This window comes from Ictalurus punctatus, chromosome 13 (genome assembly GCF_001660625.3).
Source record: "Ictalurus punctatus breed USDA103 chromosome 13, Coco_2.0, whole genome shotgun sequence".
NCBI lineage: Eukaryota > Metazoa > Chordata > Actinopteri > Siluriformes > Ictaluridae > Ictalurus > Ictalurus punctatus.
The window spans coordinates 13,423,978-13,495,563 of record NC_030428.2 but is presented as its reverse complement, the minus strand read 5'-3'; the positions used below and the strand labels follow the sequence as shown (position 1 = coordinate 13,495,563).

General features: G+C 37.3%; 6 protein-coding genes across 12 annotated transcripts in view; 1 reads left to right on the top strand and 5 right to left on the bottom strand.

Annotated features, from left to right (window-relative positions):
- Positions 1-2,501: 2,501 nt before the first annotated feature.
- Positions 2,502-5,290, bottom strand: arl4d (ADP-ribosylation factor-like 4D). The gene is made up of 2 exons (XM_017484060.3): positions 5,124-5,290; positions 2,502-4,257 (listed from the first exon to the last, which is right to left on the bottom strand). Exon 2 carries the CDS (start codon positions 4,118-4,120, stop codon positions 3,518-3,520), a length of 603 nt encoding a protein of 200 aa, XP_017339549.1. The 5' UTR covers positions 4,121-4,257; positions 5,124-5,290; the 3' UTR covers positions 2,502-3,517.
- A 5,378-nt stretch (positions 5,291-10,668) lies between these two features.
- tmem106a (transmembrane protein 106A) lies at positions 10,669-17,211 on the bottom strand. Of its 2 annotated transcripts, none has more exons than XM_017484058.3 (8): positions 17,028-17,211; positions 16,162-16,342; positions 13,315-13,378; positions 12,737-12,890; positions 12,265-12,405; positions 12,111-12,154; positions 11,641-11,694; positions 10,669-11,361 (listed from the first exon to the last, which is right to left on the bottom strand). In XM_017484058.3, exons 2-8 carry the CDS (start codon positions 16,277-16,279, stop codon positions 11,253-11,255), a joined length of 684 nt encoding a protein of 227 aa, XP_017339547.1. In that variant the 5' UTR covers positions 16,280-16,342; positions 17,028-17,211; the 3' UTR covers positions 10,669-11,252. The 2 variants fall into 2 exon arrangements, with proteins under 2 accessions (XP_017339547.1, XP_017339548.1); XM_017484059.3 differs by having other exon boundaries at positions 16,162-16,337.
- Positions 17,212-19,703: 2,492 nt separating this feature from the next.
- On the bottom strand, positions 19,704-29,501 carry nbr1a (NBR1 autophagy cargo receptor a). Of its 3 annotated transcripts, none has more exons than XM_017483668.3 (21): positions 29,115-29,501; positions 28,480-28,542; positions 28,311-28,329; positions 28,187-28,209; positions 27,856-28,038; positions 27,499-27,576; positions 27,142-27,350; positions 26,900-27,019; positions 26,453-26,698; positions 26,034-26,193; positions 25,630-25,878; positions 24,749-24,874; positions 24,597-24,672; positions 24,353-24,463; positions 23,736-23,909; positions 23,486-23,620; positions 22,720-23,161; positions 22,533-22,615; positions 21,782-21,842; positions 20,848-20,950; positions 19,704-20,571 (listed from the first exon to the last, which is right to left on the bottom strand). In XM_017483668.3, exons 1-21 carry the CDS (start codon positions 29,214-29,216, stop codon positions 20,392-20,394), a joined length of 2,943 nt encoding a protein of 980 aa, XP_017339157.1. In that variant the 5' UTR covers positions 29,217-29,501; the 3' UTR covers positions 19,704-20,391. The 3 variants fall into 3 exon arrangements, with proteins under 3 accessions (XP_017339157.1, XP_017339156.1, XP_017339158.1); XM_017483667.3 differs by having other exon boundaries at positions 21,782-21,848; positions 29,115-29,499; XM_017483669.3 differs by lacking the exon at positions 28,311-28,329 and having other exon boundaries at positions 21,782-21,848; positions 29,115-29,168.
- A 99-nt stretch (positions 29,502-29,600) lies between these two features.
- On the top strand, positions 29,601-34,941 carry psme3 (proteasome activator subunit 3). Its single transcript, XM_017483670.3, has 11 exons — positions 29,601-29,757; positions 30,337-30,369; positions 30,447-30,509; positions 30,622-30,726; positions 30,860-30,908; positions 30,992-31,110; positions 31,212-31,280; positions 31,541-31,608; positions 33,462-33,516; positions 33,887-33,973; positions 34,078-34,941. Exons 1-11 carry the CDS (start codon positions 29,716-29,718, stop codon positions 34,156-34,158), a joined length of 771 nt encoding a protein of 256 aa, XP_017339159.1. The 5' UTR covers positions 29,601-29,715; the 3' UTR covers positions 34,159-34,941.
- A 943-nt stretch (positions 34,942-35,884) lies between these two features.
- On the bottom strand, positions 35,885-61,919 carry skap1 (src kinase associated phosphoprotein 1). Its single transcript, XM_017483671.3, has 12 exons — positions 61,718-61,919; positions 60,716-60,821; positions 59,844-59,869; positions 59,511-59,624; positions 47,951-48,031; positions 47,763-47,846; positions 47,548-47,672; positions 47,366-47,429; positions 46,331-46,573; positions 44,670-44,723; positions 44,454-44,563; positions 35,885-36,271 (listed from the first exon to the last, which is right to left on the bottom strand). The coding sequence occupies exons 1-12, from the start codon at positions 61,755-61,757 to the stop codon at positions 36,179-36,181; spliced, it is 1,140 nt and encodes a 379-aa protein (XP_017339160.1). The 5' UTR covers positions 61,758-61,919; the 3' UTR covers positions 35,885-36,178.
- An 8,013-nt stretch (positions 61,920-69,932) lies between these two features.
- Positions 69,933-71,586, bottom strand: part of hoxb1b (homeobox B1b) — a 19,096-nt gene continuing 17,442 nt past the window's right edge. For 2 of the 4 annotated variants that reach the window (XM_017483198.3, XM_053685052.1), the window contains 2 exons: positions 70,962-71,306; positions 69,933-70,827 (listed from right to left, as the gene is read on the bottom strand). In XM_017483198.3, coding sequence (XP_017338687.2) covers positions 70,493-70,827; positions 70,962-71,306 — 680 coding nt within the window. In that variant the 3' untranslated portion in view covers positions 69,933-70,492. Of the gene's footprint in view, positions 70,828-70,961; positions 71,307-71,554 lie in introns of those variants that run through there. The other 2 variants (XM_017483201.3, XM_017483203.3) reach the window with 1 other exon arrangement.

Genomic DNA, 71,586 nt, shown 5'->3' with positions numbered 1-71,586 from the left:
GCATGGCATTGCAGCTAATAACAATAACTTTACCTTGCAAGACCTCAATAGACATGATGCAGCTTTCAGTACTGCTATGCAATGTACTGTGTCCCCCTCTACACAGATAGCCACAAAGACAATTAACAGCTCTTGGAGAGCTTAGAGGTCACCCTTGGTAACAGGCTGAGGCTATTTGCATAGCCTTTCTGCAGATGGGAAGCTCTGTTATTACCTATGTACTCAGTTTGTGAGGTTGTAGTCTGAGTGAAGCCAGGATTTTAGCTTTGAATGCTTTTCTTCTTTAATATAAAACATCCATAATGAAGTACTATACATATGAACATAGTAATCAATTTTGAACAGGTAAAGTTTTTGCATAGGAGGAAATTACGATTTTATTTCCATCTGAATTTAGTACACAGGATTAGGAGCATTGAGGAAGGCCTTAAGGACATTGTTATAATAATAAGTTTTTAACTATATAGCAGTAGTGAAATAAAATAATATAAGGACTGGAACTGTAGGGGAACACTCCATCTTCCACAAGACTCAGTTTTAAGGATGAACCTGACGATGTGATTCTCTATCTTAATCCTTCTTAATCTCTTAGGCTCTCCCTCTCTTGTTTTATTTTATCCATCAAGATTATGCCACCTAATTCCACCAACATATAATACTTGAGAAGATGTAAAACATTCACTCATGTATCTTCGGGGACCACTTTATCCTGGTCAGGGTTGGGGTGGTGCTGGAGCCTATCCCAGGAACACAAGGCCTGAGGCAGAAATAGACCCTGGATGGGACAGTTGGAATTTAGAGCAAGCAGTCCACCTATCAGCATGTTTTTGGGAAGTAGGAGGAAAGTCTAGAACCCATAGGAAACCCAGACTGATACAGAGAGAACATGTGATACTCCATATGGATAGTAGCACGAATTCAGGATTGAACCAGTGAGCCTAGAGCTGTGAAGGTCAACACTACCCACTGCCCCAGAGATGGGCATCCACCATGCACATATAATTATCATCTATGCCATTATCCTCCCCTCTCTCTCTCTTTCTGCTTCCACAGTGAGGTCAAAGTTTGACAGCATTTCAATTCCCCCTCTGCATAGCAATTAGTCAAAGTTATCAGCTCTGCTGTTAAAATTCCATGGTGAAAGCATCTGGAAAATGTTTACACAAGGTTCCTGATAGTCAGCTTTCCAGGTATTCCATGTTGAATAGTAGAGAAAATGTTGGTCATGCTGAGAAAATAGTCCTCAGGGATCTTTAGTTTTACACAAAGTATGACACAATTTTACCAGCAATAACATATCAATGTTCCATCATACATAACTTTATGCTTGACTGACCCGAGGAGTCATTAACTGTTTTGAAGTGCCTCTTTGTTATATAACTTTTATGGCTATGCCTAAACTGAAATTGTTACAGTGTATGATAATCTTTCAGACCTTTCAGAACTATGTTTATGCCTATTCTGTTTTTATTTCAAATTTCTGACCAATAATTCCATTTCCAGAATTAACAGGAAGGATCATTTTGCATAGTTTTCAACATTACAGTAGCGTAATTCTTAATTGGGCAGCATGGCAGGGTGCCGTGCCTCTTATCATACATTCTTCAGATAACATTGTTGGGTGAGAGAACTCGTTTGGTGAAATGCCATTGTTCCTACGTTTGAACCATTTGTTGGTTTCAGCTGCCTTCTCCTCCGAAATTGCACCAACAGCCAGAAGTCACAGTGATGTAAGAGCATTATTAATGATAGGTTGAGGAAATATTGCAGCGATCAATAAAATCATTAGCAGTAGATGGCAGTGTTTCTTACATTGAGGCTGATTAGTATTGAGTTTTGATGGATGTGGTGCTGTGATGGCAAAAACTGTTCTCAGCTGTATTTAAAAAGTTCTTTAAAACAGAGTATATAAGAAATACTCTATAAATTATAAACCCTGTACACAAGGCATGTATTTGAAATGGATTATCAATGAGAGGGACCATAATGTATATATGTATGACCCAGAAGTATTTGATTACAAAGAGCAATTTAAAAATTAATTTGTAATTATTTTTAGATATGAAATAAAGTAATCCAGATGGTAAATTACATATAATCTGCTAAATGGTCCAAGATGTCCCTTAACATCGCCCCATCAAATGCACCAAAGCCCTGCTTCAATAAATCAATCTTGCTTTATTTCCCCACTGCGGTTTGGTTTAGTCCAAAACCAGATTACTAATTAATCCAATCAGGCCTGACGCAGCTGCTTCACTTGGAAGTAAAATAAATGGATTTGTCTGTCCATGCTCTGGCGGGGGGTTGGGCCTCACACCATTTGCTCAAACTGTGATGGTCGGTGGAAGACAGTAATATCTCACCTATTTAAAAAATATCCATCTGCTGTTCTTTCATGCTTTCACTTTATTTAGGTCTGTGTATGAATAAATATAACACAAATATTTTAAACATTTTTTTTTGTTAAGACATAGTGCTAACTTCATTAAAAAAATCTGTAACTGAGTTAATGTACTTGTTTTATTGTCATCTAATACATTTAGTATAAAAAATATTGCTTTTAGCCTTACAATGTCTTCAGTCAGATATAAGGTGACACTAAACATCCTTTGAGCATTTACGTAACACACTTACAGGCCAGCAGTGACATCATCACAAGCACTGTGTCTATAAATAAATTTGGGACAACTGCTATTTTTGTAATGTTACTCCACTTAGAAATACAATTGCATTTAGGCTTAATCTATTAGATCTTATAAATAGGGTGAAGTTCCTAGCCGAAGGTACTGTCCAACAACTGATACCTCTGCACACCAAAGGACTACTGATTATAAATAAATTTGTATGTAAAGAGAAGTCAGATCTCACTGGCTTATCTTCAAGCCAGAAGCCCAGTCCATATTTTTAGTGCCACAAAGTGAAACTGGTTTTCCTAGTGTTTCATACAGTAATTTCTGCATGACTTAATAAATAATTGTAGTGTTGCAAAGAGAAATATTTCTTTTAAGCATATCTTGTGTCAAAGTAATCTATAATTTATTCATTCCTCACCATTACAAAAAAAACTATTTACAGAATGCAAAAACAATCAGGTTCTGAAGTGCGAACAGATTCTTTGTCAAACATTAATTCTACAACTAGCTTAATACAAATATTAATATGGCCATTTTTATATCAGCACTGAAATAAAAAATAATTTAGTAAATTGGCTCTAAAAGCAAATCAATGTTTTGCCATGCCATGGTCTTGATTTCAGTCACTGTCCTTACTGCAGGAAACACATATGAACCAAAGGCATGGGCTTAAATTCTTTTGATATTAGCCTTTTCAATTGATAGCAGTCTATAGATATAAAAAGCAGCTCAATACTGTGTGATAGATAAAGGTCAAAGCCAGTTTGACTCCAAAGCCATCTGGAAGGGTTTCTTTGTTCCTAGCAAAATCCTGCAATAACGCAGAAACCGCTGTGGAGGTTCACAAGCAAGATAACTGTGCTTAAAGGGGGTCCTTAAGCCGCTTATCTCTTTTTCTTGCTGTGCCTCACGACCTTTTTTCTTTTAAGGATCATCTCATACAGTTTCTCTAGGCCCAGCTGAAGGCCTTGGCCATCCACAGCACTACAGCCTTGCACATGGTGAAAGGTGTTAGTGCTCAGTTCATGCACAGCCAAAACCTTCTCCACCTCACTAACAGGTAGGGCAACCGGAAGATCCTGCTTGTTGGCTAGTACAAGCACAGGCACACCTTGGTTCTCTGACGTGCGTGTGATCTTATGAAGCTCCACCTTGGCCTCCTCCATACGTTCTGCTTCGGCGGAGTCCACAACGAAAACCATGCCATCAGTGCGGCGTGTGTACGACTTCCACAGTGGCCGCAGTTTGTCCTGACCACCCACGTCCCATACTTGGAACGTAATGGCTCGTCCATTGCCCACCGGCATTTTGATCTTCTCCATGTTAAAGCCCTTGGTTGGAATAGTTTTGACAAACTCCCTCAATTTAAGTCGGTAAAGGAGGGAGGTTTTGCCTGCAGAGTCCAGCCCAATGACCACCACATGGAGGGAGTGAAAGTTAGGCAGAAACGGAGTGTTGGGAGCAATCTCTGTCAGCTGGTTTCCCATTGCAATCGGATTTTCTCACTGTCTTGTGAGACGTAGCAGACTTGACTATTAAGCTTTAAGTGTTTGGCATTTGCACCTACTTCAAAGGTCCTGAAGGCAGACAGAAGGGCAATGAATCCAGAAGCACAGTGTTGGACCTAATCAAAGCAAACACAACAGCTGGTTACAGTCAAGGATGCCTAATACAGGGGGGTTACAAATTTAATCAACATTATCTAGAATAAGAATGCCATCAGGATAAAAATCTACACTTTATACATTGAAAATGTGATCCCAGAATCTGCTAGCATTTCAGCAGTTTAGAATAAAATACTGGCTGCAGTTTGTAGCATTGCCTATAGAGTGACACAAAGCTACTTTGGGTGCAGTGTGTAATCTAACTATATTTGCATAGACCTGGAATTTAAAAGTATATGTAATTAAAAAGTCGTCGACTGTGCCTAATCCTCTTAAGACTGCTCACTGAAAATAGATTTCTCATAGATATACACAACTTACAGCTGTCTATGAAATAATATAGTGTGGGTTTAGTCCACACAACCCACTGAATAGGCTGTTTTTAAATGTAAACTGATAACAGATCTTGCAATCACTGCGAAATCCTGGAACTGTCTGTTTTACCAATACTTTTACTCATGGAACAAAAGGTGAACTATCTAGTTGCCTTAAGGGTCCACTGGTTGTCCCTTGTGGGGGAACAATGAAAAGTTCTGCGTAGAACCCTACAAAACCATAGAAACATACGTAGGATCATACATACATTTGAAACATAAACACTTGGAGAATTCTTCAAGAAGCTTTTTTCTTAGTGTACAGCAGCCTGGATTTCAAATCTAAAAGAAGATTTTTTTTTATCTTTGTACACGTAAAGAAAAGAACCCGCTAACAACCAGGAATCCGTTTACACAAAATGACTTGTGTGAACACTGCAGTGCTAAACTCACAGCCTGTACTCTGTTTGTCGGCTGCGTTTCACAAATCAAAGCTGTTCAAAACTCCTTACCTAATTCATATGGTATCTCGTGAAGGATGAATGAATCGGCATGTTAATCTAGAGAAGTGCTGACATCCAGTCGACTCTTCGTTTCAAAACAGCGGTCATTTCTTCTGTACAGCTGAATGCGCCTGTGCTGCTCGTCCGGCCAGTAGGAGAAAACAGACGGAGGTAGGAGTGCACGAGCTCTGGAGCGACAACCTGTGCGTGACGTCACCAACAGACTTCACTGTGCTCGCATGTGCGCCGTCTAGTGGTTCACTAATTACACTGTTTCTAAATTACTAAAACACCCCACGGGCGCCCCCTGATGCTGCCTGTGTGTAGCCTACTTATCGAATGGTGATCCGAGGTCCTACAATCTTTGCTTTCAAATATAGCCTACCGCAACTGTCAGCTAATGTTAGTTTATTTAGTTTATTGGTTTCTTCCTCACGCTATTGAAAATGCAAGCAGACGAGGCTAACAACGCGCTATATTCACTCTCTTACATTTACTTTAGTTTTTGTTTTTAAATGCATTGTTTTACTAGTAAGGGTATTTTAAATATGTTTTTTTACTCGAGTAAATTTGTAAAGACAAAAATACACTTTTGCTTAGCTATATTTGGTTATAGCTACCCCAAGGTTCCCAAGAGGTTTACATTATTTCGACAAACGTGAATGTTAAATTGTCCTACAGAAAACATTCCTTCGTTTAGGGATTCAAAAACAAAGACACCTAGAACTTTCTGGAAAACCAATCATTGTTAACTTGGTCTGTTCTTCTTCTTCCCGTTTGTTTGTTTGTTATTTTGTTTGTTTGTTTGTTTGTTTACGTATTATAACTAGTTGTTCACTAAGTTTCGTTTTTATATTTGATTGTCTTTGTGGAGCACATCTTCATGTTTATACTCTTGTTGTTAGCTATCTGGATACCTATTTTTACTTTTATTTTAGTGTTAGTTTGTTTTTAACATAACAGTACTTTTACTTGAGTAACTTTTTTTTACTTAAAAGTATGCTACATCTGCTTCAGTAGGCTAATTAATATTTTTTTATTCTACACACATCTGAATGTAATGCAACAGTTGCAGATATCAGTGTCTATATTGACTAAATAGTAATTACAAACTAAAAGGCACTGAATGGAAGCAGCTGATTTAATTACTTTTTTTTTTTTATCTTAACCCCTTTTTCAGTTTTAGAATGTAGTTTTTGTAGACATTACATAAAAGTAGCATTAAACATTTACCGGTTCTTAGTTTTTGCAGCTTAAGTACAGCACTTCTTTAATGCCAGTAGTTTGTTAGGTATATTATGTTGTGATACATATTGTGTATTGTATAAAGGTCTTCAGATTGATACGGTATTTTAGTCATATTACCCAGCCTTATAAAATTTGTACTTATTACTAAGTAATAAAAAAAGAATCAAAATTATTTCTGTTACTTGACTTGAAATTTACATTTATATGATAATTTGTGTTGTACATTAAGGCAGCATTTAGACCTCAGGTAATGAAACAAGAAATTGATCTGCTGCTGTATATGGGTTGAAATACATGAACAAGATATATGAATATCTTAGAAATATGGAAACTTCATAAGGTTTATTGCACAAAACATGTTGATTCCATAACTCTTTTAGTTTGATCTTTGAAGTAAGGGTTATACATGCCATGAATGTAAAACTTGATATCATAGTTGAACTCCTGTGGTGCCATCATGAGTTTGTTTGATGTTCTTGCATCAGCTAGATAGTGAAGTTCTTAAAAAATAAATAAATAAACAAACAAATAAATAACTAAATGAAAAAATAAATAAAAGTGCCCAGTGTAGATCTCTTGGACTGTGTACTAACATTGTTACAATGTGTCTTCATGATATATTTATTAGAGTTTTTGACATTGCAGTTGCTGTTTCACTCTCTGTTTTGTAGGAAAGTTGCTAGGGAACGTACAAGACATCAGACGTCACTGCAGCTTTGAGCTCAGTGTAGTCTGAATTGTAGTCTGTGTAGTCTTTGCAAGTGGCTGGTATTGGTAAGTTTCATGCTTCTAACAATGCTTATTAAACACAGCACTCTGTATTGCATGCTCATTTATTTCTTAAGTTAGGCCTACTTATTCTTACAAAGGTACAATGTTCTATCTATTGGTTGTAAAATTGGTATAAAAGCCGTCATGCGACTGAAGTTGGCTAGATATAAATATTGTTGACCCTGATATAGGATTCCTTTAGATGAATTAAAGCATTTCCCATATGGGCGGTGTGTATAGCAGTTAACAAATCCTGTCTGGGGTTTTTTTGTTTGTTTGTTTTTTGTGAGGTTTTTTTGTTGTTGTTTTGTTTTGGGTTGGTTTGGGTTGGGTTTTTTGGTCCTATCAGTGGACACTTCTCAGTGTTTGAGCTTAAATTACATTAATCAGGAAAGGGAAGCTCTCATGTTACGTTCTGCTGACTGGTCACATAAATCTCCTTCTCAGGTCTTTCATCAGGTGGTATAAGATGTCAGCGATGCACTGGGAGGCTCGCCGCCGGCAGAATGTGCTGGACCGTAGAATGGCCACCAAAGCTAAGCAGTATCTCACAGTAAGCTGTGTTTAAAGGAATGATGTTGGGTATATTAAATTTACATACAGTACTGTGCAAAAGTTTTAGGCAGATGCAAAGAAATGCTGTAGAGCAAAGATGCCTTCAAAAAATGAAATTAAATGTTTGTACATTTAAAAAAAAAAATAATATAAATAGCAGTAAACAGTAGTAAATGAAACATAGTGAATATTTGGTGTGACAAAAAAGTAAAAATAAAAATAATAGTCTCCGGTGCAATTGGTGTAGTTTTATAAGGAATGAGCTGTAAGTTTTATTGAGCATCTTGCAGAAACAGTCACAGTTCTTATGGAGACTTTGACTGTCGCACTTGTCTCTAATTTCTGCAGCAAAACCCCAGCAGCTTTCATTGTGGTTTTTGTCTGAAAAGTGGTCTCTTGTGTAATATGCTGCGTTCTTTAATGACATTCAAACATTTTTCTGTAACATTTAATTATGTACTGACTCGATAATGTAGAAGTCATAAAATAAAAAATCTATAACAAAGTTTGTACTAAAAAAAATATAGGGTGCCTAAAACTTTTGCACAGAACTGTAAATGTTTGAAATACCTCAAATATTGGTCTGCAGTCGGTTTGATGCAATCAGACATCCATTAACTCTTAGACATCACATCATATCTGTAGCCCAAACATAAAGAAGCAAAATGTGGCCATGAAATATAGCTTCACTAATTTATTACATTAAGTGGAATAGTTTCCAGATAATTTCTTTAATTTATATGTGATTACTTGCTGTGTACATGCTGCATATGGTTCCTTACATCATGTAGGCTGAATATTAGTGTAGGGTTGTGCATGTTGATTAAAATCAAGTTATATCGCAACAATCGACATTTAACAATAGACAATGTCACAAAGCAGTTTTAAAGGCTTTATATAGCTTTGCTGCCTTATATTGGCTCCCTTGTGTAACAACTGATGTCACATGTTTGCATTTAACACTAGTCATGATTTTGGTTGTTTGCTGGTGCTGTAGGAAGATAGACAGAAGCAAGGCACTACAGAAGCGGGCCCAAGGGAGACAAAGCTAACACCCTCAGTGTCAACAGTGAATGCTGAACCTCCAGGTATGCCAGGCACGCGAATACAACACACAGTGTTGGTTGAAACAGTTGTACTTTTATAGTTAATCAGCATTGTTAGTACATACAATAAATCTTGCTACTCTTAATAAAAAATTAGCACAAATATATATATATCATAAAACACAGGTTTCATAATTATTGGCACCCTTACAATGAATACTTTGTGATACCTGCCCAGGGGAGAATAATAACACATAACAATAATTTTCTCATTCTGTCTAACAAGATTGGAGAGGGATGTTGGTCCACTTTGACATACAGACTATTTTTAAGCTATTTATTAAGCTCCTTTATATTCTTAGGTTTGTGCATGTGGACTTTCCTCTCCAGTTCAAACCATGGGCTTTTAGAAAGATTCAAATGTTCGAGACTAAGATGTGTTTGATGAGATGTATGTTTGGCTGTTGTTGAAAACTTTGTCTGGGGTTAAGTCTTAACCTCCTGTAAGAGCCAGCCAGGTTTTCAGTCCGAAATATCCTGGTACTTAACAAAATTTGTGATGGCATCAATCTTCAATAGATCCCCTGAACCACCAACCACAAATCAGTCTCAAAGAAGCTATTATCCCCCTCCATACATTACAATGGGGTATCAAGTGCTTTCCTAGTATTCAGTCCCCTTTTTTCACCATATATACTGATGGTGTGTATGACCAAAATCTCATTTGACCACAACATATGATTCCAATTGTAATTTTTATGATGCTTGGGGAAGTTCAGGCAGTGAATTCTGTCAAATACTTCTTTCATGCAATGCTTCCAACCTGCTTGAAAAAAATCCGACTGTTTCAGATATGTGAAACTTGTCTGAAAGTTTTGATCTTACTTGTGGTTAATGGTATTTGTAACTGTTTATGGTTTGTTTCCATTTACCTGACTTGTGCAAGTCAACAACCATCTGTGTTTTGTGTTTAAACATTTTGTTGGGTTTCCCATGCTAATAGATGACAGGAATTTTACATGTGTGGAATCCAGAGAAACAGGAAATAGTCAACAACAACTCTGGGAACTGAGAGCATGAAAATTGTTTACATTTAAAATTTCTTAGGTGTATGAATTCTATTATTAAAAGTACTTCTAATGAGAGTGATTTTTGTTAGAATGGATAAAAATAGTTTCTCATATTGTACTGAGAGGAAATGTTAATTATTGTGTGTTGTTAATGTTTATTGTTAAATTTTATTTTCTCAATAATTCTCAACGGCACCGTATCACACTTTCTTTAAAGTTAGCCTGATTATTGTCTTTGAGTATTTTCAAACCCAGCTTCACTATTACAACTGACAGACTCATAGGCAAATAAACCCACGTGTTTGTGTTTTGCCTTTTTGAACCCCTAGTGGTTGATAAAAGGATCATCTGCCACTGTCAACCTGGAAAAGAGCAATATAGCACCAAGACTGAAAACAGATACACGGTGAGATTTATCATCACTTGTTTTATGCCATGTTCAGAAAGGAAGTGATGACAGAATTAGAATTAGTTCATTATTATTTATTGGTCTATTAAGTGCTATAGAAAACAATCATAATTTAGGGAGTTGATTAACTGCAATTGAACACCATGTAATTAAACGAAGTAATGCATTTAATTAATCATATCATTGGTAAGTTTCTCAACTATCAAAAGCAAGGTAATGTCCTTATAAATGCTGGATGTTTTGTTTGTTCAGTCCACACAGTATTCCCAACAGTGGTGATGTGGATGACTAATCTCACTGCTGTTCCAGGGCCCGTGTTAATGTGCAGTAACATGATGTAATAGAGAAATGAATAATAAAAAACATGCGCACCCACATAAACCATTTTGAGCCTACTTTAGATTTTTGACTAATAATGATTTGACTAATAATAATGAATGATAATAATGACACTATTACAGATTAATCCATTTTATTCATTTCAGTGCATGTGACATCATTTTGTCTGGCCTCTCTTAGAATGTTTAAATAAAAGAACTATGTAAAAAAAAAAAAAAAAAACTACTTCATTTATTGTGAAGTGCAAGTCAAAGTAAACAACATAACATTTTAAATTTCACATTAATTTCAATGTGCAAATCTTGTGATCAACTGGCATCCCATCTCCGCTTCATTCCCATTTTGCACCCAGTGTTCCCAGGATCCACCACAACCCTGACCAGGATAAAGTGTTTATTGAAGATGAATGAATGAAATGTGTAAATCTTAACTACAAGAAAGTTTGTGGATATTTGCAGTAGGGCATAGGCACTTTCACACTGCAGATGGTCCATTGAGTAAATCTAAACTAAATCAAGCCATCAGCAGCAAAAATAATACTACTTTTACAATAAAATGTATTTACAAGTACATGTGTAAGCTACTCTGTGAACATAATTAACAATTAATAGCTATATAACAACTGATCAGCTTTGGGATTTGCTACCAATCTTCCCATTGGTTTCTAATATTACTTGTCTTCATATGCAGTATGTCTAAGTTATGGAAAATTATGAGGAATGGTAGTGTTTCTTCCGCAATCGACATATTCAAATGTATCCACCGACAGCTGCTCCTCATGTGACAGGTAATTGGCTTTTATAGTCATTCTGTGGAGAATAGATGATTACAGTTTGTGCATTTATGTAACAGTTTGTGCAGGATGTAACAGTTCACATGCTACCACATTTATTGTTTTATACCACTTTACTACTTTACATCTATATATGTGAGCACAGAACATGCAGTAGTTCATAAACTACACAGCTATATAAGTTCTTAAACAAAAAAATTATGTGTAAATTATCAACCAGCAGAAAGGTCCAAATTCAAAAGGTATGTGTGAGACTGTGCATAAATTCAATGTGCATGAAAAAAGGGATACTTACTGCAATTGTACATATAAGGTGTGGGGCCGGAAGGCACTTGTCTGGCAATAATAACTGTAGAAAAGTTTATTTATTAATAACAAATGAATCGCATATTACTTCACAGGCATAAATAATGAAACAAAAAACAACAAAGAAACAAAGAAATCAATGCTGGCTTTAGAAGATACTTTAGAACTGAGATTTGAGGTTTAAGTCTCAGTTGTGTGCTTTAGCCTTCCAACTTTTTGGTAATAGATGTCGTTTTGAATCAGGATTTGTCTGTGTGGTGTGTGTGTGTGTGTGTGTGTGTGTGTGTGTGTGTGTGTGTGTGTGTGTGTGTGTGTGTGTGTGTGCACGTGTGTGGGTGTGTACAAATAGCCAGCAGGTTGTAATTTTTTGCTATAGTGTCAATATTGGACAAATAATTAAAATAATATATTGTTGATATGTCATAAATACATTAATACATATTTATAAATAATACTTACACCAGGCCTAGGTCTTCAATGATGACATTGGTCACAACAGTAAACTGCAGAATGAAAGAAGTATGCAGAAAAAAATCTGTACTTGGTTTAAGCTCATATTTTCTGAATTTTTAAACTATTTTTAACTTTAAGCATTTTAAACTGGAAAACCCACTGTTTTCTGTGAGCGTGGGGGAACTGTGGTCACATTTGACATCTTGGTCCTCCCAACAACAATTTCATTAATGAGGGCTTGTAGATCCAGATCATGAGCCTCAGTGCTGACAAAGTTTTGATTGCTGATGTTTAGTTTGTTCTACAAAATGTACACAGATTGTTAGTGGCATAAAATGGTTATGCTACAAAATTATCAGTAAAAAGAGTAAAATTATTGTATTACTATCTCAATACTGCATAGGGTAGTGAAGAAGTAACATTTTTAAGGAAAACTAATAGACAACAATTTGTATAGGTATTGGATTATAATCAGACAAGTCACTTTAAGCATTTAAAGAATAAGAATTAGAAGAATTTAAGTTCATTATAAGAATAAATAGAATAATTATTTCTGTTAAAGGTTATGCTGTGTAATGGCAGTAATGTTATGCAACAGCTGCCAATTTACTTTGTAAATAAACTCCACATACTGTGATAATCATCTGAACAGTTTGTGGTGTGAAATAGATGAAGGAGGACTGGAGAGTAACAGGAGACATGACCAAGCTCCGAGGGAAGAGGAAGAACAGGAACAGGGAACAGATCAGAAGACATAATGCAATGGAGATGCACACATACAGCTTCCTGCAAGAACATCATGCATTATTATTATTCACTTTTAGCCAAACAGAAAGAACACATTTCTGATAACACAACTGTTCTTCTAAACTAACATTTGAATTTAAGGTATCGTTTTATTACATACTACAAAAAAGCTAATATTATTAATGAAACTGCATACATGGTATAATGAAATAATACCATACCATTTCCAAACAACTTGTGAACATAAAATTAAACTTTCTGTAGACTAGTAGATGTGCTTTCAATTATCATCTACAAAGCCATAAGTCCTAAACTGCACATGAAAACAGAATGTCATCTGTAGTTCTCATTTCCTGTTGTACACTGATGTTTGACAACAAATAAACATTACAGTTAATATCATAGTACAATTCAGTAAAAAAAGATTTAAGGCAGGTATAACAGATCACCATGTAACACTCACGTACGACTAGGCTTCAACCTTTGGTCACTGCATGGAATTACTGCCATCAGTTGGGCCTCATCGCCTGAACATAGAGGTGGTCAACAATCAAAAAAGCATGCTCAAAAAACAAAATGGAAATTAAGTTAGAAAAACATAACTGACCTCTAGATCTAGTAACAAGGTACTATGAGTTCCTCTAAAGTATGTCTAAATAAATACTAGTCAACTCTAGAATTTTTGGCACTCATCATAAAAATAGAAAAAAGTAGATAAAATTGAAAAAAATGAACTTGTGCAAAATGTGATAAGTGGACCTACCACCTAGTGAACTGCCTCTCACACTCTCCACCTCAGATGTTTGCTCTACTCTGAGCAAGGTGAATGCACGGAAGGCAGCTGGCCCTGATGGAATACCTGGGCATGTGCTTAGAGCTTGTGCGGAGCAGCTGGACGAGGTATTTACAGACATTTTCAATCTGTCCCTGGCCCAGGCAGCTGTCCCCACTAGCTTCAAGACTGCCACCATTGTGCCAGTACCAAAGCACTCAACCGCATAGGCCATAAATGTCTTCCGTCCTGTCGTACTCACCCCCATCATTGCCAAGTGCTTTGAGAGACTCTCTCAGAGGTTCTATCACACCTTAAATCCTGTCTTCCTGCTACATTGGACCGACAACACTTTGCCTATCGCCGCAACAGGTCAATAGAGGATGCCATCTCTACGGCATTCCACTCTACTCTAACCCACCTGGACAGTCAAAATTCACGTCAGAATACTCTTCATTGACTTCAGCTCAGCATTTAATACTGCCTATTAAATTAATAATTTAAGCCCTCCAAGCTGATCTCCAAGCTCTGCCAGCTTGGTATCAGCACATACCTCTGCAATTGGATTCTGGACTTTTTGACTAACAGACCCCAGTCTGTAAAATTAGATAACCTCTCCTCCATCATCACTCTGAGGGATGCCAGAGGGCTGCGTGCTGTGCCCTCTTCTGTACTTCCTATTCACCTATGACTGTGTTCCTGTTTATGGTTCCAATAACATAATCAAGTTTGCAGACGACATCACGGTGGTAGGCCTAATCAAAGATGATGATGAGTCAGTATATAGGGATGAGGTACAGCACTTGGCTGTGTGGTGTGCCACCAATAACCTGGAATTGAACACCCAGAACACCAAGGAGATCATCGTGGACTTCAGGCAGACTGGGTACCACGCACACGCCCCCATTCACATCAACAGAGCAGTAGTGGAGCCTGTGTCTGGTTTCAGGTTCCTTGGCATCCACATCTCTGATGATCACGACCGGTCCCTAAACATCTCCAACCTTGTCAAAAAGGCACAGCGGTGCCTTTACTTCCTATGGAGCCTTAAGAAATTTCACCTGTGTCCCAGGATCCTTATGGACTTCTACTGCTGTACCATTTAGAGCATACTCACAAACTGCATCTCAGTATGTATGGCAACTGCTCTGCAGCAGACCATAAAGCACTCCAGAGGGTGGTGAAAACTGCCCAACAGATCACCGGCACCCAGCTACCTACCATTGAGGAGATCTACCACAAGCGCTGCCTTGGAAGGGCAAGGAACATCATCAAGGATGCCTCCTACCCTAACCACAGACTTTTCACCCTCCTCCCATGTGGCAGGCATTACAGGAGCCTATGTTCCCGCAACCGTAGCCTCAGGAAGAGCTTCTTCCCTATGGCTGTGACCCTGCTGAACTCCACACCTCCATTCTCCACACTTTACACTCATACAGCTCTGTACAATTCTTTACAATTTTCCTCTATACATTTTTTAATATATTCACATTCTGTATTATATTGCATCTTGTTCTCTGCTGTACATATTGTAAGTTATAGCTTCATTTACGCTATAGTACTTACTTTGCACTTTTCTGTATATAACACTATATTGTTGTACTTCCTATATTGTTGTTAGACACTAACTGCATTTCATTAGCTCTGTACTTGTATTCTGCATAATGACAATAAAGTTGAATCAAATCTAATCTAATATAATATAATTTATATGTTAAACATGTGGATGCCATTTTTTTTATCATATATTTTTTTCAGATAAGAAGCTTTCTTATTAAGTAATTTGTTTATGGAAACGCTAGATACAATTGCCTCTACAATTGGTGAAGCCTTTCCTTAAGTGAATAAGAACACTGTCTCTCCCTGTAATGTCTTGCAAGGTTAGAAATGCTTGTAGAGGACAATCAAATTTTTCCATGCAGAACATTTCCAGCTACTTTATATTCTTAGGTTTATGCATGTGGACTTACATCTTCGAAAAGACTTTCTTTAGATTTCAGGTTTTCCCTAGGGTACAAATGTGGACAGGTGTACTGCAAAATATCTTTATATGTTCCTGCAACTATTTTTATGCTAATCTGAATGTATGTTTGGGATCAATGTCTTGCTGAAAAATACATCTAGAGCCAAGGCTTAACCCTGAGGCAGGGACCATGAGATTTTAGGATAAATTATCTTAGTTCTTTGCAGAATTCTTCATTCCATCAATAAGAGTCCCTGGATCAATAAGCACCACCATATTTTTGGATGGGTTTGAGCTTTTCTTTACATGAAGGTTCCATAATATATGTTGATGGTGGATACTGACAAAAAAGTCTCATTTTGGTCTCATTTGATCACAACACTTATTTCCCTGAGAATGACAACTTCATTGTTTTTCAAATATTATTTAAGAGTTCCTTCCTGTTCCTACTGTAACCGTTGCAAGAAGATATTGCCATTTAATTACCAACATGAGGAGAAACATTTTCCTTTGTAATTGGTTTGGCATAAACACAACTAAACACAAACTTTGTGACTTTTATAAACGAAGCCTACTTCTAGATATTCGTCCTGATCCTTGGCAGGTAGGACACGCTTCCCAATGGGGTTCTCCTGTGATACTGCCATAGTCCAGCCACCTGAAGGGTTTTGGTTTGTCTTTGTTGTGGGTCATGATGTTGCCGTAATTACTGAAGAGGAGCTGGAGTAATATGACCGTAATTCAGAGAGCCCTGGTCTATTTTTAAAGAGAGAGAGAGAGAGAGAGAGAGAGAGAGAGAGAGAGAGAGAGAGAGAGAGAGAGATAGTTACAAGGATTCATCAGAAAGCTAACAAGTTTATGCTTCCTCATTTTCATTTCCACTAAAAAATCTATATATTATTTATATCTCTTTCTATTTTCTATAGGTTTAACTGTGAAACCATACTAGACTAGACCCTGAACTGTACTATATTTAAGGGGATCTATATGAATCAAGAAATTTGGAAAACTTTGACCACAGATTACATAATGATTTTTTTCTCCCTAAAAAGAAATAAAGTTTTCTTTTTAGAAAAAAGAAACACATTTCTGAACCTACCAGGCCATAGTCAATTTGGTTAAAGCTAAACACCTAGAATATGTATAAAAAATTTTATAGTAACAGAAACTAAACAGTGACAGTATTTTTTCTCGGAGGAATACACCACCAAGGTTTCAGTTCCCAAATAACAATTCCACTTGCCGAAATCACTTTTTGTTTTGTTGTTGTGTCTTGGGGAAACAAAAATTTAGAGACTTAGGGTACTGAACCTGTACATGTAGAATAAATACTATAAATTTGTTGACTTTCAACGTTGTTTTTAACATGTCATCTTCCGAAAGGTAGCCTACATTAGAAATAATTATCATGTGCCAAACGCTTGCAAACATTTACACTCACCGCGACGTGTCTCGGTCTCAAACAGGCAGTCCTCTGGCTTATAACTGGTCATATATGTTGGTTAAGCCCATGTTTTATTTCCGTTTATAAGAAAAGACATTATTTCGCTTTCCTTGCAGACGGACGGACTCAACCTACACAGTCTCTTCCTATTTCTGCTCAAGTCGTTGCTGGTCGCCGCGCTGTGGCTGCTTTCAGTATGACTACATATTTACTCAAAGATTTCCGGATTGAATCGCCAAAACTACGTACAAAACCACCTTTTAAAAAACTTGACTTTTCCTCTCTCCACTTATTGTACTGTAATAATTACACCGAACCGTGTTGTCTCGGATTACCAAACCATGTTTGTGACAATTTTATAAACTGAAAAAGTAAGCTTTTTATTGCTTACCACATCCGCTTATATAATCTCAAAGTCATGTCTGCATTTAACGTTGCAAAAACCTAGCTTTGACTTTCACTTATCAGGCATATGCTGCTCAGTCAAACGTAGCATATACACTGCATGGATCAACTAGGGTTTGGATCACTCCAAAATCAACTAGGTTAAGATGTGCTTACTGTGAGAGTCATATTATAAGATTGTCATCCTCATCAAACCATTCAGGGAGCCCTCGTGCCTAGTGCATGAGGCATTGTCATACTGAAACAGACCACTCTCGTCAAGACAGAAATATTTCAGTGATAATTTCCTCTAAGGTGACAAGCAGACCGTGTCAGCAAACAAGCTACTAGAACCCCTGACTGTAGGGATCAAGCAATCAAGCCTGTATTGTTCACTTGGTGTATGCCACACATGCAATTGTCCACTTATCAAGAATATGTTGAAGGATGACTCATCTGATCATATCTTTTTTTTTCACATCTCTGTAGAACAGTGCTTGTGGTTTTCACACAACTGAACTCTCAAATGTGCATTTGTCTTTCTTTGCTAAAAGGGGTTTATATAGCATATTGCAACCCTACCGATAACCGATAGTTCTGCCTTTTATGCCTTCTTATAAATTAATAATAATTCATTTAAAAGAATTCTGAAAGAAATGCAAATAAAAACTTTATTCTCTCCATTTCAACAAGTTGTTTCACAGTAACCGGTCTCATAAACAGAAAACACATTACTCACATTAACATTAACAGATGAACTAAATTCTGAAGATTAAAGTAAGATTTCTTAACTTATTGAATGTTATTAATTCATATCAACATTGACTGAATTCTAAAAATAAATAAATAAATAAACCTCCTGTTAGGCTCACATTCACTCTCCACAAACAAAAGCATTTCTACTTCATTGATATCAAACTGGTAATATATAATATCAACTTTTTTTATATATATTAACATTAACTGGATATGAAATATACTACTCTACAACTATATTTTTCTGTGCAATATATACCTTTTGTCAACTCATCTTCATTTAAATCTTTCAATGGTGTAATGGCCCTTTAATTCAGCGCAAAGGCAAGCAGGAAGCATGGGGGAAAATTTTTTTTTTTTAATTTATACAATTAGACTTGACACCGAAACTCCCGCTTCACTGCTGCTTACAAGCTGTAGTCATCATTCCACACAAGAGACATCATCTTTACACACAGCACGAAATCGATGTTTTCCTGGCATCTTTTGATTGACAGGATATAATCGGCCCTGATTATTGGATGTTTTTAAATTAACGGCCGATGGCCCATAGTGTGAATGATTGTCTTTATACATCAGTGCATCTCTATGAAAGTTTCATCACATCCCGAATTTACATTCAGTCACCTGAAGAACAGTTCCTGTTGTGCTTTTCCTTACATATCACACTAAAGCAGGAGGATCAGTCATACTTTTGACCACAATACACAAAATATCTAAATGCCTATTTTAATTTACTATCCTTAATTAACTCTGTTTCAAACTCTTTTCTGCTTGCCTTCTTGATCTGAAATAGAAGTCAACTGGGCTTGCTCAGAATCTTTATACATGCCCCATTGCATGGTAGGTATATTAAGTGCTTAATGGTATCATGTCTGGAATGTAAGCGTACAAAGTGTTATGTTTCTCCATGCATTCATCCAGGGGTTTCCTTTAATTTGTCACCCGTCTGTATATAGTATATGTGTGTATGCTTCCTCCTTTATCCCATTTGGTAAGTTGATGCAGTATAACTACATCAAAATTCATAGAAGGACAGAGGCATAAAACAGAAAAAGCATGTTTTATGATAAACACTCTTTTCTGCAACTGTATTTGATCAACAAAGCATTGAACAAACACACTTCAATCAGCAGTAGAAAACTACAAAAAGTTTTCACTTCAGTTTTCTTCTCCCTTATATTTTTTGGGGTAAAGTGGCTGAAAAAAAATGACGAGTTCCTATCTCTCAAAAAATGGAAGCTGACTGAATGGGAAAAAGACATTAGGCAAAACTTCCATTTCACTACAGCATATTCTCCTCACAGAAGATTGTGTCTTTAACATGAACATCAACTACTAATCATTTTTCCTGTGTTACAGAGAATAACATGTTTATATATGTTTAAAAACAATACTAAATGTTTATTTTGTGGTGAGACCAAGAAAGCAGCATAATTTTCATTAGATTGCATTAGATGACAGTTTGAATTATTGTCATTTATAAACAAAACCACTGTGCACAAACATGAAAGTAAGTAATTCCAACCGTAATTAATATGGAATGTTTTATTTCCTGGACACCAAGAATCACATTAACTTAAGCCATTAGCTCCATGATCACATTGTTATTACACAGAGGACAACAAACACCTGTTGTCTAGCAAAATTTCAACCAATCACTGGCTATGTTAAGCATGATTCAACAAGTCATTGCACATTTTATGTGTGTTGGAAAACCATCACCTTAGTGTCATATGGTTAAACATTACAGCAATTAGTGTTACTCAAAATGAGATCATAGAGGTCACAGTAACAAAGCGCATAAGATACTGCACGTGCTGTTATATCCTACATCTGATTGGCAAATGTGAAGACTTTGTAAAAGCATTACCAACCACATGACAATCTCAAGGCAATCGCTCTCACTAGTCTCTGCATATTATTATAGTCACTAATCACATGAATGTTTCCAATGTGTTAGAACACTACTCTGTTTGAAGAAATATAGATAAATCAGACAAATAGAGCAATTTCTTAGATTTTCCATTCATTATGCGCTAAAAACATAATTGAAAACTATACAACTGAATAATCGTTCTGTGCGGCAACACTGTTGTATTAAAGCAGTCTTACACTAAATCACATACCCCTGACTTAAAAAAAGAATCACATCTCAACTTGAGCATATTTTACAGCCACCTCCTAGATCACTCCTATCGAGGTTCCAATTCCACCATCTTCAATGCCTTGTTGTGTACCATTCATTGTCGGTCATTTGCACCAGCTCATTGACCACGTCCAGTAGATTGTACTGATGCTTCCTCAGCAGCTTCTGGTTTAGCAGCTTGTTACTGAATCCCATTTCTTGTAGCACAGCTATCAACGAGGCTTCTTTAGATGCTGGGTCTGCACTGGGCCGCTGAAGGGGAAAAACACGCCAAAGGTCATTCTCGAGAATGGTACAGACTGTACACAGACCCTGTATGGGCAAAACAAATCCTCAACTGCAGGATGCTAAGAGAGACAAAATTCTTGGGAACTACTGAATTCTACTTTGAGATCTAAAGGCATTAATTATTTTGTCATTTGTGACATTTCATTGCTTATTTGTGGACATTTTCAGTCGGGTGTAAGAGTTAAAAAATAAAGTGAAAACAGTGGCAGGTAGGTGTCAAATTGCTGTGAGTGCAAGTACCTGTGTGGAGCTGCTCTGGCCTGTGAACAGAGCTTTGTAAGCAGATGCTGCCACTGAGAGAGCCCCCTTCACCAGCCCTTCAGTGAGGCCACCATGACGCAGCCTGCAAGCAAAAACAACATTCATTCGCAAGGAGAAGTGGGCATCAAAACACACCCTTTCAAATAATTTTTAAAAAAAATAGAGAACACTAGCTTGTGGGCACAAAGGAAAGGAAATTGTGTTTACACAGCCTGCAGGAAGAGCATGGGTCTAGAGCAACTTCCTTTTTACTGCCTTTTTTTAAACCTTAGTGGCACGCATGTATGTTGTCAATCATTGAAACTAATCCAAGCTCAGGACTGGATTTAAAACTATTTCAGCTATTTAGATGCACTAGATGTTTACTTACAAATGTATACACACCTGTATTTAAAAGCACTGCATGCAAAATTAATTCCTCACTAAAGAATATTATTTATAGTTTGAAAAATTCAGCTTGAGAAGTAACTAGTGTATCCAGTCGAGGACTCTTGAGGTGAGTCGTGTTGCAGACAACAAAATAGGATCAAGGTTCATATTTTTTATTGAACAAAGTGCATGTACCCATTCTGGCACTTTCTATATGTGGCTCTACATGCAAAAGGCCACAGATATTCAAAGTTGAATTAAAGCTTTTCAGTTTTGTGTATTCCTTATATTTTGCTGAAGAAAAAAAAAAAACTAACAAATACACCTGAAAGCATTTCAAATTAAGATGACCCTAAAAGTGGACTCTTTGAACGCAAGCAGGTATTTTTCCAGAAAATTACATGAAAAACATTTTAATTATGAATATTTAGCTCTCAAAAATGACCTCTCAGCATGGTGATGGAGAACTTTAAGCCTTGTGGTTAGCAAATTCTTAACCTCCAACAGAAATGCACAGTGTAGCTTTAGTTGGTGAAGAATTTACCTGGGATCCTGAGAGCTGCACGTCTCAAAGGCACTGGCAGGGGCCTCCAGATGTGTTGATCCTAATCCTGAGACAAAATAAAATGTCAATGTTTTTTGCAAACAGGGGTTACAAAAATGTAAAAAAAAATTCCACATAATCTCCATTTCGTTCAAAGCAAGTGTTCCAGTGCATTATGAGTGTCTGGATTCCTTTAGAAAAATTTTGCTTAAATTTCAAATTATTTTACACTTTGATTTAATATATGTTAGAAAATGCTTTCATTTGAAACAGATATATCAATGGTTCTGTGGCAGTGGAGGCATGGTTAAGCGTCAGCTGCAGACGGACGGGAGCAGGTTAAACCGGAAGGTAACACATGATGATTCTCACCTATTTCTTCTTATCGCTAGTATACTCATTTCTGTCTCTTTGTGCTTTCAGTGACTCACGTAACCGGTGGGGGGGGCTCATAAATACACAGCATGCTCTCTCATGCGCTTGCTCGCTCGCTCCCTCTCTCTCTCTCTGGTTATGGGTGTTACTGAAAGCACTAAGACACACAAATAAGCAGACTGGTGGTAACAAGACACAGGTGAGAATCATTGCGCCAGTTCAACGTGCCTCATCTCTGTCTGCAGCTAAGACTCGATCACGCCCCTGCTGCCACAGGTTCCATTTTCAGAAAAGACGCAGTTGACAGCAGGGGTCACTGTCAAGCCCTTGAATTATTTACAGGTGTCATTACTTGTGCTTCTGTCAGACAACTGACCATTTGTTTTGTTCTCTGGTGGACATGATCTGTTCTGCTCGGATTCCAGTGTTCCAATCTCAGTCACAAAAGGTTGTATTGACCTAATAATAATAATAATAATAATAATACAAATACAGAAATCAGTGTTCACATACTTACATTTGATTTAAGTTAATGGAAAGTTTATGGTGCACAGTGTTCTGACCTGTGTGTGCGGAGAGCTGGGGGTGGTGACAGGGAGACAGGTGTAGGTGCCACTTCAGGAATGAGCGGAGGAGTGTTCAATATCTGAGAGGTGCATAGCAACCTGTTTACACTGTTTTGCATAAAGGTTGTTGGTTCCACTGTCTCCCTCTCTGCAGTGGTCTGGTCCTGTGCTCTCTCAGGCTCTGCGCAAAAGGCATTTCCCGCCTGGGACACAGCTGAGCTGTACAGAGAATCTCCCAGGGGTTTGGAGGTATCAAAGCAGTCAGGCAAGACAACAAGGTATTCTTCTGAAGAGGCTGAGGACGCCTGGCTGCTCACCTCATCCCATTCTCCTGCCTCTTCCTCTTTATCCTGATCCTCCTCCTTCACTTCCTCCTCCTCCAGAGCAGCAGGGTCAGTGTACAGGTTCTCATTTGAGCCAATGAACATTTCTGAAAAAACTGCATATTTATAAAGAGTACATCAATTAAATACATAATGCAACATAAGCACTAAAAAGAAGAATGAAGCAATTCATAAGAATGAGTGGCTCTGTATTTTGACACATATACATTTATTTACATTTATTCACTTAGCAGACGCTTTTATCCAAAGCCACTTACAAATGATGTCTAATAGAATGTTATATGACTAAGGTCTTAATATTATTCTCTGCCTTCACATAAGTTTAATGTTAAACATTAACACAATTAGTCATTCGTTTTATTTATTTCAGAAAAAAAATTAAATGTGATCTCCCACTGTGAAATGAAATAGCTGTTTACCTGGGATATCAGGCTGTTCGAGTATAATGGGTGGTTGGGCTGGGGGTGGAGCTTCTGGCCTCTTAATGATTGGCAGGAGGGGCCTGTCAATCTTCTCAATCAAGGACCTCTCTTTAAACGGGGTGGGGTCATGATCTGCAAAAAAGTCAGATAGACAGATGTTTTTTTCTATTTTAGCTATGGAGCAGATTAGGGAGGAAGAGAAACATCTTTTTTTGTAATGGAATATAACATGCACAGGTGCCCTCACGCTCAGGCCTGCTGTGGTTGACTCGAACCCGTCGTGGTTTGTGCTCAGGCTCTTCCTCCAGCGTGAGGGACCTAATTACAGTCTCACAGACAAACTGAGTCCCGCTGATGTCATCATCACCTTCATCATGGACATGAAGATCCACATTCTCAGAGTGTCTCTGAGGCTGCACAACTAACAAGCACACAAGAATATGTCCTGTTTAATGTTTAACATTAAACTTATGTGAAGGCAGAGAATAATATTAAGACCTTAGTCATATAACATTCTATTAGACATTTTTCCTCCAAAAGTAAGTTATTATGAGTTACTGTTTACTAGTAATGCTCATTATTTACATGGTAGCGAACATATGTCACACCAAAATACTGCTTGTAAGTATAAAGAATATCTAAATATATTATTTGCATCACTTTATTCAACTTATTGAGGGTTGAAACCTGGCTCTTAATTTTAATATCTCAGAATCATGAAATAGAACATTATAATTCCAAGGTTAGGTTGAACCTTGCATATGTTGAATGATGACCTCTTGTGGACTAAAACAAAGCTACCAGAGAAAAATTTTACCTTCCCTTTACTTTCCAGAGTCACTTTTAATACTGTGCCGTTCTTACCTTGGAGTTTTTTCATGCCCGTGTGCTCTGCATTCTCCTTTACTAAGCCCAATCCATGCTTGCCAAATGTAGGTCCGTAATGTGGCACTGGGGACATGCATGGAGTCATATCTATATAAGCAAAAAGGAAATAAAAATGTAATAATAATAATAATAATAATAATAATAATAATAATAATAATCAAACAGCTGCCTGTCATAGCCACCATTTTACCCCACAGTGAAATGATAATGTAAAACATACCAGCTGGAGTGTTAGCTGGGACCTTCTCCAACTCTTGGACAATATTTATATCCAGCAACTCAAAGGAGAGCAAATCCTTTAATAAAAGAAAAACTGTTCATTACAGCCATATGTTACAATGACAGCAAATGGCTTTATTCGTGATCACATACCTGTGCAGTGAGCAGGTCCACAGAGGGAATGTAGTACTCTCTCTTGCTGCTGGAGGACGCCCGGGTGTCATCTCTTGAGCCAGTCCAGCACATCACATCCATTCCTAGAACACTGTGTTTATTCATCTGTATAGCAAAATAAAATACATAACAATAACGATTTTACATATTTACATACATTGACAACATTTTTGGATAAAACTATTTTAGTTACCAACAAGTCAAGGACACAATTATTCCTTGTGGATTTCTAAAAACAAGAACAATTCTATAATCTAAAAACAAACATCTGCTGCTAGTAGTTTGACAAGACGTTAAGTGCACTTGCCTTCTGTTACCTCCTGTTGATTAAATATAGTGTCATACAATAATAAAGATATTGTCTATTCAATTAGTAAATTACTTCAACTTAGAAAATTCAGGAAGATAACTCATTACAGAGTCAACATACAGTGGGATCCAAACGTATGCGACCACACTGAAAATACCCCCCCACCCATTTAAAATTGGAAATAGAGAGAGGGTTTTAGAATTGAGAAATATTTAAAGAAAACCAAAGAAAGTAAAATGTTCAATATCTGAATATTGAATATTTAAGATTCTGCACTATTTCTAGGTCCCTATTTAAATGTAAGCAAATTTGTGATCTTGACCATGTTAACTGCTTTGTACAAAAAGTTAGATTTTCCTCATGCCCAATCTCTTCTATTGAAGCTTGCATTCAGATGACACTCTGATGGAATTGATCTAAAAGGGAACATAATGTTTTATATTAAATTAGAAAAGAATGCAAAATAGAAGCATTTTCACTAGTAGTCTCAGACTTTTGGATCCCACTGTAGTTTTTCATTAAGTTAATCAGAAAGAGATGCAGGACTCACAAATGCTTTGCTGGAGTGAGAGTTGAGTTTCTGGCCTGAGCTGGGGACTACTACGATGCTGCACCACACTCGGGGGCCAAACTGCACACCGCAGTGTGCCAGGCGCCAGTGGGAGGTGTAGGTGCCCTCTAGCATGGGCGCCACAAATGCCACACTCACCATACCAACCTGGCCTGGCTTGAGGAAGGGCACCGCCACCTCCTTCTGCTCCTGTGACTCCAAGGCCAGGTTTCCCCACATGAACTTCAGCTATTGAGACAAATACACATGGCCCACATGCAAGCAAGGCAACACAAACAAAACTCATACATGAACGAGTGGTGATTTGCACCACTCTTTGGCTACAATATGAAAAATGCATGGTTATTATTTTACTGAATGTACATACTCCATTGTTATAATACCTTTGTGTCAGAAGTCCAGCCGATGTTGCCAGTATTCCGCATCTTCCAGTACTTGATGAACTTGGTGCCAGGCTCCAGACATGTTCCGTCTGGTAGATTCTCATCCAGAAACAAGGCTGTCATTGTGGGCACCAAGGTGGAGCAGGAGACCTTGGGACCCCTGGTTTGAGTGTACAGAGCATTGTGAGTACAGCTTTGACTCAGTTTCTGTCTTTTTCTTGAAGCTCAAAGCAAAAAAGTTTTTTTTCCCTAAAAAAACGATGCAATACAATAAAGGCAGCGGGTGCATTTGAGGTAGTTCCATCCACTTGCCAGCGATAAACGCAACTATAACAGACAATGAGATAATCTTGATAAAGACTGTTCTAGGCTGGGGAGGTAGATCACCCAGCCCTGAGCCCTCTCACTATGGCCCTTACTCTGGACTGGAGGCCTGAGGCTCTGGGCCTGGGGCTGCAGCTGCACCAGGAGCAGGAGCAGGGGCAGGAGCAGGGCCAAGACCTGAGCTGCTAGTGCCATTGGTGGCTCCACTCCACAGCAGTCCTCTCTTCTCCAACCGCAGCTTCTTCTTAATCTCCTTAACTTCGGCCTTCAGCTGCCTCCGCTCAGCTTTGAGACGCTGGCGCTCAGCCTTGCGGACAGTCCTGTCTCCACGCCGCAAGAACCTAAGAGAACAAAGCACAAACATCATCAGCCAAAATCAATCATAATTCATATCAATACTCACATGAGGACTGTAAGGATATACCTTCACAATATATTCTTTTTTTTTTTTTTTTTTTTTTTATTACTAAACCCTGACAGGACTAAAGGAAATCACTATCTTGTTAAGTAATGACCTATTTGAGCAGTTCAAATAAACTTGCCTGGGCTCTGGAGTTACTCCCCGTTCTGGGACAGACAAGGGGGTCCTCGTTCTCTTCAAGTTGTGGCTGGGGTCATGTTTGTGACTGCACGGCTCGCACAAGATGCAAGAGGGACACACACTGAACAAATGAACAAAAACTGGTCTTTTATTCTACTCAAAGTAAGTGACATTTTAAATGACAAGAAACGCAGGCCTGACTTTGACAAAAAATTTGAGAGAAGGCTTGATACACTCTCGCACCTGCAGTGGTATCCTCCTCCAGTGGCTGGTCCCTTGCAGCTGCTACAGTTAGGTATCGAGGTCCTCTGTGTTGTGGAACTGACTACAGCCATCTGAGTCCCAGAGGTTCTGGGCTCTTCTGGGGGATCAGAGGCTCTGTGTGTACAGCACTGGCCAGAAAATTCACTACACATCTTGTCTACAACCTCCCTCACTACCTGATCTTTGAACTGGAAAAATAGGGAAAATAAAATGTAACTTAATTAATTAACATTATTAACTTTACAGTTTAATGTAAGGGAAGAAATCATTCCATAGATTTTGGATAATGACATCATATCCACATGAAAAGAGATAAATTAAATAAAGTGTACATACTCTGTCCATGTAAGATTTGAACCATGCTGGCACAGGCTCTTCGTCAACTTTATTCACTTTATTTTCTTTCACAACCACCTACAAATAAAAATAACCACTATCAGTGAATTTAAAAACAATTGGAATTGTCATATTAAGCTTTACAATAGGGCAGCCATGATTAATCAACAAACCAACAATAACAAAATCACAATACATTATAGAATAATTACAGATTATGTATTAGGATTATGTGAGGATTAGAAAGAAAAAACAGGACAAGATGGGTTAATAAAAGTTAAAAATAGAGAAACTGTTCACATGAATTTTCCTCATTTATATATGAGCTTGTTTTCAGCAGAAATCATAAATTCTTACCGAGTCCCGTTCAGGGGTCACCTGTGTCTCCTTGTCTGCCATTTTCACTCTGGCACGATATGGTGGTGCTGGTCTGGGATCAATTCTGTGTTCTTTAACTTCAGCTTTAACAGGTCCACCCTCAGCCTGGCCTTTCATCTTATACACATTCATGTGTAGCTGGTTGGCTTGCTTGAAAGCACTCTAAATGGAATATAGGTATGTTTAATTTAATAAGATTTATTTGACACAGAAAATTTATCAAACTGAAGCTTCAATGGTCTACAATAATCTAAACTGATCCCTTTTATATTTAAGAAAGGAAATGCAACAAGATGAAACATGTTTTTACCTTCAAAGCTTCTGCATACTCATCTGATGAAAAACATGGCAAAGTGTTAGCGTAAATCTTTCTTAGCATATTGAATATTTACAGTGATCCCGGAAAAACATACAGACCAGATATAATCACATACCTTGGCTGTTTATGGATATCTGTCAAATTAAGTGTACAAGAATATTAAGACACAATATATTCCAATGTCACAGTAACTGCAGCTTTTAAAATGAATTATTTTACTATCAACTTGATCATAATTCGTGCGCATCGTAAAATGTGACTGAAACACCTAGACTAATGCTTACCTCTTCATTGTCCTCGTCAAAATATTTTGCTTGAAAATGACATAAGCCGAAAGTAGTTTTAATCTAAGGGTAATAAGAAAGAATTGTGAGGGTGAGCCAAAGTAAGTAAACAACCAGCACCACTTAAGCGACCTTGAACTTTGGAAAGACGCTATAAACAGAAAAGAAGAAGACAAATACCTGTATATTATCACAGTAGTAGTATTATATAAACGCGTAACATTTAGACTAAAAGCTAGAAAACAATCCCAGTTACTGTGATTAACGCTTATGTAGTCATCAGACAAGTGTGACTCAGACCAGATGACAATAATAACACAGGCGCCTTCACGTGGAAAAAAAAATTTTAATTGTTACTTTACATTATAAATTGAACACCTGACAATTTATCTATGTTTTCACGCAAAGTTAGCAGGCGAACACTGGTCTGTTTATGTAGGCCTCGGTCTTGGCCTTCTGAGACAGTGACTGTATCCAAACCTGCATACTACAATAATAAATAGTCCGTCAAAATAGTACGCCATCTATGATGGCACACTATTCTAATATACTATGTAGGACGGTAGTAGGCGCTTTCGGATACGGTCCCAGATACGCAGTCGAGCACAAACAGTGCGTTTTTGAAAGCAGCTTACCCAGGCCTCTACTGTCTCCCACTGCGCTTTGTCTGTATCCACAACGGGAAACTTCTTCACGCTTCCACGGAAATTCACTTTGACGGTAACTGGGTGATTCATGATGGTTAGTCAGAATTACACAAGATATCCAGTTTGTGATTACAACTATTTAATTTAACATGGTAAAGCCAACATTACATTCGGCCCTTTCCGTCTAGTCGCTCTCTTGTTGTTTACATCGTTTAACATGTACACTCCCCCGTGCACACGTAACAGGAAATATGTCATTCCTGCCTTACGTTTTTCTTTTGGTTTATTATATGCGAAAGTGAACGATAAGGGGGAGGAAACTACATTTTAAAATAACGTTATAACGTCGTATACATATCATTAGTAGATGTATCTGGCATGTCATTACGTGAAATTCTACTTATTGCAAAAGAAAGACATTGATTTGCGCATGCGTAGAATGTGTATCGTCATCGCGTCTCTTAGTTTGTACGTCATCTTCCAGCGCGTGCGTTACCTTGTGGCTGACAGTCAGCAGTAAGCCACACGGTTAGTTAATGCTGTTAAGACAATCTGTAGCTATTCTCAGTTATTGATTGCAAAAGAAAAAATGTCTTCACTTTTAAAGGTGGACAATGAAATCAAGTCAAAGGTAAGCTGGTCAGGTTCAATTGTTAATATATCTTAGGTGGAATCATTAAGCTAGATATTATCGATTGTTAGCAGGCTAACATATTGTAGCTGGGAAAACCAGTAAGCGTGTCATGCATTCAGAGAGCTAAGGCTAATTAGCTAAATTTCCCGCCCGCCATCTCCGAAAATTCTTCAATTACAATGTATTTTTCTCGATTGCCGTTTGGTCGTATTTGGACCCGTGGGTCTTGTCGCACACGTGAGTTAATGTGTGAATCATTCTGTTGTGAATGAAACTGTAGAATGCACTGCCCATCTGTTGTTCATTAGCCGGCTAGCCGCGTTGCTTTACGAAGTCGTACCGTTACTCTCGTGTCTGCGACAAAACCGATTTATCTAACAAATCATACAGCTGTGTTTGGTAATCAGTCAAAGAACACTAGATACTCTAAGTTCTTTCTCTCCGTGTTAAACCACCAAGCAGGTAAAGCCTTCCAGTTCAGACAAAACACAAACTGATTTTAACCAGTTGTCAGTTTAACAGCTATTATATTTAATTTGATCAACTTGTAGTTAACGTTTTGTGTTTCCACTATAGGTTGATGTTTTCAGGGAACGAATCACATCAGAGGTAAGTTACACATCTTAGGAATAACAAGGAAAAACTTATTTTGGTTGCTTCTGACGCTTAATTGTTTCTAAATTTAGGCAGAAGATCTGGTGGCAAATTTCTTCCCTAAGAAATTATTAGAATTGGACCAGTTTCTGAAGGCAAGAGATTATTTATTTCCAAGTAAAACTTTTTCCCATAATCAAAATAAAATTTGTGGTTAATTCTATAGATCACTGTTTAATTATATTAACAATAATCATTTATTTTCAGGACCCTGTAATAAATATCCGTGAACTGAAAGAAATCCATTCTGAGATCAACTTGGCTGTACCAGACCCAATTCTGCTTTCAGACATCCATGATGGACTTGAGGGAGTAAGTGATTTATTTTATCTAATTTCATTCACTTTTTTTTTTAAACATTTAATGTTAACACTAAGCACTTGGTGCTTCGTATATCTGTGAACTTGTATAGACAGCAATTAACCAGTCATTGTTCCATTAACAGCAAAATGCCAAGAAGAGAAAGCTTGAAGATGGTACAGGAGATGACAAAGGTGAGTTCTGCAGTGCATAAGCTTAATGGCTTTTTTTGTAAAAGTCTCTTGGAAGTCACACAGTCTCCTTTTCTCATATGTAGTTGGTGGGACCAAGGTGTATATAATGCCTGGTGGAATGATGAAAAGCAATGGCAAGTTGGTGGACCTGATCGAGAGGGTTAAGCCTGAGATCAGAACCCTCATAGAGAAATGTAACACTGTAGGTCCATGTTCTCATCATCAGCAGACATCATCATAACATGTTGATGGAACAGAACATCTTGTGTAATTCTATTTGTATGTTATTTGTGTATGTTTTAGGTCAAGATGTGGGTGCAGTTGTTGATTCCAAGAATAGAAGATGGTAACAATTTTGGTGTTTCAATCCAGGTATAATTAAATATTTTTATTGTCCTGTTATGCACCATGAAGTAGCTCAGCAGTACTAGAGTGGAAAATTACCTATAATGTAATTCAGTTCTAGAAATTAAACTACTGTATTATTAATCATAACAAAGTGTAGATTGTGTGATTGTCGTATGTGCAGGCATTACATGTTATTTACTAAACCCTTTCCATTATAGGCTTGATGTATTAAGTTTTGAATATTGAAAGCATTATTACTGACTGGCTGGCATAACTACTTACAGGAGGAGACTGTGGCTGAGCTCAGAACAGTAGAGGGAGAGGCAGCCTCTTATCTGGACCAGATATCCAGGTACTGTCCTTATCTTATTCTGGGGTTGTTGTTTTTTTGGACATAATTTCATTAAGTCACCAAAACTGAAAACTCGATTCATGATGCTTGAAGGTACTAACATATATTTTGATGTTGCCGAACATCTTCAGTGCATTCTGGCTATTTACTAGAATCAGTTGTTGAGGTTAAACTCCCAATCAAGTAATAACTTTTATGATTGTGGATTATGATTCACAGCAAAAAATAAATAAATAAATGATTTTACAGTAATCTTACACCGTGTGACCGGTTAATGATAAATAGACCCATAGATGTAGTCAATAAGTATGTGTGGAATAAAATCTTGTACATCCAATGGCTGTTAATTCTGTCTTTCTAGACTCTGTTTCTAAGGACGCCACACAAACGTCAATGTTACATAGTTGGCAAGCAACAAAAACACCTGTTTGCTTCCATGTGCATACAAAGATGTGAGAGTTAGTTTCACCTGTGAAAATGTGTAAATAGATGGGTAGCTTTAAACTTTAATTATTGTGTAGCTGCACATTATCGCATAGTAGTCTTTGTTATATACAGTAGAATTTTTTTTTTTATTTAAATTTTTTTTGTTAATGAATCTAGCGTCGTCTTTTGGATACATTTCCCCCAACTGTTCATTGCTGATAATTATTTATAGTTTTTGAAAATCAACTTGGTCATTTTTTTTTCGATTTCAGAAATTAACACAATCGAGCAAACGCCGCAATATTTGGAGGGGCTTGCAATTTTTCAAAATTCCCACAGATGTTTAGCAGATTTGGGCCAAGAAGCATCATGTGACATCACATTCGGTTAAAGCCCACTTCGATTCACATGCATCGAACATGAATGCAACTAAAAGGTCTCCTTTACCAAGCATCTTTGTAAAAGACAATGCAAAACAATTTGAGAAAAGTAGTTTTCCGCAAAAAAAAAAAGTTGCGTCACAAATTTTGAAAAAAGTTGCAAGTAAATCGAGAATTTTGGGCCAAAACAATCACGAAAAAAAACTGAGAAATCCTGTACGGACTGAATTTTGGTGTAGCATATATGAGCTGTTGTCTGAGTTCATTTGAGACGTATCCTGGACAGTTTTCATAGAGGGATTGTGAGACAGATCTTCATGATTTGACTGACCGTCCAGTCCAGCTAACATGACAACTGTAATTGTGGCAATTCCTATTCTTTTTTTTTTTTTTTTTTTTTTTTTTTTTTTTTTTTTTTCCATCCAAGTAATGTCATTATCATTGGTAACATCAAGTTCCAAATGTTACCATGGTGAATGTTTCATATGAGGAAGAAAAATATGTGCTGTCACTGAAGAGGGGAGATGGAGATCTATAAGGACAGGTGTCTTTTTATCTTGGATGGATCATGTGAAAGCTTGTTGTAAAGATAAATGGCTGGTGGTGTTTTCTTACTCTATTTTGTATTATCCATGGAGGCAGAACAGGGTACCCACTAGATGTTTTACCTGACTTATTTTTTATTTTATTTATTTATTTTTCAAACTGAGTTTTTGCAATAATGTAAACTTCGTAGTTGATGAACTTATTAATGCTTGAAAAATTTCCAATATCTTTGGAATGTTGTTGCATTTAATTTCCTGGATTTTTTTCTTTCTTTCAAGTATTAGGACTTCTGGAGATAACATCTAGATGAGCACAGTCACATTTTATGTGCTCCACACTATTTCTCTACAATCAAACCTTGTGTTGTAATCAAGCCCTGAATTTTAAGTGTTCTGGTCATTTCAGTCAAACTGTTTTGGGTTTTTTTTTCCTGAATTGTGTATTTTAGTCACAGTTAAATATTGAATTGAACAGTCTTTTTGCTGTCTTTCTTCTATGCAGATACTACATCACAAGAGCAAAGCTAGTTTCCAAAATAGCAAAATATCCACATGTGGTAAGTTTTGTGTGTGTGTGTGTGTGTGTTTGTTTGTTTATTTATTTATTTATTTATTTATTTATTTATTTATTTTTAATTGATTAAAAAAAATTTATATGGATAAAAACTGGGTGAGCAGTGTAATTGTAAGTAATTGGACAAGAGCACACTTTTTGCTGCTTTGAAATTAAACGTAACAATGTTGATAAAATAGTGTTTACATTCAGGGGATGTAACACAAATGTTTAGAGAGACGTCTAGATGTGGCATTAGCATCTAGATTCTATTGCTGATGTCTCTCAACATGAGAACAAAAGTTTCATCACCAGTAAGCAGGCAGTTTGTTTTGGTTGTTTTAATCTGAATTATAATTTTTTTTATTCAACAGGAGGATTATAGGCGCACAGTAACAGAGATTGATGAGAAGGAGTACATAAGTCTCAAAATCATAGTCTCAGAACTGAGAAATCAATATGTAAGTTGACAAATATAGACATTTCTTTATTTGCATATGTTTTGTATGCTCGAGATGTGGCTTTGTGGTGATGTGCCAGTGAGCAGTTTGAACTTGTTTCACAGGTAACTTTGCATGATATGATCCTGAAGAACATTGAGAAGATAAAACGACCGCGAAGCAGCAATACAGATGCTCTCTACTAATAAGGGTTGCCTTCTGGTCTTCTAATTCCTTTTTTTTTTCTTTTTTTTTTTTGGTCCATGGGACTGGTTGGAACCTTTTGGACTGGTTCTGATGCAGTTATGAACCCGTTAAAACCAGGCCAAGACAAGCCAGGTCCATCAGGCTGTTAATGGAACTGTAATATATGATCATTATTTTAAGCCCTTTGGGGAAAAAAAAATCATCCATTTCCTAGTGGACAGTGTTAATGTATGGAGAGTCTGAATGTGCATCATGAGGAAGTTGTCTCAGTTGTTTATCTTATTTAATTAAACAAATATCTTAACGTTGGGGTTTCTTTTATCTTTCACAAAACCAAATGCAAAGTAGTGCAGTTTTGGGGGTTTCTAAGGCATTTGACATGTTTTTAGACTCCGTTTAGTGACTGATGTGGATGTAAGACACAAAAAGGCTCGTATTTGTTGCGAAATTATGAAGTTCTTATTGATGCTGTATTTTACTTATTTCACTCTGTTCATCATATATATATATATATATATATATATATATATATATATATATATATATATATATATATATATATATATATATATATATATATTAGTCCAAGATGAACAGCTGTAATTGTGCATCATTTTATTTTCATTGAGTTAGACCTTATTTCATGATGCTGCAATACAGATATATTTTATCTTCTTTTTCTTCCTCATTGACCCACCAAACTCCCAAAGCTTCATATGGCTCTTATTTTTCTTCCAGTTTTAAGAGATGTGTTTTGCTGAATAAAATGTCTTTTTTTTCAATGTGTTGAATTGATTTCACAGTTCCCAACCTAAGGGAGAAATATCAACAGCTAGATCCATATTAAGGGGATTAGTTGTTTTTTGTTTTCAATTAATACAGAGGAGCAGTGTTTTTATTTAACTCTATATGTGATCATATTCTGTTGCACAGAACGGGCAGGATCAATTCATCTTGTGCCCAGTAGGTGGCACATATACTACCAACATTAGGTGTGGTGTTAAGAAGCTGTTAAAAGGACTCTTTGATGGCATTATATACACGTTGTTATATATATATATATATATATATATATATATATATATATATATATATATATATATATATATATATATACGTGCACACACACAACTGTCTCTGTCTATCAGTTGATATACACTCACTGACTGCTTTATTAGGAACACATACACACCTCATTTGTGCAATTGTCATATGGTTTGTACTGCTTCCATAACATCATGCCTATACAGGTCAGGAGCTTCAGTTAAGGTTCATATCAAACGTCAGAAGGGGAAAAATGTGATCTGAGTAACTGACCATGGCATGGTTAAAGTATTTCAGAAAATCGATCGTTTGGGGTTTTCATGCGCAATGGTACAAAAAACATTGAGATGAAAACACTGTTAATGAGAGAGGTCAGAGAAGAATGGTAAGACTTGTTCAAGCTGATAGGGAGGCTCAGTAACTCAAATAACCACTCTATAATGATTATGAGCAGAAAAGCACGTCAGTATACAGAACATGTCAAAGCTTGGGGTGGATGAGTTACAATCAAAGACCACATCAGGTTCTGTTCCTGTCAGCCAAAATGCACCCTACTCCCCCCTCTTTTTTTTATTGTGCGGGTATACTGGATGAGGAATTATGTATTACATATAATATACTTTCAAGTAAATACATCATGCAACAGAGGTTTTTTGACTAAGGCACTTTTACACACTTCTCTCTAACTATGGCAGTTTATTTAAGCAGACACAAAATTCAGCATTAATTCCTGCTGGTTTTGTTTTGTTTTGTTGGGAGAATGTTGTCCATCATATTCACTTTGCACTCATTTAAAACTTTTCATTTACCTGCACAAGCTATGTTGTTTCTTGCTAATTTTGTGTGTAAAATAGCGTCCTCTGTTCTGTGGGTTGTAGTAAACATCAGTGACACACTTCTGTGGTGATTCTGGTGAGGCTTGAAGACTGTTTGGGGTCCATGCCTAAGAACTGGGGCTTTATATACTTTAACAGCTTAAATAATATATGCAGGGTGCAAGAAGTCTTTGGGTACAATGCCAATATCACCATGCAGCTCACCAACCCACCAGCCATAGATGTTGTACTCCTAGGATAGAAACAGATCCAGAAGCCATATAAGGTTACATACCATCATTATACATCTGGAGGTACATATTACAAATGAATAATGAAAAAATTATAAAGTACTCCAAAGTTAAGCATCAATGGTAAATATGGTATAAAAACACAGAATATAAATTGTTTATTTGTATTTCTAGGTATGTGTTTACTGTTTAGAATAATGGTGTGTTTGTACTTAATTCCTCTATTGTACATGATCTTAAAATGCTAGTACCGAGTGTAGTGTTGCAAATGGTGTATTTTCCACATAATAAAAAAGATCTGCAGCTTTCTGTCTTTGCTAGCTATAAAAAAAAAAAACAGAAGTCAAAGATCCATTCACATTTTATGTCATACTTATGTTAACTACATGAGTGTTGAGCAAAAATTACACCTTTACTGTACTTCATAGAGCATTGAGCAAACAGGAAAGAGCCCATCAAAGTTCATAGGGACATAGGGAATCAAATCTTAAAGGATTTTTCACCATTTTTGGTGCAAAAAAGGCACATATTTTAAACTTTAAAAAAGTGACCTAGATAACTCACATTCAGTGAGTGCTTTTCCTGGTTAAGGTCATGGTAAATACAGAGTCTATCCTGGAAATAGGGTGTGATGAAGGAATACACCCTGGATGGTACCCCAGTCAATCCCAGGGCACCATGCACACATTCATGCATTCATTCACACATTAGGGATAATTTATCTTAGCCAGAGTCACCTACTGGCATATTTTTAAGAGGTGGGAGGAAACTCCACACAGACAATAACCTGAGCTCAGGATCACACTGGAGGCCCTGTGTGCAACAGTAATGCTACCTGCTTCACCGCTATGCCACCACACCACCCTTATATAACTATGCTCTGAAGTGTACAAATTTAAAGCAATGTGCCAAAGGTACTTTCAGATTAACACAAAAAATAAATGCTAAATGCCAGCATCTCTAGCTGATGATTTCTTAAATTTTTGGCGGGGTGGGGTGGGGGGGATTTATTTTCCTCATAAACGGTTGTTCTTCTTAAAGAAAGGCCAGTTTTATATCACAAATTTTAATGGTTCAAAAACATAATATAAACATGAAAAGTGTCAAAAGGGAAACCAGGCCAGATTAGTAACATACTCTAGAAAATGTATATTGCACAGTTCAACTTGCACAGTAAGTTGCAGAGACTTAAAAAATGCACATCTGACTTGAGTTAGTTATGACACCAAAGTGCACACACACACATTCATTCATTCATTCATTTAAGCATTACAAACAGCCTTTGTCTAATATGGATTTTGCTCAAGATGTATGTAGCAACACCTCTTTCTCTTGAGAAAAAAAAAAACTCTACAGCAGTCGAGGGAATGGCTTCTTTGACAAACAATCATTCAGAACTATGCATTACACATCATGGTATTAAAGCAAGAAGAAATTTAACGCAAGGCAGGTATGGCGATTTTAGAATGGGATTATAAGCATTTGATATGGTTTGATGGCTTTGACAACTTCTTTGGGCAACATCTGCGCAAAGCAGTCCTATCACCTAATTAGTTATTGGCTTGAAACTGATCATTACTTCAACTAGGCGATGTGTTCCCTCTGGTTATTAATCAGACTCCAGCAAGGTGAGCGGCTTGGCACTTATGAGCAACTAGTGGACAGAGTCACAGTCCTGCCTTTTGACAAATGGACACAGTATTATCAATGTGATGGCTGGAGAACATGGAGATGGAGTGATGTGGAGAGACTGAGACTGTGTTCAGAGTGTTTTAGCATTCCACAAGCACACGCAGTACATTTAGATGTGATGAGCTTGTCATCCATCCAGCGCCCGCAGAGGAGAGTGGGAACTAATTACCATCTCCTCACACACAGCGCCGCAAGCCTAATGTAGTCTTCAGCCCATGCAGACGAGCTACTCTAATGATGTCAGGAGGAATGAATTCCAAGCAGGGGAATAATCTAATGGGGCTACCAGCATCCACATTGCCTTTGCATATGAGACTTCTGTGAACTCATGAGTTTTGTTTCAGAGCATCTAGCCAAAGTTGATTGAATGTGAGTGAAAATGAGAGGCAGACAGAGTTCAGAGAAAAGAACACAAAAAACCTCACACTCTCTCCAGGGACTGCTGCGGGGCTGTTCTCCCTTTTGACATGAATCAAAGTTAATTTTACCTCTTCTTAAATTTTTGATTATCGACCACACCATTTTAATGTAGGTCTAAATTACACTGAATGTTAATAATTGTTGCTTTTTGCCACCTATTTATACAACTACTCTAATGATGTCAAAGTGAACCTAAGACGGTCTGTATTTCTTTGACAGTTATCTATTCTCAATCACACCAGTCTTCTTTCATCGTTTATTTCTGTCTCTTCTCTTTTTTCAGTTTTATTTTCATCTACTGGAAACAGTGCACACATCTGAGACAAAGGGGTTTTTGAGTGAGAAACAGAATGCAGAATGATGGGCTCATCTGAATGTGAATTTGTTAGTAATGCTATTGCTATTTACTATCAGATTCAAGCTTGAAGAGATTATGAACAAATCCATCATATCCTCTCATCTTAGTGATGGAAGAGGAGAGGTGTGTTCCACTTTGACCTGTGTGTAGGCACATCTCATAGAGGCTATAAAATGCCAGTGTGTGCCACTTAGGGTGGTATGAGTGAATGAAACAGTGTAGCACTGCCGATGACCTCTGTGTGACTGCTCTTTCAGAGACGGGTGGGGTTGGCACAGGGAGCAGCAGAGAGTGGGTGTTGCTATGGCAACACCTGCAGTCTGCAGCGTGTGGCTGATATCATTTATTTCTCACTCAGGGAGCTGGCGAGCGCTGGTATTCAAATGGGTCCATCACTCTCAGGCAGCCGGGGAACAGACTGGCAGCTAATGATGCCTTCAAAAGGAGAGGCTTAACTAGAGAAATGTCATATGGCATATGACAAGGTGAAGAGTAGTTCATGTGTGTAACACACCACAGCAGCCAGGCAACTAAATACGGACTTCATATCCACCCCTGCATCCCATTTCTCTATATCTCTTTTCAGTCTAATCCATCTCTCTTTCTCTTCTTCTTTCACTCTCTCTCTTCCTCTCTTTAATTTGTGCTCTACCATTTTCGATATCATCTTCCCCAAATTCCATGTTTGGCACCTCAAGTTCTCAAGCGTCCTTTCTTTCTCATCTTTTAATTATTTACTTTAAGTTCCCTCTCACCTATTTTGCTTGTATTACACTCTGCAACACATACACACACACATACGCACAATATTTCTGTGGAGGCAGGAGAGATGCTAATAAGAATGAGACATGAGGCCTGTGCCGCAGGCCACCAGCTGACTGAGGTACGCCTTGGGAGTGATGGAGTGCAGGAAGTCTCTCATTGCCCTGCTGCTGAACCCGCCGCTCAGGCCTTGCTGCTCCCCCTCCCCTCTATCCAGCCCTCCCTCTCCTTTTTCTCTTGCTGTCATGCACTGGAGTGTATCAGCAGTACACACACCCAGGCTGCTGAGCATCTCTAGCTGTCATTACAAAGAGCATGAACACACCGCCGCATTATTTGACAGTTAGAGCAAGTGAGAGCAAACAAAATGAATACCCTGTGGCAGCATCCTTGTTTCTAAATGCATCCATCATGTAATTATATCCTGATCAATGAATCAGCAACCAATGCATATTCAGTTCCAATTACAGAAAGGATTACCATATTTTAAAATGTGAAAATTTACACATGTAAAATGGCATTTTACACTTGTAGATACATTTAAAGTGCTCTGATAAGTAACAATTAAAAGAAAGATCCATTCTTAAGATAAAACCCCTAATCTTTATGATCCATTACAGTCGTGGCTATTCAACTATTGATAGTGCAAGATGATGACCAAAACTCTGGATGAGCAAATAAACTAGCTGCCGTTGTAAAAGTACGCTGGGGATTACTGATGGCTCTTTAACTTAATAGGCATTTAAAGTGGATTGTGTATGCTGCTGAGTGCCTGTAATGATGGCTGTTTACGTGGCCTCCCATTTATAATAATTAGGCAGAACGGGAGGGGGCTGCCTCCATGCAGTTCTGGACTATTGGCTTAGGCTGAATAATGACCTACTGTAGTTGACCGGGAGATGACCGTTGCCTTCTGCATGACCCCAGAACCCCAGACTCACCCCCAACTGATTCTGCTGGTAAATAGAATGCCCAATGTGTCTATATAGTGCCTTGGTTTCTATTGCAGTAATGAAAGCAGGGTAAGAAGGAATGAGAAAGAGCAAGAGGAGGGTGTGGACACACACAAGGCCTTAATGCTTTGCCCCCTGTCTCTTTTCCTTAGCTTTTCCTTCCTTTTTATTGCACCCTTTTCCTTTTCTTTGGACATTTTGTAGGAGATTGACCCCCTGGGTACTAGGGCAGCTAGAGCTTCCATTTTTCTCCAGCTGGTGAAGATATGACCCACTTGGGAGGAGAAAATAGTATCTCTCTCTCTCTCTCTCTCTCTCTCTCTCTCACACACACACACACACACACACACACACACACACACACACACACACACACACACACACACACACACACCCCTTCAATGAGAAGTGGCCACTTACATACTAATAAATCATACACATGTCCTTTGAAAGTTACTTCTGTGGTGAAGTTTGGGGATAGGATACATTGTACTGAGCGCTTTGTAGATTAACTGCCAATCTGAGATCTGCCCTCTTTGTAAAATATAATTGGCAAGAAATTTGAAGGTGAAAAAAATGAGATAAACCTTATCTATTTATCATATTAGCTCGCAAATTATAATTGTATAAAATACGTATATTGATGCCACAAGTCATGTGAAGGAAATGTGCGTGGTTAACCAGAAGGTGTCACTGGTGTACACTAGTCTTGCCAATAGAGTTGGTGTGATTTGGGCAGCTGAACACTTAAGGTTTCTGTCTGGACCAGCGTTCCAACCTACTTTATGACTCCTGGGTGGAGGGGATTGTTGGTGTGAAAGTGCAGTGCATGCTTCAAAAGGCATGGAGGACTGAAAGAGAGTGTTGTTAGGTGGCTTGCATGTTAAACAGCTCCTGGATAAGTTTGGCCTACATCTTTGGAGCCATAAATCTTTCCACTTTGCAGGATTTTTTTTTACGGGAATTCCACTGGGAACTCAGGCATGTGTTGAGCCTGACCTCTAAAGTCGTGTACTTTGAATCTGGGAGACATAAATTAGATTACAGGAATGCAGGAGAATGGGATGGTTGAAGAAAGAGCAAGTAATGCCGGTGAGGTCATGTTGCTCCTTAAACTCCCCTTGAAAACTTTCCCAACTTCCAAAAAGTTTCATTATATAAAGTCATTATATAAATTTTAATTGATATTTACACCATAACAAAAAACGTGTTGGCAGGATGTGATGCAATTAGCAATATCCTTTTTATCATGAATCAAACTACCATTGAGCACCATAATTAACTGCAACCACACTAGGACAAATAAAAGCGCGTGTGTGGATTAGAAAAGCGAGTGCGATGTGATTAGTGTGGGGAGAAGAAAAGCCCTGAACATCCTGCTTTGCTGCCATCAGTGGCTATTCTCTCCAGCGCTGAGGATAGGTGAGGCTGCGTTAACGCTGCCAGATGGATGCTGGTTTCGGCCACTATTTCATGTTGTACTGTAGCGAGGGAGCCGCTGAAGGCAGAGCTCGGGGACTCTTACAGCCGAGCAGCTATGAGCAGCGCAGCACAGCGCAAAATTAACTCCGCCGAATTAATCGGTGCAAGATTGAAAATGAAACTCGGATGCAGATGAGCGAGCAGCTCGGCGTGTTTGTTTATTCTGCCACCACAGGATCCCCGTGCTCGTATACTTTACGACGCCGGAGGGCTGAACATACAGAGCCCCGCTTTCATATACACACAGACGCGTGCGCGCGCACACATACACGCACGCGCCAGGCCTACTTGTAATTATCATATTATGAGATCACAAGACCTACAGTTTTCGGGGACACTGTTTGATCTACCTGCTTTCCAAGAGTGAGAGCAAGGGGAAAACTCTATAACCAAATGCCTTATACTTCTATGCCTAATTTGAATTTAAATAACTAATTCATTTCTTTCTTATTTTCGCAAATAAGAATTCACCGCATGGCGGCATAGCTATGCAAATGAGGTTTTCTATGCGCAACCACTTTTATTTGCCTACTCACTCACACGCGCGCAAAACCATTTTAAAGACACATATGCAGTACAGAGACATTTCTCTAAGTGATAAATCGATAATAACTGATGACAAAACATGTACGGTGCGCATGCTCTGGTATACTGGAAGCCAGACAACTGAACTGCGCTCCTATCTGCTTCTTTGGCGTTCTTTACTTCCCGGCATTCAGTCATAGTGCTACATTACAAACCTGTTGGCTAGCACCATTGATTTAGCACTTCTCACGTCTTTACCACCTCGTAATTACGCTCAGCGTTGACACAAATATACACGGCCTCCCGTCCACGCCTCTGGACAGCAAAATTTACGCGCTCTTATTTTATATGCACTGCTTTATGAGGGAGACTGTTAGAGGTAGGCTGCAGTTCTGCCCAGTCGCCCATATGTCATTTGTTGAGGTCAATGGTCCAGGCAAGCACTCGTAAAACAAAAACACCAAACCTGTCTGGTCTAAAACAACTTAAGAGGAGCAGGAAATCGCGTGGTCGAGGAACGGTTAGGTAAAATCATGTTCTGGTCATTTGGATCTTTATCACCATTAATTAAATATTATATGATGTACCAGTGAGAGCAATTAAAAGCAGAATATAATAAATCTACATAAATGCGCAAATGCATTTAAAATCATAACAAATTGTAGGCACAGTTCCACAGTCTAGAGCTCAAGCATAAGCTAAACAGAAAATAGATTATCTTTATAGGCTCTGCCAATTAATTAAAATGGATGATAGCAGAGTTACACTCATACACACACTATTTCATGATAATGGGAATTACAGGTAAGCAATAAAGAGCATATAAAACATGACATTATATTTAGCATTATGTAGATGTCAAGTATTGTAATGTATCATTATTATTGCATAGATTGTGTCACTATTTTATTAAACAGAAAAATATACTCAGTTAAACCTGATCTAACACAAAATGCTCCAATAATACTGAATAAGAAAATAGCAGTCTTTAAAAAAAATAATGAGAATTTAACTTAAAATTAAATCATATTGATTTCTGGTTGAGCATCTGTAAAAGAAAGCTAGCCTGTGTGTGTATGCTGTTAAGACACTGTGCTTCTAAGACATGTGAGCTATAGATTTATAGAAGGACACTAGATGTTGAATGCACTAGATGCTGAATGCATTAAATAAGAAGCCATGCGTGACTGAACACTTGACTCTGTGTGATACAACCCCTGTATTGAATTAACAGCCCATTACTGTGAATTTAGCCATGGAGCAGTATTACTCCAGTGACAAAAAAAAGTGTCAATATGGCACAAACGTGCTGACTGTACAAATTTGTGCTGTACAAGCTTGTGCTTGTTCCTTGGAAGAATAAATGCAAAATATATTATTCTGGTGTTTTAACATGACTTTGTTTATAGATGTTATTGTTCTTTTGTATGTCTGGAAAAAAGGAAAATGTGAGATGTGGACATTACAAAAAACACTACTAATAAGATAGAGCTGACTAAAAACAAGCTTAGTGTAAAAAAATATATAATTATGCAGACTGTTAAATATATAATTTGTATTTTATAACTAGGTTGGTTTGTACAAAAATATCTTCCACTCTATAAGCCATGATTATCATATGCTTCATAAAACCTTTTAAACAAATAATATACATAATACATATGTAATATTTTAATTTAATTTATTACATATAAAATCATTTTTAGTCTTCATCTATTCTAATCTAATAAACTAATTCAGAGGACCAGATTTGCAAAAGCTGTTTTTACCATGTAGCACATGTATACTGTTTGCCAGACTGAGAGAAATAAAGAAATGAAAAGAAAAGAAATTCCTTTGTTATTTATCCATTTGTTATTCCAGTCAAGGACAATTTAGATGCTATGGTGCCTAAAACAGAATTATTTAGATAAATTTAATGTACAATATGGAATGAAATTGAGGGAGAAAATGTGTGCTTGAATGCGGGTTTGTAAACACACAGGCACTGACCTTGCTCAGAATATAGATGAGGTCTCCTCTTTGAAACGAGAGCTCATCTGGCTTGTCTGCCTCACAGTCCCACAGGCCTTGATAGTAATTGGCATAATCTGATGATGGATCTGATGAGGAAACATCCACAGACACAATTATTAAAACGCATTTATGATTCTTTAAAATAAAGGCTGTAGAACCAGAGAGCACGATGAGTGTGATTATATTTCTCACCTGATCTTTGGTATCTCTTGGTGCTCTCCTCAGACTGGTCAGAGAGTTCATCCTCTAAACATGTACAAGAATCCAGAAGAGAAACGTGAGAAAAGAAGCCCTAACCAAACTTTAAGAGTAAATGGTCCCTTGGCGCTGCTTAGTTTTAAAACACTGAAATACAGTCAATTTAGTCAATTAATGTTAAATTACTTGAACACCACAGTGCACTTGCCTCAACTTCCAGAGTCCATGGGTATTATATAACAGAAGTGCAATTATCAAAAAATGTTAGCAGTTTTTAATGTATAGGGAAGATGCCATTTTGGATTTTCAGTGAGTGTTTCAGGGCAGATATGGCATTGATTCAGGGTGTGGCACCTCTTGGTCTGTGAAGTGACAATGATAGCCTTGCTGCCTGTCTCCCACATCCATCTTCACCCTGTCAGCCTGCCGATAAAGCCACCACATAGCAACCCTATACTTCCCACAGCACAAATCGGCCCTCCACTTCCAGGAATTGTGGAGAAAAAAAAGAAAAACACAAGAAAATAACTACTGCAAACCCAAGGCCTTGACATTCCTGCCCACTCATGAATTTTCTTAACAGTTGGAACATTAAATGTATATTTATTTTTTTTTAATTACATAATTTATCATAAGTTGTGTTTTCCAATCTTTTTTTAATATATAAGCTGTGACCTCTGTGTGATAACCTAATTATAAATGTGTCAATAGATCAACAAAATTTTAAGTTGAAACAAGATATTGTACTGGAAAAGAAAGTGAGAAGATTGCATTAGAATAATTTTAATTTTAATTTTAATTTAATAATTTTAATTCTGCAAATTAGATTTTTAAAGTGTTTTTTGATGGAATTTCCATTGTAAGTTACCATTCTTTCCATTTTGTGGTATTAAATTCCAGTAGAGAGAAAATTCACTCCTCGGATTCCAGTGCCCAGTTCGATGAAATCATACAAATTAAGAATTTATTTTTCAAGTGCAGCAAAATAAAATAAACTAGAAATAACCACATGGAACAAAATGGCTCAATAGATAGCTCAGTACTCCAATGCATTTTTGTTCTTTGAATAATCACTGCACCTTCATAACATACTAGATTTTAAAGATATTACTGTAAAACTTTTCATAGCTAGAGGAACAGGAGGTTGAAGAGAGAGATTGATTAAGGGTGAGAGAGATGGTCATTTGATCCACCATCTGTGGGCAGCTCAGTTCCAGTACACACATGGCTGAGAAAGGTGAAAATGACAGCACTAAGGACTGATGTGTTTCTGCTCTGGGCTCTCCCTAAGTGCTCTCTGACTGCTGGTCCCATCTTGAGGTAGCAGATCCTCACATATTTAGTTTAGCACATGGAACTGGCTGTGACAAAGTGCCAAGTGATATAAGTTAACCATTAACTAATTTTCCTGGGTTACCTTACTAAAGCAAAGACCTTTCCACTTCAATCTTCAGTCATAATGGTCAGTGGTCAGTGTTGTTGCTAATGCTTTCCACTTCTTTTTATATACTAACACAAGATAATGTCAAGACCCCTGAAAATAGATGTATTTGAATTCTCTAGAAAGGTACCTAATTAATAATGTTAATTGCTTCTCTTAAGTACAATACATTGGCATCACTGAGGACACAGCTATGTTGTTGTTGTTTTTGTACCTGGCAGCACTTCATAGATGTCCTCTTCCTCATCTTCCTCTTCCCCTCTGGCTGCCCCTGCTCTGTCCTTCTTCACCTCCTGGCTACCAGGTGGTGGTACTGGAGCCGGGGAAGCTGTAGAGACCACACCTGCAGGATGTGGTGGTGGAGTTGCTGTCCTTTCTATATCATCATATGCCTCCTCTTCTTCCTCCTCTTCCTCTTCCTCATCATCATCAAAGGGGATGAAGCTGGAGCTCAGGTCTACATTTATAAATAGAGGCCAGGTGTGAAGTATAAAACATTACCAAACAATACCTAGGACTATATCAACAAAAAATTCTCAAGAAAGTAAATAGCCTGAAACATTATTTAAATATTTTATTTTGATGAAAGGGGGCGTAACTGTCATGACTGGTGCAAATATAGACATGTTCTGTCATGCTAAAGCAAATTTAACATTACATATGAGTGTAAATTATGTTTAATGATAGAAATTACAGTTTTATATGTCCAAGGTAAGTGGGAAGAGTGTAAATAATCTTAGAAGTGTTCATTACTTCCCGCAAATCAGAGCATCACAGGGAGCCCATTTTAGAGCTGTGGCCATGCTCCAGATCTGTCTCAGATGGAGATGGGGCCTGATTGCAGGTGACTGAGCTCTGTAACACAGGCTATCGCATCCTCACTGCCTGGATGCCAAGCAGGGCCAGATCAATGCCCATGAAGAATGGCCCAAGTACAGCCTAATCAATTTCCCGTAAAGAGCCCTGTGCTACGCGGAAGAGGAGGCAGAGTGAGACACGTGGGACTCAGGAGCTGCATGACATACGTTATGAGGAGGTCTACAAAGTACCTGATTGGCTGAGCTCTAAAAGGTATTTATAAGCATCAGTATTAAGCAAAGCATACCCCATTTTAGACACAGACATTGTACAATTGTCCAGATCAAAAGGTGTAAAACAGTTGTGGTGCATAGAAGTACAATTAATCAGTATAATGTATCAAAGAGTGTTTGCGTGGTCAAGACAGAATTATGGACCCCATGTACCCTACCCTTTAAGACAAAATTGATTTGGTCCACCCATTCCCTGGCCTCACGGGGGCTGCTGGCAGTGAACTGCAAAGAAAAGTCATCACAGAGTTGGGTGTTATTGTCAGTGCAAATAAGCACTCCTCACTGTAATAATGTACACATGGCACTAAACAACCAAAATGGCATATGAGCGTGGACAAACCTGGTAAGAACGCCTTCCAGGAGCATTCATCTCAAAGCAGCAGTTTTTCTTGGAGTCTTTACGCAAGTTGGATACCAGCTCTGCACTATAGCCATTGATATAAAAAGATCCTTTCTGCTGTTTGTCTGGAATTATAAAAATCAGTCACATATCTATATGACCAAATGTTATGCAATAACAAGATTACACAATTAAGCTGATTTAAATGAACAAACCTTTTTCACTTCCAAAGTAGTAGAATATGGTATTGTTCAGGACACACCACCTTTTCTGCCACTCCATGCTGAAGAAGCTATGATCTTGTAAACAGAGGCAAAGTACAAATTCCAATTAAAGAATATATTCAACACATATTTCTATAATCTCTCACCTACATGACAAGCCTGTGGTTGTCTTGTCTTACCACGTCTTTTTTTCTCCAGATAGCCCTGCTTCAGAATATTACTCAGGTCTTGTGCTGCAACCGTGGGAATATCTCCAAAATCTAAATTAGGAAAACCAAGTGGGGAAAACTCAATGAGAGTAATGTAGCAGCAATTTCCATGCTATTAATAACAGTGTGGTATAAGAAGGTGCATAATAAGGTGTTATCTCAGATTTCCAAGCACAATGCTCTCCTGGTTGAAGGCCAACAGAGTGCTGTAAAGCTGAACTCAGACAATGTAAACACATCTCTTGTCAGGTATTAGAGATTTTATTGCAGCTTTGGGGAGCAACATGGATCAATATATATAGAGTGGTTCAGGCTAGGCAAGCAATTGAGCCACTATAGCAGGATTAATGTGGGAATCTAGGTTAATAAGTATTCAGTAAGGGTGTCAGGAAATCTATTCTTCATCAAACATCTGCATGCAGGTATCTCCTACATATCTCCAGTATTTTATAGCAATCTTAATATCCATATCTCAATCACTATATTTGGATTTCAGTGTACAAATGTTATACATTGCTTTCCTTAGTTAAATCAATCTTCAGATAATCTCTCAGGTATATTTATAGTCCAAATCATGTTTTGGGGTAGACACACCAGGAGTCCCCTCTATTAACAGGGGGAACACAAGGCTGAAATCCCCCTTGCCTTCACCTTTCATAAACTTCAGACCACCACAGAGGGCCTCTGAATTGAACACTAGACTGATTTAAACCCTATTTATAAATGTTTAGATGTTTTAGTGCACAAATGACACTGGATACTATCCTTTAAACTGGCGGTTATCTGTCACTTGTGATATATTGAATGTAGCCCTGCCTTGTGTATTATAGAAGACCTCAGAGAGATTGCACTTTCAAAGTTACTTGTAGGTGGTAATGTGAACTTCATAACATCACTGTGATAGATACTTGTCATAGTGAGGATTACATCAACACAAAAAGCTTGCGGTGGTGGCAGGGTGGCAAGTGATATTCATTGTTTCCATAAATAAAAATTTAACTCATTGAAATCATCTAACTGAATACTGACGCAACACCTGTAAACGTTGCCCTTTCTTGACACCATCGCATATCCCCATGAAAAATGTCTTCACTGGCCCTGGTTTTTAGACAGATGAAAACAAAGATCCCTGACATTCAAACACTTACAGGCACCTTCACTCAGACATCAGCCTGTTCTACACACACTCCAATGTTCTACACATCAGCCTGTTCTATACACACTCCATGTCATCATAAATACAACTGCAGTACATGTTTGTCACAGCCATCTTGATATATCAACACCAAAAAGAGCCCTTAGTCCACCAAATGATCCATCCTCTTCTCTGTTCATTTTTTTCATCTTGTTCCTTCATTCTGACACCTTTTAATCCCCTCATCCATCTACACCTCCCTTTCTTCATTTATCTAAAAGGTCAAGCCAGGTTAATAGTTGAGCGGAAATAGTATAAACAGAGAAAAGGTGAGAATGGCTAAAAATGAGCTGACATGGAAAAGTCTCTCATCTTCACACAACCACTGACACGACAGTCTAGAGTGATCAGTACATACAGTGGCACACTGATCCTTGAACAACAACTGAAGGAAAGGGCTTTAGCATTATAAATCGTTTACTGCCTTTTCAGTTGATATAGGTAAGTGGTGACTGTGGAGGTCTATGTTCTATTATTCTTCCACAGGGTAGCAGTGTAACCTAAAATTTCGCATTCAGACAAAAGGAAAGAAGGCACACTACATGGAGGGGTTCATGATCCCACCCCTCCATGCAAGATCCCCATTGGTTAAATTCACTATCCAACTTCAGACATCTAGTCTTCACAAACCAATTAGAGGTGATGTTTTTGTATCTGACAACAAAGAATGGTCAAAGCCAACTATACAAGTGCTAATTTTACAAGGGTCAGATGTATTAACACTACTTAGTTCTTAGGACTTCACTTCTAAAAATAGTAAAAAGGCAAAAGGCAAAAAAAAAAATAAATAAAAATACGCATAAACTGTGAAGAACTAAGTAATAAGACTTCATAAAAAATGCAAATGAAATCCGTCAAAGTGCCTCATATTTTCACTTTAACTATAAATTGCATTTTTAATAATTCAGAACAGTGTGGTTTTGTAATTTTCACCACTAGCACGGCTCTATTTTTGCTAGCATCATGCTAATCATTTCCACTTAAATGTACTAAGGCTAACTATTAATATTTCAGGACACATTACCAATGCTTTCAGCATCACTTTAATCCAGCAAGGCCTGAATTTATACCTTTACCATTATTTGAAACTAAATCCAGTACATTTCTGTAACTGAGATGGCACTCAGTCTCATATTTAATTGGAAAATAGATGCATCATAGTATCCTAATTTTGTTAATATAGCATACACATTACTTCAACACATATTAAATGAGGTGGGTCCTGTAGTGAAATTTTTAAAAGAATTGTAAACTCAGCAATAATTTATTACAGAATATAATAAGAATATATTTCTTATATTTATATATGAATATGTTTATTTAAGCATCTCTTGACCAGCACAAGATCTACTTTTGGGTTGTACTGTCTGCAGGTTTGTTGGTCCACTGGTTGATAAACAGAGCACCAAAGAGGAGTGGAAAGAGGTAAGAGAGGGAGCGAGACAAAGCTAATGACTTTCCCGCGGGCACTCTCTGTTGCTGCCAGAGATGGCGACGTGATGCATGGCACTGCTGCTGCTCTGTGGCAGGGGAAGATTGGTGGTGGTGAGGCACTGAGTGGGCCACGCAGGGCTGCGTTTATCAGTGCCACTGCACTAGTGGAGCTCTGCTTGCTCTCTAAGCTAAACCCATTGGCCTGGCATTTCAGCTGCAGCACAGCTCTGGGGCACATCGTCCCTATCACACCATTATATTTTACCTGGCATTTACATCTCAGTTATTGTTCTTTAGGAACTCATTCTGCACTTAAGCACCTGGACCACTCAGGATGAAATGGCATTAAAAGAAAATGCAATCAGTGACAAAGAGAGATATACACAAATGATACATAACAATGATACATAACAATGATACATAACAATGATACATAACAAGTCTTCAGTGAATAACATAATTTGAACAGACCAAATACATTCTTTTGGTAAAGCTCTAAGGTGCATTCACTCAGCAGAGTTAAGCTGTAAATTTGATAGTGCTCCTCATCTACTTATTACTATACTCTCAGCAAGGTGTTATGAGCTCAGCTGTTAATCCTGCTATAAAATGTGATTGATGTTATTGTGACCTGAGGAAGTTAATATACTCAGCCATTATTTTCCACTTCATTTTGGCTACAAGTCAATCAGAAGGCTCTGTTAAACCAATGTAGGAACATATAGGTGTGAGCACTTTTGTGTATTTACCTTCATAGATTATGTGACAAACAAGATACAATAATGTACACATTTCAGGGAAAAAGCATAGCAACCACTAGAAGGTAAAAGAAAAAAAAGGGGCACTATTCTCTACTGGTGTGGTGTTGTAATTGTTCAGTTAATCATTTTAGGGATGTGTTATTGTCACAGTTGTGCAATGTGTAATACATTTATATTACTGTCAAAACATCAGCAAGGAGTTCACTGTAGGAAAACCAGGACAAATACCTAATTGAAGACCAAACTAGAGCCTGAGGGTATTCCTGTGTGGGCCAGTATGGTATATGCCCATTTTAGCCATGCCTATCAACTTCACAAACCCCAAATTCATTTTAGAAAATTACTAAATTAAGTTGAGACAGGTTTGTAATTAAATCCAAACAGGGGATTTAACCAATACAAATCCAATATTCCAAACTATATGGGAGGGGAGTTATCCCCACCAAGCCACTGGCCTTTCTGTGTGTCTTTAGCAGTGCAAGGCAAGCACAGGTCCAGTGGCTGACCTCAGTTTGAACTCTAGTGATGAGGTGAAACAGAAGGCGCTGAGGTCCCTAGGGGCCAAGGCAGAGGCTGGGGAGGAATGCTGATCAGAGAGAGAGTGTGTGTGTGAGAGAGAGAGAGAGAGAGAGAGAGAGAGAGAGAGAGAGAGAGAGAGAGAGAGAGAGAGTGAAATTGCTGCACTCTCCTGCACTGCACTTGATTAGGAAAAAGGATCCACTCATGGTATCCTTACATCCCCGCGCCCACGCCAATGCTCTAGCTGCATATAGCAAAGAGCAAATTGACACATTTTTTCTCATTAAAGGCAAGGTTGTGGTCCTGGTGCTTTTCCTCCACATAGCACAGATCAGCAGTGATGGACACAGAGAAATAATATAATAGGGGGAGAGAAAGAAATGCCTGGATGAAAACCACAGTAGGAGGTACCTGTAATCTTCATTCTTTTTTCCACAACAAAAAGATGTGTTCTGACTGCAAAAATTCACAAAATGTACATGCATATTACACACAAATATCATACCGATTGTGAGTCCAGCAAGAGTAAAAACTGGACCAACTGAAGACTTCAGTGGTGTAAACTCTATCTTCACACTAACACTTTGTAATAACAAAACTATTTATTCCATTGTCTTTGATGAAAGAACAAGATTAGAATTTAAGGCATGACTGCAAAAGAAATTTAATCCAGTGTGTTATAACATCCTTTCAAATGTTTAACTGAAAATACTATAAATTGTGTTCTTGTAGGCTACATAGGCCTAACTTGATCTCAGTCAAGTTCCACAATTCTGGAAGTTTTAAGAAACGGTTTAATATCTAGCATGCTTTTTTTTTTTTTTTTTTTTTTTTTTTTTTTTTTTTTTAATCATCCAGATATAATTTCTGATAAACTATTCATTTCTCATTATCGTCTTTTTTAAATTATGAAATTATTAAATTAATAGTTACATTTCACAAGTCAAAAGTGAAATAATAAAAATTATTAAAAATTTGTTATCAAAAAATTATAAAGATAACAGCCTATTTAAAGTTAAAAAGTGCGAAATAGACTATAATGTTATTGATTTATTTAAAAAATTGTTTAAAATCAGTACAATCCAAAACATTACAATCAGTCTGCACGTGTAGTCGGCTATATGCATTGTTTCTCTTGATCATGGTATGAGGTGTAGTCAGGTAATTTATTTACTGGTATTATGTACAGTATAAATGGGTTTCTGATACATGCTCATTAGACATTCTTTACTTTTATCATTTTAAAACAGGCATTGCTCAATAGGGACTGCTGAGAAAAATATTCACAATAACGTTAAAGTTAACTCAAAACGAATTTAAATGTAGTCTGACCTATTTCTAAAATTTCTAAGATTTTTAATAGTCCAGATTAAATTAGTCTTTTTAAAGAAAACGCATTTGAGCTAGACGACGATGGGTGCACGATGGTATACAAATGCTACGTGAGAGTATAACCACGCTAAGGGTATTTCACTTTAAAGAGCCTAAAGCCTACATGCGCGTGTCGCTTGTCTGTAGAAGGTAAATAAAGACACGCGATAATGGCCATCAATCCAAGGGGGAATGTGTGCCGGGGTCAGGGCGCGAGACGTGTCCCTTACCATTCCGTTTTTGTGTCTGATGAGGAGCAGAAAGACTACTGCTCCGTCCGCGCCTGCACCAGCTGAAGGCCACCGACACAGTACTGTAATTTGGTCAATATGTGGTCAGCATGATTCATATTGTGAATTGTTAATCTGTCCTTGAAAAACGGCCACCACATAATTATGTGTATTATATATATATATATATATATATGTGTGTGTGTGTGTGTGTGTGTGTGTGTGTGTGTGTGTGTGTGTGTGTGTGTGTATATATATATATATATATATATATATATATATATATATATATATATATATATATATATATATAAATTAATAATAAGCATATTATTAATAAACATAATAATAATTAGTAGTAGTGGTAGTAGCAGTAGTGTTCAAACATACAACATTCAAGCGTTGAATAACAAATGAATTATTATTAAACAAATAATAACTAAATTGTAGCTAATAACAAAATGCGGTTTTTTTTTTTATCGTAAAAAGCAATCCGAACTCAAGTATCAGAAAGGCACAAATACATGAATGACTTATAGATAAAACGCCTTCCGCAATCATACAGAAAAAAAAGTTGCAAATCAGTGTAAATCAATATTAATTGAGTAGGCTACTTAATATTTCTGCAGATAATTACTGTTTAGGCTATTATTAAAGGAAAATCTAAAAAACGATTAGATCACCTCAATTCGTGATTAAGTCCTTTCATATGCTAATAGGCTAGGTTATAAATTCAGTTAGGCGTTTACTGAACTTAGTCTTTAAAAACGGTAAATACAGTTGTGTAAAAAGGATGTGTTTATTAGGCACATAACATATTAGATTTTAATTGACTGAATGTTGTTCGTTTTTAGAATTTACATATTACATTTTGCTCAAGTTGTTCATTTGCTAAATGCAAAAAAGAACGTTTGAACGTTGGTTATTACTCTAGTTATTTCTTTGGTTATTATTAGTTTTTATTATAGCCTCTGGGCTATGCCGGCTTCCAGTCCATTTTAAATATTCCTAATTATTTTTTTATTGGAAATAAAAATAGGACAATGTGAAGCTAGTGAAAATAGTATTGCAGAAGTAATCAGTATTAAGTGATTGTTGAAACTCCTCGCCGTTCAGCAGCCATGCTTTCAGTCCGGCTTTCTAATGCATACATAATGCAGAGGTCTATTAACTAGGTTCCTGATTTAGTTTAGTCAGCATTAATGTGCACAATTTCAGTAGTGCTTTTAAGATTAGAGCGATGAAACTCTGAGTGCTAATCCTCCACTTATGGCTAGGCTATGCATTAGTTATATCGTGCATCTTATTGTATTCCATTACAAATGTGAAAGGTTACAGGCCTGTTGAGTTTGCTTCCACTAGCGCTGCTTTGTAAAATATGAAGGAGGATAGGGGAAGTTCCAGGGAAGTGTTTGTATTGGCTAGGTCTAGCTCATGGCCAGCAGCCAGCCATTCTTTCTGCATGAAGAATCACTCCTCGGTAAAGCCTCAGGCATGATACTACCGTTACTTTTTCACCTTGGTCTCTAGCAATCGTCTAGGCTTCGTCCAAAAAGATATTGCAAAATAATATACTGATTCTGCACCACTTTGGTTGCGTCTAAACTGTATACTACTATTCTAAATACTCTGTCAAATAGTCTGTATGGTATGGTTTACAAGTCACATGGTAAGGTTTACAATCGAATATAACCGCACTGAATAATGTGTGGAATAATAATTTTGTCTAATATTTTGGCAAAGACTGTTATTTCCTGTGCAGCGAACTATTTTAATATACTATGTAGAAGGTTTTGGATGATGCCATAATTTTTTGTGGAAAAGTTTTCCTACTCTTCTAATCTTAAATCATAAACTGTATAACTGCCTTAAATAAACCTACAATAACACAGTGACCACTACTGTGTGCTTTAATAGTATGAAAAGTCTCAGATATTTAGTTTATATATTATGGACGTCATTAATTTAATTGAGTTCATATTAATATTTTCTAACCTGATGTAAATTATGTGACGCAACAATTTGAGAGAAGACAATATTTTGGTAAATTATTTTAAGATAGCTGTAATTTAAATTACAGAATATATTATTAATTCATACATGATGAAGAAAAGAATAACAACATGCAATAAAAGACAGTCTACCCAAATAAAATAATAATGGTACAATCACAGTCCAGTATAATTATTGCCTAAATGATACTAAGCAAAACTTAAAACAGACACTCAGAGAAAACTGGAAAAGAATGCCTTTCCGGTGTATGTACAGGCTCACACACCTTCCCAGTCTTCATTTATTTCCCTAAGAAAGCATCAGGCCACCTGGGCCTTGGATTGAAACTTCATCAGTCTCCAGAAATGGAATCCAGTGGAGAGAAAAATCAAATTCTCATTTGCAAGATAGCAAAGGGGGACTATTTTGAAAAAAAGATATAAGAAAAGGGTCAAACTGCTAAAATTGATATGAATTACTAAATGTCAATTCTTGTTTTTGTGCAGTGCAAAACCACCTCCATTCTAAAAATCCCCCTGTGTGGGTATGTGTGTGGGGAAGAGGAAATCGTAAGGTTCTTGGTGAAAGTGTGTGTGTGGGAAGGAGGGCAGTTAGAGAGAGAGAGAGAGAGAGAGAGAGAGAGAGAGAGAGAGAGAGAGAGAGAGAGAGAGAGAGATTTCCACATTTTCAGCAGCATAGCAGCCTTCTGGATTGGAGTGAACTTTTGAACCTACGTGGCAGTAGCAGTGATATACATTAGATATTTGAGTCTCTGAATGTGTCTCATATTCTAGGTCTATAGTCTGAAAGAAAAGAATGCTATCTAGGCAATGTGTAACAGTTTGCTCTTGTTGCCCAACATGCTAATAGGAGCCTAAAAAGAATCATTAAGATGTAGAAGAAAGAATGGCAAAATAAATAGATGGATTAATGCAAGGATGGAAATTTTAATAGTGAAATTTGACTGTAAAGCAAATGATCCCTTTTTCTCTTAGATAAATCTTTATTTGACCTATACTGTTGCTATAGGAGTGGAGGTCAATAATCCAGCCACACAAACACAGTCAGACAGGTCATGAAGTGACTAGCACAACACCAGAGGTCAAAAGTTTACAGGAGGGAGGAAGCTCCACTCAAAGTCTGGGTATTCACAGAGTACGCTTTAAAGGCTGACATAAGACCCTGACAAGACCCTGAAAGGCTGAGTATCAGCAGACCAACGCTCTCAACTAAACTGTACTCCACAATGCATGAACACACACTGGGGTCATTTAAGGTGCTAAATATCCACTGTTATATGTCCACCACCAATGTAGGTCCAGAGAAACAAAATGAAAATGGTAACAAAGAAAGCAGCATAGCAGTTCAAATTCATACTTTGGATCATGCCTTTTGGTAAACACTTATTGTTGCACACTTGATTGAAAAACTTTTTTAAATAATTGATAAAACCTCTTTTAAATTCTCTAGGGATTAATTACAACAATCAATCTACTAGGCAATACCTTCATTAATTTAGGCTCTGTACACCTCAGACAAAATCAAATTTACATCTTGATCTAATTTGTGATTGAGATTTAGCACAATTGAGATTCCTTTCTTACCTTCTGATTGGTTTCGTCCATATTGCTGTTTGGCCACTGTGAGCTGAGATAACAGCAATGGCAGAAGCTTTTGTTTCAAAACATAAATCAGTCAGTGAGCACAAAGGGCCCTGGCCATGTGCAGTGTCTGATACCACCCAGCCATTTCTACACACAAACCGCAACCTGTCTAACCATACACACTTATTCTGTCATATAACTGCCATCAAAAGAGGCAGTGTATGAAAATCATCTTAAGAGTTTTAAACAGCTAAAGTTGACATTTGAACATATTTTAAGACAATTAATATTAAACATCAAACTGATGATAAATTTATTATCTCTAGATCAACAGGAAAAATAAAAAATACAGTGTTCCAAATATATGCCAGTTGTCTGGCTAAAATTCTACTGTATGACAGAGCCCCTGCATGCCTGCATGACTGTTGTCATCCAGACAAGGGCTATGGAGGGGCTGCATGCATAGCCAGGTCAAACGTGCGGTCTGAGGGTGAAACTTAGTTCACATTACCATACAGACAGGCGCCCTGACAATGGAGCGCCCATCTGTTCCTGTCAGCCATAACAAATCTGGTGTCAGGATCCTCTCTGGAGATGAGGAGGCAGTCTTTGCTAAATGAAATAACACTGACTCCTCCTGCCAGCCAGCCAAGCTCCCTCCTTCTCCACTTAGTTTAGAGACTCCCTCAGCTTCCTCCTCATACAAATGACACAGTGACATCACTGAATGGAATATCTGGATTATATTTACTCTCCAATATGAGCCTCATTCTGCGTCTGAGAATTTTTTTTTTCCATTCAACTTTTTATTTTCAACGCTTTAGACCCCTTAATGTCACTTATTCAAGTCTTTAATCTTCCTTTCAAAGAATTAAAAGCATGTAAGGAATTTCCTTCTTATTCACTCTGAGAGGAAAATGGAATGAAAATGAATTTCAATACTGAAATGAAACCGAAGGCCCACATTTAAGCAAATGAAATATTCAATGTTTCCTTAAAGGTCTTAAAAATAAGAGTCCTTGTTGAACTAAACATGAACCTTGAACTGCACTTGCCCCCTGTGGTCATTATCTTTATTAAAGGAGTGTAGTGATGTGATTCTCTGCATAAGCTTTGTCCCCTTCCTCTTACATTGCTTTTACTGTAGCCATATTAGAACACAGTATTTAATCTTGCTCATAAAAAATAAGTGTACAAAATAAATGTTTTGTTTTTTTATCTGCTTCTCCATATGACTATCCTCACAAGGTGAAATAGATAGGTGAAGTACAGATAGGTGTGACTTTTTAGCCAAATGTAACTATTTTGGTAATAAGGGTATATTTTGACACAAATTAAGTGAGTAAAGTGAGTGATGTGAATGTTTTTTTCCCCCTGAAACTACCATCTCCTTTAAAAAAAAAATAAATAGCTGTGGCAGATGAGTGATCAGGAACGGGGAATAGACACAGCCCCTCAGGTATAGGGTTGTGTTTCAGGCCCAGCTGGTAAGAGAGAAACTGGGGATGATGATCAGTCATGGCTCTGGCCTGGAGCAAAAGTGCAGCCACAGTGCAAACTGGCTTCTGGTGATAAAAAGCAGTCAGGGCACCAGACAGTGGGCAGATGCAACACCCTGGCAATTTGGCAATTCCAAACTGCTTTACATCATGCCTCTCTCTGCACTGCTCACCAGAACCTTTTCCTTTTACTCTTTGAATTTTATCTCAAGTACAGACATGCCCTGGGAAGCGCTGACATTCAAAGAGCCAGATAGAAGACTGTGTTTTCCTACCACTAGAGGATGCTCTTCATCCCTTTTCTGTTGAAGCCAACCAAAGCAGTGTGACAGACACCCACATCCCCACCCCCACATCTACTTCTCCATATCCTAAACTGGCACATAGCACAGGCGTGGGAATCCACTAGAGGGTGATCTGTTACCAAACACACCAGCACACTGTAGTTTATCATCACTCTGCCCAATAAAACACTGACATTCTTCAAAGATATTGCTCCCTAAAGTTCTTAAAGAAACTAGGCACATCTTGCATGCCTTTTCGTTATGAATTGGTTACACATACAGTTTACCACATGCATGCATGTAAATAATGAAAGCTAGTTAAAGAGTACTAGCTCAGAAGGAAAAAAGTTCAACATTTACATGAATGTTATATTATTTAACTTTATTTATTTACTCATTATCTGGAGCACATAATGCTTTGATGCCTGCTAGTGTACTTGATCTGCTCTTGTATGTGTCCTACAAACACCACCTCTGGACACATTGTGAGAACCCAGTAAAGCATTGCAAGAGCTGGTAATTCAGACACATTACTTAATTTTGAAATCAAGAATAATTAAGCACTGAAAATTACATTTATATGAGCCATCTCTTATATAACATCTAACTGAAGACAAACACATAGAGAGGCTTGGACTCACATTCAGGCGCAGTGTCCTCCTGATAGTCTGATGCCACAGACAGATCGTCAGAAGGGGCAGAGCGTCCCAGGCTACTATGGTTGTCATCTGAACTGTCCTCATGTCTAACATCAGCTGCGAGGACAAATGAGAGAGCTCAGAATATTTGGAAGCTTAGACACAAACATGAGGCTTAATTATTTAAATATTTTTATTATCTACAAAGTTCTAATAAGCTTTTAATTGTACATATTTTTTGGATTTTAATTTTTTCATTCATTATCCAGTTTGAAGTTTCAGTCTGGAGAAGAAATGCTTTAAAAAAAACACGTATAATAAAATGTGCTAACTTACATCTGTATGGAAATGTCTGTGGATTTCTGAAAACAAAAGTCAGTGAAATATTGAATAACAATAATATATAAAATAATTGTTTACATTTTAAATGATTAAATATTGGGTTTCCTGTGATGAGTCATCAAAGTGGGTCAAATTTGAAAAGTTATGTAAATGGAATTACAATTATTAATTACTCAATTAATAATATTTGATGTAGGCCTTATTTAAACAGATAGAGCAAGGAAATATTAGAAATATATATTGTTGTATAGAAATATTTTACACAACTTTCTTGTTTTATTTAATTTCTTGTGAATTACAAATTTGTACATAATATTTATTCCAAATCATTCATTCACCTTCTAACCATATTTAAGTGCATTAAATATTGTGATATACATTCACTGTTGATGCTTCAGCAGTGTTCATTTATCTTGTCTATTATTACTGTGAACCACTTTTTCCAAGGTAAATCGATAGAACTTTTCAATGCTTTGCACAGTGTAATGTTGCATTTGTTCTCAATTCTGAGTGGAACGCACTACAGTGGAAACGTAGCATACTCTTCCACCTTCATGCAACAAAACCACAAGACATGCAGAAGCAAGTGCAGCATGTTCACTTAATCTCTACAAGCAAACAAAACTAGATATGAGCTTCCTGTGTTGTACTCATTACTGTTATGATTCAACATATTACTGTCACTGAGAACACATTTCTTAGTTAAGATTAATTTTCTAGAACATTTTTAAATCTTGATGGCATATGAAAAAAGGAATCTTTACTAAAATATTTAAAGTGACTTTACTACATGACTTCGCTATACATACTGTATATTTATGATGTATGGGGAGTAGATCACTTCATCAATACATGAAAGATCTTACCTGTTGTGGACAATACGAAAGTTGTTTAGTAGTATTTCTCTTGTTTCTTGAGCATGTCTACTGAGGTTCTCATCCTGCAAAATACTTGAGACAAACAGCTCACAATCTGAAAAAGACCATTCATACACACACACACACACACACACACACACACACACACACACACAGAGTGAGAGAGAGAGAGAGAGAGAGAGATTAACTGATAACACAAAACAGAACACAATTTGACAAATTTTAATATTGAAACATGTATAAAAGCAAAATATGTTAAATTTTTGCAAGCTGATATTTATGTACAAATATTTTTCTTCTTCAGTAGCCTACTATCTCTTAAAAATATGCAAAAACCCTCCCAGTGATCATGTTACCGATGCTGGTTAATGCAAATGCTACAAAATGTCAGTGCATGTGTAACTGACAATGGCTTTGTGTTTGAATGAGTAAGATGTTAATCTTAAACTCATAATCTATAGAAGTGGATCTGAATAGTACATTTACTGCTCTTCAATATACAATAATAACACAGTACGTTTCAAACTGACACTTTGTAGGACTCATTCCCAAATATTTAAGATGGATTTAAACAATTAATGTAATAGGTAATAGTGTTTATATTTTTAAAGTTATATTGTATTTATATTTTAGTTTTTTGTATGTTATATTAATAATAATAATAATAATAATAATAATAATAATAATAATAATAATAAAATGTAAAAGGTAAGAGTATGACAGTCAAGTCAAAAAGAAGTTTCAGAAAGTTGTTTCCTACTTTGTATATTGCTCAAAAAAGTATATTCTCTTTTGTTTTTTGTAATCTGTGTTTTTCAACAACTCACAATATTACCAAATGTCAAAGTTTTTTTTTTAATGTTGAATGTTTGTGTAAATGAAGTTGTAATTCATGACCAATGATAAGCCACAATTTTAAATGCAATATTTCCTTGTTAACCTGACAAAAGCACATTCATAAAACACTAGTATTGTCACTTGAGGCATTACCTTCGAGAAGCCTTCTGATGTCATCAGAAATCGTCCCCATTAATTCTCTGAATGTAAGACTCCACTGAAAACTTTGAATGGTCCTGTCTTCTAATATTTCTTTATAGAAAGGCTGTTCTGAGTGATTTTGTTGTCTCTTCAATGAACCAAAAGACTACACAGTGTGGCAACACAGACATCCACACACATGCTCCGAGTGTTAGAGGAAGAGCACAGAATGTCTATGCTGTGAAACTGAAACTAGTTTGGCTAAACAAATGTTGCAAGTCAAAGAATGGTTTAAGGCCTATTTTAAAGTGTGAATCATTAACAGCTAAAACAAGAATTAGCCTAATTTGATTGAAAATGTCATTGTAAATTACTCTAAACAGTTATAAGATCTACAGGGTTCTAAACACAATACATAAATCTAGAGGAGGGATCTTGCAGCTGGCATGTGTCTAAATTCTGCATCTTAGAATATATGTCATTTTGAAAATAAAATACATGGTTTAAAGCAGAACAATACATTTAGTGTGTTAATTACAATGGCAACTGGTAACTCTGCTGCCAGTAACTTACTGTAAATTTACAAGTTATTTTAAATATTTGCTCTAGAAGTTGCCTATAAAAGCTAAATTTTATATCTAGTTTTAATTTATGTTTTGTGGTTTAATTATTATCCAGTATGTCTAGACTTATTTATTACTTTGCTTTTATGCTACATATAATCCAATTACATTATAACAACTGTTTAATGTTCCATGTAAAACTGTTGCCACTTCATGAGGATGGTACTCTTTATATTGCTTTGTATTTTCCTACTTTTTTATTTTACATAAGACAAATTATTATTTGGCAAAAGGTCCCACTTGTGATATAGTAGGTTTATGTCTTTTTTTTCTAAACACACAAAAAGGAAGTACAATGAAGATGTGGGAGTTTTGAAATGTATGAACAGAGATGTCACACAGGCGATAAATTAATCAATAAATATTAAAACTTTTTATATTGTTTTGTCATGGGTTTGGTCTCTCAAACTTACAAGTTTTCTGTTAATTGTCTGTTACTTTATATGTGCATATATTTATATAATAAAATAGGAAGGTCCTTTCACTGAACTATATAAAAGAACCCAAATCTTGTAGATTTAAACACATAAGAGTTTTAAACACAAAAAAATATTTCTATAAATATATTACTTTTGTATCTACAGATGCATTACTATCATGGCCACACTGTAAAGAATTTTGTGTCATGAAGTACACTGTAAATCGGTACTGCTCTGAGTTGTTTTAGGCAGGTATATTGTGCATACAGGGTGGTAAAGCAAATCTGAATAGAGCAAAGAGGGTAGCATTCCTAGAGAAGGACATGACTGTTTGACCCCTTCCTCTCTGTCCCTGTAGCTACAGCCCCTGGTGAAGGTAAAAGGAGGAATGAGCAAGGCCTCCCAGCCCTCCATGAGCACTGCCTCCTGCCTGCTGGGCATGGCCATATGAAAGGAAGGAGCCATTGTAATCCACCCAGGATTACACCGCCCAACAATACTCAGCTGAAAGGGCGACAAAGACCCAGTATCAAACACAGGCTTGGGCTGATGAGAGGAACCTGCTATGATCTCCCACCACCAACACTGCCATCAGCACCTCTCATCTCCCCAAGAGAGCTCTTTTGCCATTCGTTGACTCCTTTCTTCTCTTTGCTTATCTGGAGACGCATGCTTTTTCATCTTGGCATTCCTTTTCATTTGCGTTTCACTTGGGGGAGGGGGCATGGCTCTCTCATCTGAGTAAATCAACCTCCTCCACAAAAATCGCACTGTAACACAGCAATACTTCCCTCTAAAGCTGGGGTCAGTTTGAAGGCACCTGGGGCAGACTTTATGGATAATACTTGTCAATATGGGGTTTTTAATACTACTTGTAAATTGTTCAAATCCTCCTTTATCAGAGTGAAGGAGTAGATGCATACCTTGCTATTCAATGAATTCAGGGCTTTAGGCTCATTCTTGCTACTAGTTTGACCTTTTGAACCTTAGACTGCTGTTTGCTGCTAATTAACCACCTCTCCCACACTTTAAGATAAATCTACAGCCACCACTAAGATGTTTGAGGAGCTGTTTAAGGGGCTTGATGGTAAACATTCTGTAAAGTACAGAAAGCAAGACAGTTTGCTCGGGGGATTTGGGAGGTATCAGTAAATGTCAACACTCAAACCTCAAGCAAGGGTTAAAATGGAAAAGAACATATCTACAGGAAGACTTTATTTCCTAACAATAAATTGTGGAAGTAAATTAGTATTTGGTTGTAAGAGAGTAGTACATGGTTGTAAGAGAGTGATGGTCCAGGTCAATGGGACAGCCATCAAGAACCGGAGAATTTTGCATCTCTTTCACTGGCTTGTAGTAGAGACTAGGGAAGGAGCCAAACAGTCGATAATAAAATAAACTATAACTTCTTATTAGCCTCCCTTTACCACAAACTGGCTTTATTCACTATTTATTTTTAAAAAATTCACAAAGCAGTGGTTTCACAATGCCTATCTGCAAATACTTCGGTGAATTAACTAGTATATGAACTTTTATAACAGTATTAATCCTAAATAAATTTTATTGCAATAAACAACTGTTTTATCTTGTATCATAGTTTTCACAAAGTGGCAACTGTCTTCAAATCGAATCCAACCTTCTCACTGGCAGTTGCCTGGCTTATGCTGTTTGGACTCTTGGAAACAATCCCAGAAACCTTGTAAATTCTGCTTATTTGTCTGTATTAGTTACCAACATAACAAGAGGATGAATTAATAACATTATACAAGGACATGGAGCCAAATGATCACAAGGGGGGTTGGCGGGTATGTACAGAGTGGAGGAGGAAGTCTTCCTTTAATGCCTATTTCCACTAAGGGTGGAGGCTATTTGCATGATGTCTCTGTCCTTACTTAGCAGACTGTCTGTCAAAAGCATGAAGACATACAGAATGTCCCTTTGACCCTCTCTTTTAAGCCAGTGAATAGAATATACAGTGGTCTTTTTATCCTTTTGATTTCAGTTACTCCTGTGGAGTGACATGCTTCAGAAGGACTTGAACAAGAATCAGGAAGTCAAGCCAGGCATTTGATTTGTAAAAGCCCTTGTGACACCATTACCCACACTCTAAAAAATATTGGATTAAAAACAACCCAAATTGGGTTATTTGTAGCCCAATGGCTGGGTAAATATAGGACAGAACAAATTTTGGGCTAACCTAACCCAATAATTGTAATAATTATGTTAATTATAATCCAGCAAATGGGTTGTTTTTCAACCCAATGGATGGTTTAATTTTTTATAAAAATGCTGTGTTAATTTTATTTCATAAATGGGTTAATATTTTCAGGGTTATTTTTACCCTTTGAGAATGTCAAATATACCACATTACAAACAAATATGTCAGCATGGTATCTCCTTTATTTATAGACAAGAAGGTGTTCAGAAATGTATTGCTAGAGGTGATAAAGTGGCGTTAAATATAGACTTTGAAGTAAATTACTCAAATAAGTCATATATTTAAGATGAAAACATCCAATTTTGATCAAAGGAGATGTTTAAAACATCCTAAAAATTGAGTTACCGACTTATGATCCAGTGGGCATTACAAACAAGTAAACCAAATGCATTTAATATCATGTAAACTGGACTGTTAATGCATATATTTGCTTTTTCTAGTGTGCAGTAATGGTTTTGTGGATAAATATATTGATACAAACCTTCACACTTAAAACAGATGTCTTACAAATAAGCTCATCATGTGTTAATTTTACCACACCTGCATGTCTAGTTAAGGACTTCACATTTTGTCCTGTTAGTTACAGCGTGTTAGTACTTTTAACAGATGCTGCATATTAGTACATTTCCACAAAAAGTTGTGTTTAAAAATAACACAAAAATAACACGTGTTGTTTATACTTTTGTCCCTACAATTGTCCTAAAATGCAATTTGTTTATATGCTAAAATTCTACTAAAATGCTCACGAAGTAAACAAGTGCATGAAATTCAGCTGACATGTATTAAAATCATTTAAACATTTGACAGATGTAAGAATTTGAGTTGATGCATCTTCTTACAAATCCTCCTGCCATCTAGGAAGACAAGAGTTCCCACTCCCTTCCATTTGAAAAGCTGTAAAAGAGCAAAAAGAGTGTTGGTTGGTTAGTGGCTAGCTACAAAATATGGACAAATGCCTTTGGGTATCAACTGAAAAATTACGTTACAGAATCCCAAATTGTGTAATTTTGCCTTTAGCACCTCACCGCCAATTTTTTTGCACAACCTAATTAAGTCAACCAACATTACAGAGATAGTGGAAAGCATTACAACCTACTGTAACCCACAACCTCTCTTTTTGTCACATTAACCTTATGAAGAACCTTTGGCCTCGACATTACTGAGTTAGATAAGCTCCATTAGCTACTGACTGTCTGCGCCTGTTAACCAGCATTAACATTCACAGAATAAGCATGGCCCTAACCCATTCTCCTATTGCTAATTACTACAGCTTGCCTTGTCCAAAACACTTGGTAAGTGTAGCTAAGGTTAACCCACTCTCTGTATTACATCATGGTGAACAGCTTTAATGCTACGTATATCGTTAACTCTCAAAAAGTTAATGGGAATATCTAACATTACCGTGAGCTGTATGCTAAAATAATGTTATCAACTCAGGTGAGCATCTAGGTTACCATCATTCATCGCTACTGTTATTGGCGACCGCATCCAGCTAGCTAACCCTTACTCGGCGCCTCAGATAAGATGCAGACCCAGAGAATTATAGAATAACCTTAGTCCATATTACACAGCCAACATAAACATAAAACACACTTGCTGACTTACTGTTTTACAGTGAATACATTTTCAAGAGCTCCCTGCCTAAATATCACAAACTCGGCCAGGCATTTTCAGCAACATTAACGCTAAATAGTGATGAACACTAACTTACCTGTGGTCATTTGGTTTCCTTCATTGTCTCCATTCTCAATCAAAAGGTCAAAGCAACGACCATTCACTTTGAGGTGAGATTAGGTTTGAATGATGATGTCAGTAGCGCAGACTGCAACATGACTGAACAATAATTGAACACGTATTGGTCATTCATGTTAAATATTTGGATAATTTAACACAACATGTTTTGAAATAGTATTAACACAAAAGGTGTGTAGGATCCTTTCTGAGGGTGTTTCTCCTAATAAATCTAACAGTCTGTCCATGTGAAAACCACCACCACCACGTGAGGCGAATTCAAACAGTCCACGCTGAGCAGGGTGGTAGGGGTGCATTGATTCAACTGTCAGTGAAAATGACCCAGCCATTAACCCAGCAGTGGGGTTACACAAAACTACCCAAAAACTACCCAAGACTGAGAAAATAGCCAAATTAAATAAACCAAAAGGCTCAACCCTGCATTTGGGTAGAACAAATAACTCAGCATTTTTTAGAGTGCAGTAAGAGAAGGAGAAGAGACCACACAATGGGTCTTCAACCTGCCTCAGCATTGTAGATTTACCTGACAGAATCTAACACCCAAACACACACTGATTATAAATTCTCTAGCTTGACTCTTGACCTCCCTGGCATCTCACAGAGCTAGAAAGTAGATTGTCTATGCTGGTGATGAGTGATGGCTCAGTAACACAGAGGACACACAGGACTGTGTGGCCAAACATCAGAGGGAGCACAGAAAGGGTTGCATGCAATAATACAATCCTTAATGCTGCTCAACAACCACTCTGAGTATCCTTGTCCTCTGTCACTGACATTGAAATTATTGTTTTCCAGTGTTCCTCTGTGAGGTTTTTTCTATTTTAATCTGGCCTATATTGCTCTCTTTGCCTCCCCACTGTCCTTCCCGTCTTCTCGGACCCTACAACACTGCAGTGTGAGATTTCCTTAGATGCTGACAGGCTAGTGAAAAACATCCCTCTCCAGCAAGTAGCTGAACATCTGTCTCCATAGTGTTGTGGCTCTGGCTCTGACGTCTGCAGATGGGGTCCCAGTGGGTGCTGAGAGCTATGCTATCCAAAAGGCCAGGGAAAACACGGCAGTAATCAAACTCTAAAATTAATATATAAACTTTATATCTATCTACCTATCTATCTATCTATCTATCTATCTACACACACACACACACACACACACACACACACACACACACACACACATATATATATATATATATATATATATATATATATATATACACACACACACATACAACACATAACCTTTACAAGTGGCTAAACAGCAAATCAGCTATATTATGATAACTGCAGGTCAACCATTTTTAGGAATTGTGCCCTCTTCTATAATAGAGTTAATCAGTTCTCCATCACCACTAATGTTGATATTTTATACAAGTTGATTAACATCTATTTAATTACAATTTGACATGTAATGTAATGTCAGTTTTTTTTAATGTATTTTATTATTTTCTGTTGGAAAAATTTAAACATTGCAATACCAGTCTACACTGTAGTACTGTAGTACTGAATTATGTCAGCAATTGGAAGGCATTTCTTCTGAGCGCATTATTATTTATTGATTTATTTTACTTATAAAGTAGGTACATAATGTTTGATGTGTATAATGTTTTATGTATATTGCTAGTGACAGAATCTTTAAGTCCTTACTGTTGTATGTCAGCAATAAACACAAGACTGACACTAAACATGCAGGATTAATGGTATGGGGTGATAACATCATCCCTGACCTTTGGTCAGACACCCTTCTCCTTTCTTCCAGGACAGGCCTATGGTCTTACTGAATTAATTCAGGCCTGAACTCTGGATGAACCTGGTCAGTGGAGAGGGTGCTGACAGTGCAGTGCTGCTGGGGCAAGAACTGTGCAAACCCAACACCCTGAGTAAATATTGGACAAGTCCATCAGATGATCAAGAGAATGAAAATGGGTTGTCAAGTCCCCATAAACTTTCTTTTCTTTTTTCCTTTCTTTTTAATAATTATTTTTAATGTTAGTTTCAACTAGTTTACATTTATATTCATAGTAACTTTTGTACATAAAACAAAGACACATGTAATGCTGGAATGCATGGCACTGTGTGATAACACTTCAAATAATTTCTGTAATTTCTACTATAAAATACTGTGTTCGGACCAGTATATGTTTTACAGTTCAGTACTGCAGTCTGCCTGGCATTCTGGGAAAATATTAACAGTATTGGCAGATTGTACCACATCAAAGGACCTTAGTGTATAACTGCAGTAACACTGCTGTGGCTATATTGTAACAACACAGTTCAGTATCATTAATTCTACAGCAAAACCTGGCACCAAAGCATTTAGCTTAGGTATCAAAGGAGCCCGCCTAATTTATCTGATTTGTCTATCATTTCTTCCATTATTTTGTAATCCTAGGCTTTGATTTTGATGGGTTTTATAGAAATATCAATTTCATAACAACCCGCCATAACACATTGCAAACAACATAACAGCAACAATGCTGTGAATATTAACTACTGTGAGTACCTGGCAGTTATGCTGCCATTATTTTATCTACAAAGTCATTTTTAAGTAAATAACATTGCTTTAGAATAACCACTGTGCTCAAACAATTTGTTTCTGTTAAAAAAAAATTGTGAAGTCAAATATTGTGGGTTTTTTATTGTGTACAAAACTATCCTGCATAGAGTGCATCTTTACTGGACTATTCAACATTGGTTTGAAATGTTTAAAATATGAATATTGGCTAAATCGTGATGCAGTGATATCAAAACCTAAACTGATTGTTATTATTAGTCTTTATAAAGCTAAAAGTTCTACACGCAGAGTACATGTGGAACTGATTAATCTTGAAATGTTGCAAAATGAAAGGAAAATGTGAAAATTTGAAACATTGATCCCATAGCATGGTGCAGTGGCAAATATGAGTAAAACTGGAAGACTATTCAGGGTTATATCAGTGAGCAAGCAGGAGTGTTTACATATTTAGAAGTCCTGCAGGCACAGTGAGGTGAAAAGGTCATAGGAAGCCACCTGGGGTGTACTGCAACATTCCTCTTGTCAAACTATACATACTGGGGTAGCCTTGATTTAAATTAACCCCATTGTATTGTCATGTCCCTTAACAAAAGACACTATCTTTTATTAGAGCGTAATAGCCCTCATAGCTTCTAAATATAAAATAAAAAAAACACACAAAATCAGTGTGCGTTGTCACTTGACTAATAGACACACGAATTTCAGAAAAATAAAACACTTTTATTCAGTTTTTACTACTTCATATGTCAGACGAATACTGTGCTCCTATACATGTGAACACACGACGTTTTTGTCCAAAAGTACATTTCTAGTGCAAATTATAAAACTGATCATTCAAATTAGCCACGTTGTGTTGCAATGAGTTGCGACTGTTACACATCAAAGTTAAATGTATTGCACCCAATTTCGACTGTTACACATAAGAGTTAAATGTAGTACATAAAATAAACGTAGTTTTTGGCCATTTACATAGCAGTAACATGCACCATCACCGAGCAAAAATATCTTACAGAGACAAAAATTGTCGAAACCCGGATTTGTTTTTTACATTTGGTCTGTAACAGAAAAATAAGTTAGGGAGATGTCCTCAGCAACAGAAGGTTGAAACAGGCAAGTTCTTTTGCAATGCAGGTATAAAACTTTCTAATAAAATTTTCTAATTTCACACCACAAGCCGCGCTGAATAGGAGGACACAGTGGTGTACAATATGGCTTATTATTTAGAACTGTAATATGCAGTGTGTGTGGCATTATTATGTCCTCAGTTGCCACTCGAAGAGTCTGAGATCGGAGATGCAGCTGGAGATGGGGTGGTGGAGCTGTTTGTGTTGTGTCCAGTAGCGCAGTCTGTTGCTCGTTTCATGGCCGGTACAGTTCCTTCTCTCTCGCGTTTCTTCTGTTTCATTCTGCGATTCTGAAACCAGATTTTAACCTGTGTCTCGTTCAGCTCGAGTGTAGCGGCCACCTCGACTCTCCGCGCCCTTGTGAGGTATTTGTTAAAGTGGAACTCCTTTTCCAGCTCGGTGAGCTGCTTCGTAGTGAAATTTGTGCGAATAATACTTTGTTGTCCATGGCTTCCGTATTCAGTGACCTTAACTGTGAGGAGGGGGAACATTTCGTATTAATCAACAGCAATAAATCCACATGTTCAAAATTCAACAAGCAGATTCCTCTGACATGACATTATCTTGTGAGATGGGATACGGATGAATAAACATGGTTCAACTGACCTGTCTTAGGCGGGTTCCTTTTAACTTTCATCCAATCGAAGGTTTGTGCTTGGTTGGGACTGTTCTTTGAATCACTGTCATTATGGATTAGGCCGGAATATTTGCTGTACGTGCCGTAATGGTGTTGCTGCTCTTTCTCTCCGTAGGGATATGATGGATATTGACTGACAGGGATTTCTCCTGGCCTGCAACTAGACTCGGATGCTGTCCCACCGTTGTTTCCGATGTTTAGCACAGAAAAGCCAGGGGACGGCAAATACATGTGCTGTTCTCCCTGATTGAGAATGGCCTGATGGCTGTAGTCCAGGTGAGATCGGCTCTGCTTGCCGTAGTTTACTTGCTGGCCTGTTGTAACAAGATCCAAATTAATGTGGCATGGCTGGGATGCCTGGTGCGCATAGTTCATGCCTTGAGTTTCGTGCGGCGCCGGTGTAAATGAGTTCCCTCCAACTGGCCGCCCCTCAGCAATGCAACTATTAGTGCTCCCACAAGCACTTTGAATGTACTCTTGATCCAGGCCGAAACATCCAACTTTTGAATTTAAGTGGTTAGGTCCACGGCTGTAAACAGTGTAATCTATGTACGAATTCATTTTCGATTCTCCAACAGTAATTGTTTAAAGAGG

Coding starts and splice junctions, on each gene's coding strand:
- arl4d (XM_017484060.3), bottom strand. CDS start 4,120: ATGGGAAACCAGCTGACAGAGATTGCTCCCAACACTCCGTTTCTGCCT.
- tmem106a (XM_017484058.3), bottom strand. CDS start 16,279: ATGACCCACAACAAAGACAAACCAAAACCCTTCAGGTGGCTGGACTAT. Junction 13,379..16,161: donor ATCAGGACGAATATCTAGAA/GTAGGCTTCGTT, acceptor CTCTATGTTCAG/GCGATGAGGCCCAACTGATG. Junction 11,362..11,640: donor ACCTTATATGTACAATTGCA/GTAAGTATCCCT, acceptor TATTCTCCACAG/AATGACTATAAAAGCCAATT.
- nbr1a (XM_017483667.3), bottom strand. CDS start 29,216: ATGAATCACCCAGTTACCGTCAAAGTGAATTTCCGTGGAAGCGTGAAG. Junction 28,543..29,114: donor GGGAGACAGTAGAGGCCTGG/GTAAGCTGCTTT, acceptor TATTACCCTTAG/ATTAAAACTACTTTCGGCTT. Junction 24,464..24,596: donor CCCAGCTAACACTCCAGCTG/GTATGTTTTACA, acceptor TTGCTTATATAG/ATATGACTCCATGCATGTCC.
- psme3 (XM_017483670.3), top strand. CDS start 29,716: ATGTCTTCACTTTTAAAGGTGGACAATGAAATCAAGTCAAAG. Junction 30,370..30,446: donor GGGAACGAATCACATCAGAG/GTAAGTTACACA, acceptor TTCTAAATTTAG/GCAGAAGATCTGGTGGCAAA. Junction 33,517..33,886: donor TAGCAAAATATCCACATGTG/GTAAGTTTTGTG, acceptor TTTATTCAACAG/GAGGATTATAGGCGCACAGT.
- skap1 (XM_017483671.3), bottom strand. CDS start 61,757: ATGGGGACGATTTCTGATGACATCAGAAGGCTTCTCGAAG. Junction 60,822..61,717: donor CATCAGAAGGCTTCTCGAAG/GTAATGCCTCAA, acceptor GGTCTTTTTCAG/ATTGTGAGCTGTTTGTCTCA. Junction 46,574..47,365: donor AATCAATTTTGTCTTAAAGG/GTAGGGTACATG, acceptor TTATAAATGTAG/ACCTGAGCTCCAGCTTCATC.